Source organism: Ochotona curzoniae, unplaced genomic scaffold, assembly GCF_017591425.1.
Source record: "Ochotona curzoniae isolate NIBS_2020 unplaced genomic scaffold, NIBS_Ocur_1.0 contig_2321, whole genome shotgun sequence".
Classification (NCBI taxonomy): domain Eukaryota; kingdom Metazoa; phylum Chordata; class Mammalia; order Lagomorpha; family Ochotonidae; genus Ochotona; species Ochotona curzoniae.
Genome location: NW_024465421.1, coordinates 7,885,173 through 7,956,074, shown reverse-complemented (window position 1 = coordinate 7,956,074; position 70,902 = coordinate 7,885,173). Strand labels below are relative to the sequence as shown.

At 41.4% G+C, this 70,902-nt stretch overlaps 5 protein-coding genes across 9 annotated transcripts in view; 1 reads left to right on the top strand and 4 right to left on the bottom strand.

Moving 5' to 3' along the window:
• Positions 1–10,046, bottom strand: part of LOC121151971 (1,5-anhydro-D-fructose reductase-like) — a 13,682-nt gene extending 3,636 nt beyond the window's left edge. The window contains exons 1-7 of the mRNA XM_040973841.1: positions 10,008–10,046; positions 7,933–8,100; positions 5,836–5,952; positions 4,417–4,494; positions 2,756–2,878; positions 1,937–2,034; positions 142–214 (exon numbers count right to left, since the gene is read on the bottom strand). Coding sequence (XP_040829775.1) covers positions 142–214; positions 1,937–2,034; positions 2,756–2,878; positions 4,417–4,494; positions 5,836–5,952; positions 7,933–8,100; positions 10,008–10,046 — 696 coding nt within the window. The remainder of the gene's footprint in view (positions 1–141; positions 215–1,936; positions 2,035–2,755; positions 2,879–4,416; positions 4,495–5,835; positions 5,953–7,932; positions 8,101–10,007) is intronic.
• Positions 10,047–25,860: 15,814 nt separating this feature from the next.
• Positions 25,861–45,363, top strand: LOC121151970 (cytochrome P450 3A6-like). Of its 3 annotated transcripts, XM_040973840.1 has the most exons (14): positions 25,861–26,026; positions 29,974–30,067; positions 31,531–31,583; positions 33,319–33,418; positions 34,412–34,525; positions 35,204–35,292; positions 35,669–35,817; positions 39,033–39,160; positions 39,550–39,616; positions 41,310–41,470; positions 42,703–42,929; positions 43,896–43,898; positions 44,905–45,067; positions 45,171–45,363. In XM_040973840.1, exons 1-14 carry the CDS (start codon positions 25,956–25,958, stop codon positions 45,264–45,266), a joined length of 1,515 nt encoding a protein of 504 aa, XP_040829774.1. In that variant the 5' UTR covers positions 25,861–25,955; the 3' UTR covers positions 45,267–45,363. The 3 variants fall into 3 exon arrangements, with proteins under 3 accessions (XP_040829774.1, XP_040829773.1, XP_040829772.1); XM_040973839.1 differs by lacking the exon at positions 43,896–43,898; XM_040973838.1 differs by lacking the exon at positions 43,896–43,898 and having other exon boundaries at positions 29,974–30,073.
• Positions 45,364–47,788: 2,425 nt separating this feature from the next.
• LOC121151969 (olfactory receptor 2AE1) lies at positions 47,789–48,742 on the bottom strand. The gene has a single exon (XM_040973836.1). It carries the CDS (start codon positions 48,740–48,742, stop codon positions 47,789–47,791), a length of 954 nt encoding a protein of 317 aa, XP_040829770.1.
• A 467-nt stretch (positions 48,743–49,209) lies between these two features.
• On the bottom strand, positions 49,210–66,927 carry TRIM4 (tripartite motif containing 4). 3 transcript variants are annotated; one of them, XM_040972940.1, is made up of 9 exons: positions 66,359–66,926; positions 65,500–65,511; positions 64,698–64,736; positions 63,799–63,817; positions 63,428–63,523; positions 62,232–62,462; positions 61,274–61,296; positions 60,906–61,006; positions 54,376–57,304 (listed from the first exon to the last, which is right to left on the bottom strand). In XM_040972940.1, the coding sequence occupies exons 1-9, from the start codon at positions 66,757–66,759 to the stop codon at positions 56,727–56,729; spliced, it is 1,500 nt and encodes a 499-aa protein (XP_040828874.1). In that variant the 5' UTR covers positions 66,760–66,926; the 3' UTR covers positions 54,376–56,726. The 3 variants fall into 3 exon arrangements, with proteins under 3 accessions (XP_040828875.1, XP_040828874.1, XP_040828873.1); XM_040972941.1 differs by lacking the exons at positions 54,376–57,304; positions 63,799–63,817; positions 64,698–64,736; positions 65,500–65,511 and adding an exon at positions 49,210–49,441 and having other exon boundaries at positions 66,367–66,927; XM_040972939.1 differs by lacking the exons at positions 63,799–63,817; positions 64,698–64,736; positions 65,500–65,511 and having other exon boundaries at positions 66,367–66,925.
• Positions 66,928–68,343: 1,416 nt separating this feature from the next.
• On the bottom strand, positions 68,344–69,168 carry GJC3 (gap junction protein gamma 3). The gene has a single exon (XM_040973707.1). It carries the CDS (start codon positions 69,166–69,168, stop codon positions 68,344–68,346), a length of 825 nt encoding a protein of 274 aa, XP_040829641.1.
• Between the last annotated feature and the right edge of the window lie 1,734 nt (positions 69,169–70,902).

The window sequence follows — 70,902 nt, the reverse complement described above, 5'->3', positions numbered from 1 at the left end:
TGTGATTCATTCATGGAGAGTTCTGAAAAATTATGAACTTATCCAGATCAGCTAAACCTATTCCTGGGAAAGATCGACTCCCAGGACTCCTGAGGACACCAAGAAGGGCAAGCCCAGCACAACACATTTTTCTCTGAGTACCTGAGCAGCAGTCTTTCCATGTTTCTGTGCAATTTTCTGAAGCACAGGGTCATCCACTAAGTCAGTCCCCTTCCTAGAAATACAAAAGCACAGTCTGGTGAACCAGAAGATCCTATGTAAATGAGTCTTTAAAAAACTGTTCCATGCTGTGGATGATTTATTTTCCCCTGATCATGATGTATAATTAATGTAGCAAATTTAGAAGATACACAGAAGTACATCACCCTAAGGTCAACATATGGAGATACTCATTGTTATCATTGTGGTTGTTACAACCACATATCATCACTTTGTTTGTGGATCTGTTTTGTGCCTTTTCTCAAGAATCAAGTGACACCAAAACAGCACAGCTGGCATTGGGATCTCTGTGATCGGGGTGGGGGGGGATCCTTCTGACATGGAAGTATCCTCTGGTATTTTGGCTTTCTTCTGAAGGACTTGGCAGGTAGCCTACAGAATCATTAATCAGCATATGATAACTTCAGAAATGTGTATTCACTACCATGCAAAATTTGAGATTGTAAGCATGTGCAAAGTTTACTATATGACATTTTGAAGGCCAAGTCTCTGTTCCTCAGTATTTGTCCAGAAAAGGGACAGGACCAAACAACTACAGAGCCATTTTTTCATGCCACATGCTTTCATGGATACTTCCCACAATGTTCATGTGTGGAATATAACCTATTCTTCCAAGAGCTTGTGGGCTCCTACCAAATTCAAACATACATGCTTCAGATCACACAGAACATACAAAGGTGACAAATTTTAGTCATTTCATCCTAGTGGGGTACTTGTACCATGTCACAGGAGCTAAAAAGAAAAGAATGCGTAAGACAGAATTCTTGTACTCAAGAAGCTTTAATTAATAAAACAGCCTGAGTGGAATAATGGCTTGTCAATGTAGCAAGGACTGCACACAAAATATGAAAATAGAATTCTTGAAGGATTCCTGAAAATAAGAATGTTTAATTGAACCTAACATTTAAAAAACAATAAACAGTTCAATTAAATAAAAAGAGATAAAAATTTCCAAGTAAATAGAACAACATATGCTAAGGTATCTAGACTTGAAATAACATGTTCTGCTCATGGAACACAAGAATCTCCATGTGGTTGATGCATACAAAATGTGCAACAACAGGGGAACATAAAGCCAAAAGCAAGAAGGGATCACATCAGCTGCTCCTTCCAGACCATTCTAATATATAATTGGCTTGATGGAAATTTAAGCAAAAATGTGACGCAACTGTTGGAAGCCATTTGGAAAAGTAGGTCATAAAAAGGTTGGAAATCAGTTAAAGTGCTCCTGTAAGAACTTCAGGAAATAGCTCCTTAGTTAAGCAGTGATGGTTACAATGGAGTTCCAAAGAGAAATTATAAGTTCTTTTGACAGAACAATTATTTCTCAATGGATCAAACACGGCATACACAAATATCAGGTTCTGGAAAAAGAAGATAGTTAAGATTTATGTTTCTTAAAAACTGAGAATTGTTTGAGATGTCCTGGTAGAGTAGCTGATGGATACTAAGGGAAAGCGCCATGGAATGTTTTGTTTGGGTGGGTCATGGCCCTTATGATGACCTTATAGGTAGACTTGAAATACAACTATCTGGATTCTAGCAAAAACTCCCAGCCTTCACCCTGGGGGTTGGGAGGTTTGGAGATAACTTGTAGTCCGACCACACACTGCCCAATTAATTTAATGAACCTCATCCAACTGTCCAAATGAAATGGAAATGAGGCATTCATATCCGGCCAAGACTCGAACTAACATAGTCACTGATGCATCCTTACCACGAGCCACCAAAAGGATAGTAGGCAGTCACGGACACACCTCTTTCTTGGCAAAACTTAATCAGATTCTCCTGAGCAAGATATGGGTGGCACTCAATCTGCAAAGGAAATCACACATGACCACAAAAATTTAGACAGAATGTATTCTATGAAAAATACAAAAGAAGAGAAGACTAGTATCAATGTCTTGACTCTCACTGAGTATCCACAGCACCCATGCTGAGCCCTGGGTATTTGGGTCTATAAATATTAGGGATGGACTATGTCAGGTTCAAGATACCACCTGCTGTAAAGGGTTAAGTCTACAACTTTAGGAATACATGTATCATCTGAAGGCTCTAATATCCCCTGTTCAAAAAGGCCTTCACAGAGTGTTCAGTGAAAACAGCAACATTCCATAGCTCCCATTTCCTTTCTGTCTTATATTTTCCTCCAAAGCAACTATCCTCATAATTTATTTTCTTATATCTGTAGTCACTAAGACTTTATCTTTATGAAGACAAGAAGGTCTTTTAAAACACTGATTTATTTGGAAGTCATGGTTACAGGAAAAGAGGGAGTAACAAAGAAAGAGGGATATTCCATCTACTGGTAAACTCCTCAGATTACTGCCTTTGCTGGACTGGGCTGAAGCGAGAAGCCAGGAGCTTAATTGGAGTCTCTTGTATAGATGGCAGGGACCCAAACACTTGAGATGTCATTCATTACTTTTCCAGACCGTTAGGGGGAAGCTACCAGGACAGGAATTAACACATAGCAGATACTGGCTTAACCCACTATACCACAACACAGGCCTCAAAGACATTCCTATCAGCTTACCTGGTTAGTCAGTGGCTTGAGCCTCAAACCAGGCTTTTTTAAAAGTCTATCAAGTTGTTCATGGTTAAAGTTGCACACTCCAATAGCCTTCACCAGTCCTGCATTCACCAGTTCTTCCATTGCCTGAAAAAATAGTAAAGAATTCTGTTTCTTTCTTTTTTTTTTTTTTTTCAGGCACCGTCTGTCCCTCTGAAACTCATGCCCCTTATCGACTTGGCATAGTATTCTAGACATAATTTTTTTGACAATATTTTATTTAACTTTGCAAAAGTGTTTATGTTTCCAAGGTGTTGTCCCAGTTCCATCTCTTTATATCTGGGATATGCTAAGCAATTTATATGATTTCATGAATCCTGAATTTCCTCAAGAGAAACCACAGGATGTTTTGAATGTGTCCATGACATAATACATTAAAAAAAAAAAAAACTTAAGCTAAATCTGGAATCTAGTAAGCACTCAACATTGTTTAGCTAATGCTTCCCATTAATTTGAATACCCATTGGTATGATGCCAAACGAATATTGCTACTCTTTTTTGTTTACATTTCTTGCTCACAATTGTATCACATCATTTTTTCTGATCCACTCTCACCACATAATATGACAAGGAACTCAGTAGAGAGCAACACCAAGACCTCAGGTTTTCATTGACCAGCCAGCCTTGCCCTCAGCTTCGGAATGAAGCCGACCTTCATGCTGGCATCAAACAATAAGCCCTCAGTGGTCACTGAGCCAGTGACTAATGAGTTAGTGAGAACCCATAGCTACCTGTATTCTGTAAACAAATGTTAATGGAGCAACAGAGCTGTAATTCCTTGCCACTGGTCTTGACACCCTAGACATGGAGACACTCTGTGGTGGCGAGGATGGGAGCACCCAGTCCAGAGGTTTCACTACATCTGCGATATCCCTCTTGTTACTCTTTCTCGCTTTACTGCACACACTTAGGTGACATCACCCATCATACTCAAATAGTAGCTCTAGAATTTCATCTGCTGAATTGAAACTCTCTACTCAACTGAACTCTTTATTCCTGATTTGTAAACATTACCTTTTTCTTACTCCCATGTTAGTTAGAAAAATATATGTACTTGGTCAGCCATGCTAGAGACTATGCCCTAAAGGAATCTTAATATCTTTAACCTAAACTCCTGATGCCAGTTTATTGATTGACTTCCACGACATTCCCAAACTTGCCACTCCTCTGATTCCCCTTTTCTCTGTTTTATTAAAAGACCTCAATATTTTTCATTTAGACCCTGTAAATTTTTGAAAATTCAGTCTCTCCTTCTGTTATACCTCCTATTTCCTCCCACATGAACTTTACCATGTTGTCAGCAATTTAGAATGTTGAAAAGAGAAATAATAGGAGGTATAAACTATCAATAGTAGATACCATTAGGAAATGGAATATGAATTTTAATTATTTTCTAAATAAAGCTTTAAGGAAAAGCAAAACAATAAGCTAATAGTCATGTGAAGTCATTTGAGGTCTCTGAGTTCTTCGAGCACCTGTTCATAATTCAGAATGCGTTATGTCTCCTTGTGTCTCAAGGAGATAAGCCAGGTGTCTTTGAACACAAGAAGATCAAGGACTCACAATTTCATTTCTGACGATCCATAAGCATGGATGAAATTGTCACTGGATATGAGGCAGCTTACCTCCCATGTGTCCAGGTAGTCAGTCTCACTGGGTATAACCCTGCCATAGTGATCCAAAGGCAACTCTTTCTTTCCATGCTATAAGAATCAGAAGAAAATGAGCTTACCGGGGCCACAGTCACCACTGCTAAGGAGTCTGTGCAGAGAGAGGATTGAGATACTTGGAAAGAACTGTATGTGTCAGGATATTTGCATCCAAATCACAGCCTAGCCACTACACAACTCCTGCCTAGGATACCTTTTCCAGGCTTGGATTGGGCACCTTTGTAAGAACAAAGTCCTTGCCAGCCTTTAAATTCACTGTCTATCTATCATAAGGGATAAAGGAAAAACATTGATTCATCACTAACTACCTGAAAACAGATTAGTAACTTCAGGTAAATGAGAAGGGCAAAATTCACTTTCTTCATCTCAAAAGCTTCTCTTAACTTCATTATTAGGATGTTTTTCATCTTTTTTTCTTTTTCTTTTTCTTTTCTTTCTTTTTTTTTTTTTTTTAGCATTCTCATTCAAGAATACAAAGGTTCGAGGGAGGTAGAAGACAATGAACAACCCTCTGAAATGGTATAAACCCAGTCACTGCCCAGCAGTTGCAGGTATTAATTTGGAATCCTCTTGCCTCATTCATACTTGCCTCTGCCTACCTGGCTTATTATATAATAGGAATGGATACGAGCCATGCTTATTTAGCCACACCCCCTACCAGAATGATAGAAGGCCAAGATCCATCTCTTAAATTGAATTTTCCAAAGACTCCTGCGTGTCCCAGGAACCACTCCTGTGACCACCCTGTGCCAGGAAGACTAAAATTCAACCAAGGGCTGATATGCAAGGACAACGTAGCTATCTCTCACATGAGATTGAGGTATGGAATGTTGCTGACTTAAAGCGAGTTGGTGGTGGGGGAGTCAGGGAATAATTGTGAGTGCAGAAATTAACTGAATAGAAGAGAATTAACCAGAAGAATCCTCCCATTTCTAACCTACTGGAGACACAGTGAAGATGAAAAATAGAGAAAGTGAAGATGCATAATAGAGGAAGGAATGTACAAGGAGAGGCAGGGCCAAGGACATCACTGGGAATCTGGGAATGGCACAAGATGCAGCCTTGAGTAGCAATAGTTCCTCGTCAGATATCTGCTTTCACACAATGACGGTGGGGGAAATACTTTACCTTTTCTCTTGGAATAAAAGTATTGCTCCTAAGAGAGAAAAGCGGGGACTTCAAAGATCTTCCAATCCAAGCCTCTCCTGTGCTGAGACCCGGAAATGTTAAAATGCCTGCCAAGCTCATCGCCAGTACGTGGTGTCTGAAGTAGTAGAACCCATCCCCGAAGGCCAGTTCATGGTCTTTCTGCCATGAAAAGGAGTTGGAACACAGCAAGGAATTCCGCTTACTGAACCACTTAATGAACAGTACCTGGAATCCCATAGGCCAGTGCATGAGGTAAAGGTCTACATATTCCAAATTGAGGGTCCTCAGAGTCTTGATGCATGCTGTTTTCACCAAGGACTTCTTGTGGCAGGTACACCACAGCTAAAAAGAAGAGAGGGGTTGCTGTAACATGTGACCCCAACCCAGAACTAGCACTGCGTCAATTCCTTGGCTCTACCAAAGTTACTTGGAAGATCAAATACATTCAAGACCAGATAATGACCAACAAAACATAACAGGTTTTGCACAGAGCACAAAGGGATATTAGGCTCAAGAATGTTCTTGGTCTCCCTGTGGGAGTTTCCAAAGTGGGCCCTTTTCTCAAATTCCCACTGAAGGGAGGTTTAAAACAGTAAGAAAAATTTGATGGGAGATATGACAGGTATTATTTGAATCTTCTGGGGCTGAAAAAAATACCTGCTGACAGGTGAATGAAGGGAAAAGGAGATCAAAATAAATGAAAACAAACACAATATTTCCCAGAAATGTGAAAAAAAAAGCAGTATTCAGAAGTAAGTACATCACACTAGTAGTAGTAATCTCTAGTTAGCAGCAGCTGTGATTATTCAAAAGAAAAATCTCTCCAAACTATAGGGTAAGCCTTAGAAATCCCAATTACATGTCCCCCTACTTTGAGTACTCAGGTAAAATTTCTATACTAATAAACATCACACCCCAATCCTTACAACTCTTATTAAACAACAATGATGAAAGATAAAAATTGCCTTACAGTACAACAGAAATACATTATGACTATTACAGAATTTCAGTCTAGAAATTTCTCCAAGTCTTGTTTCACAAGTTCTGAATCTGATTCCCACAGTTCCAATATGACAGCTAGACTTGAACCCTCAACTCTTGATATTGTGTTCTTAACATTCTGCTTCAAAATCACAAGCAAAGGAATTAATGAATTCTCCACTACCTCAGACTATACCTGCATTTTCTTGATAGGGCTTGCTTTTTTTTTTTTACCATCTTTCATGTCCACTTCCTCTTCTGCACCAACTCCCACTAGGCCAAGATACACCTTACTATTATTAATAATATTGCTTTACCTGACTCCTACCCCTGAGTCAAAGGCATGCTCCTTTCATATACAATACTCTACATACAACACAAACTGCCCTTACATATGAGCTACCCTACCTAAAAACCTAGCAGTGATCTGTGTTTAAAAATACAGGCTTCTGACAAAACACACCAAAACTCTCCTGACCTGTACTTTGCCCACATCTCCCACATTTGTTTACCCTCTCTGGTCTCATTGTGTGATCCAAGAACATCAAATTTCTTAGAAATTTTTGCACTTGATGGCTAGTAAAGACCTGATGACTGTTTTCATTTTTCTTTGGCAATGCTATCCCTCCTCCTTTGTCTAGATCATGCCCAAGGTCTGTTAATCCAGAAGTCTGGGTTAGAAATTGGAATATGAATTTTTGTTCTCATCTCAGGGTGATTCTGATTCTAAGAATTGCTATGTACATAAATTAAAGTGATGATTACCTGATTTTCAAGACAAATTAGCTAGGGGGAAAAGCAGGGAGAGGAAGAGATATTCTATTCAGTGGTTCACTCTGCAAATGCCCTTGGTTTCTTGGACTGGGTCTAGCTAAAACTAGCAGCTGGGGAATTTATCCAGTCTCTGTGCATGTGGCAGAAACATAAAAACTGGAGAAAACATTTGATGTCTCTCAGGACTGAAGTAGAGCTGTACGTTTATCTTGGGCACTCTGACATGAGATGCAGGCAACCCAGATGGCAGCTGTGGCAACTCACCACCCAACTTCTGATTTTTGCTTTAAGAATGTGATGTTAATTGGAGGATATCTACTGTATTCTTTTCTGAATAGCCAAATCAATGACATGAGGCCAAAAAAAAAAATCCATGTGCAATATATCTCAGCAACATTTTCATGAAGGTATGAAAGTTCTTTAAGAAGCAAGTCAAGTTTGGAACAAACCCACTGACCTTTTTAAGGAAAACAGAAACTACTCCATGTTGTATGCTATGTTAGCTTCCCTGTGACAGAATCCTGAAATGGCTGAGATTCTACTGTCCTCGCAGCAAGAAAGCCCTACCTTGCTGACAACGAAGATATCTTTTCGGTTCACGATGCCGTCTACGATCTTGGAATACACGGCTGCTCCAACCTCACTCTCGTTGTGGTACAGGGAGGCACAGTCAATGTGCTTGTACCCCATGTCAATGGCCACCTTCACTGTCTTAGTCACCTCTCCTGGACCTGCCTGTGAAACCAACAAAACAGAAATGTTCCTTCCAAACAGAAAGAAAGCCAACCCACATTTCCCAATTGTCACTTAAGAATGTGGTGTCACTTAACAAATTAAGTCACTGAACTGGCACTAGTATCATAGAGTCCAAACATTTAGGAATATCAGAGTCAGAAATGAATTTACAGATAATTGGAGTTCCAACAGCTTTATTTATTTGGGCAAAAACTGGATGTATATGCATGACTATAGAGATACCGTACTTCCTGCATAATCAAAGGAGTAAATAAACAAATGTGCAATGGATGATTAATAATAATAAATGAGACACAAGTGGTAAAATACATCCAATCTTCTTAGACATCACACAGCATGAAAATAATCAGCACTCTAGGTGGCATGTGTCAAGCCCAAATAAACACCATTGATGTTATCAGCACAAGTTACTATCAAGTGGCTTCAAGTAAGAAAAGAGATTGTAAGTACAGTAGGGTGACAGGAGAGTACCATAATCTGATTAAGCGGAAGCTTTATAATGGACTTAATAATTCACAAAATTGATATTCTATGAGCTGTATAGGATTTATTTAGTAAAGAGGCCTTCATTGAACAGGAAATAGATTCAGAGTGGCAAAACGAGAATAAAACAAGTATAATTTTGAGTGAAAAAAGAACAATGAACACATTCAGAGGGAGCAAAAACACGGAAAGGAATATCAGTGGATTAGGAATCAAAGTTGCGATATAAAGATCAACAAAAGTAGTCATTAGTTCTATGAAAATCCTGAATAAAATAAACTTTTGGAAAGATTAATCAAATCATTAATCAAATCATTATGAAGTGATTTGGAAAGGAGAGCATATAGGCAAAATATAGACAAAATATATTAAATCAATAAATAAAAATATTATTTACAGCTATGCACCAACAATTTGGAAAAAAAATAACAGTATAAAAAGATTTCTAGAACAACTGTGAAAACTCAAAAATATGTTAAACAGCTCTGTAATAAATGAATCAATGATACACACACACACAGAGAGAAAGAGAGAGAGAGGTACTCCACAGGAAATTTTTAAAGATGTTCTAGAGAAAGTCATTCAAAGTTAACATAAAATCATTCAGATGCTACAAAAAGAGAAAACGTCCTCAACTTTTCAGCATTATCCTTAAGTAAAACAATAGAAATGATTTTAAAAAGTGTTCAAAATATTAAATGCCACTACAAAATGCCATAGTTGCAATCGTATTTTTAGATAATGTGTTAAAATCTATTTTACAAAAGTTCTAGGTCTAATTATGTCAGAGCAGGGATAGCGTTTTAAGATGTTAAGAACTTTGGCTTAGGAATCTGTGTCATGAATGGCTAAATCCTCACCTTGAAAGCACAGGGATCCCATATGGGTACCAGTTCGTGTCCAGGCTGCCCTACTTCCCATCCAGCTCTCTGCTTGTGGCCTGGGAAAGCAGTCGAGGACAGCACAAAGCCTTGGGACCCTGCACCCACATGGGAGACCCGGAAGTCCATGGGAGTCCTGGCTCCTGGCTTTGAATTGCCTTAGCCTTTACTGCTGTGGCCGTTGGGGAGTGAACCAGTGGATGGAAGATCTTTCTCTCTGTCTCTCCTCCTCTCTGTAAATCTGAGTTTCCAATTAAAAAAAAAAAAAAAAAAAGGAGCCCTGAGTGATCTCCTTTCCCTCTTCCATGGGCCATTCATGGGGCGCAAGTAATATCCTAGAACCACAAAGAATATCAGTTCAGATATGGACCAGATGGAATTAATACGGCTTGAGGAGAAGTGTGAGAGGCCTGGGCAGTATCGGGTGCAAAGCAAGTCTCCCAGTCCAAGATTCATCCCCGCCGCCAGAACGCCCTTAGCCAGGTGTTCGGTGGCCATCTTCTACCTGTCAGGCCATTTCACCTTCCAGGTGCCCAGCCCCAGAACTGGGATCTTCATCATTTCTGGTGTTGACAAGTGGCTGATCAGTTGGTGACGGTAGCGGCAGCCATGTTGATTAGTTGGAAACCTCGCATGGCCGCAACCCTTAGATTGGTTGATGAACTTCATTCTGATTGGCTGGTGACAGCACGTGGGGAAGGGGGTCCATATTTCTCTAGACCGAAGTGAGTTCTTGGGAATTGGGGCATCAGCAGGACCCGAAAGGGAGAGACAGCTAGCAACAGAGCTAGAGTACACTGTGTTGGGGAGGGTGTTAGTTTTTATTTTCTAAAGCAAATTTGGTCACACCTCTTGGAAATTATAATTTTATATTGTAACAATTTCAGTCATATCTTTCTGAAAATTTCTTTTTCAGCCACAGAAAAGGTTATTGATAATTTTTTTTAACTTAAACACCTGGAGTGGAAGATAGGGAAAATCTTGTACTTTCTGTGTGATTTATTTGCTTTCCATTTTATACTAAGCCCTCAGGTTTAAAATTGCCATTTTATCAATCATTTACTCATGCACAGTAAAACCACACTAGAGGAAGGGTGAGAACAGGGAAAGACTGGCCTCAGCCTCACCCTTGCTGACCTTCCTGGTCGTGCAAATGCTGCACAGTAAGCACCCAAATTCTAAGAACTATGCTCATTAGCTTAGATCTTTGAATGCTGCTCCTGCGCCGTGTGTGTGTGTGTGTGTGTGTGTGTGTGTGTGTGTGTGTGTGTACGCACAGAGCAATTTTAAAAAGCTTTCATGGGAAGGCACAGCACTATAGTATAGTGGACTAAGCTGCCACCTGCAAATGTGGGCTCCCACATATTGGCCAGTTTGAGTCCCAGCCTCCCCACTTCCTATCCATCTCCCTACTAATGTGCTGAGGAAGGTAATGAAGGATGGTGCAAGTGCCTGGGCTCCTGCACCCACATGGGAAACTCTGAATAAACTGCTCTCTTTGGCCTTGCCCAGTTTTAGCCATTGTGACAATTTGGAGAGTGTGAACCAATAGATGTAATACCAAATCTTCTTCCTCTCTCTCTGCCTCTCCCTATTCCGCCCCCCCCCTCCAAACCCCCCAAATACACAGACTCCTCCTGAGGCTCGTGCAAAAGACCCAGATGGGGATTCAGGCTTGTGGCTTCTGCCTTGTCCAGTTACAGCCTCTAAGCCTTTTGGAAAGGGAAGAGATGAAAGATCTCACCTGTCTCCATCTCTGTTACTCTGCCTCTAAATAAATATTTAGAAAAGGTGAATAAACAAGTGAAATATAATTAAACAAAAGCTTAATTATCTTATTTTCCTTTTCTATAAACTTTCTGAAGTACCCTCATACATGCAGGTGAATATACATGTGTGCATATAATATTTAGTACCTATAACATGCCCTTTCCATCTCTCCACTAATGGGTACTTTCGCTGTTCCCATACTTGCTCTGTGCGAGCAGTGCTGTCCTCAACACTGGATGCCAATGTTTTTCTACATCCTGTGTTCATTTTCTTGAGATTTTTACCCACAAGTGGAATTGCAGAAATATTCATTTTTAAATTTAAAGTCATTGTGTATTTCTTTGGTAATTGTTATATTCTGAAGGAAACTACATTTTAAAATTTTTGGTAAAATCTCAGTATTGTTTTTCATAGTGCTATACGAACATAAGTTCCTGCTCACCTGAGGGGAGTGCCTTCTCTTCATGTTCTTGTTGACATGTCACATCTTTTGATTTTTAAATTTAACAGCCAGACTGATGTTATGATGAAGCATGTTAGTCACTGGGTATTGATTACATTCACGATCATTGACATACTAAGTTGCTTTTATTAGGAAAGAATATGCAGCTATATAAGTATTACATTTAAAGACGTCACTTTTTGCAGTTTAAGTCTTAGGGATATGTCAGTAAGTAATTAAAACGTAAGAGTGTTTCTTGTCTTTAGAACTTAATGGCGCAGTGGTTAAAGTCCTCATTCTGCTTCTGGCCTGGGAAAGCAGTCGAGGACGACCCAAAGCCTTGGGACCCTGCTACGTGTTTTTCTTTTATGTTTAGCCCCTATGAAGGTCTAATAAACTTAATATTTTTTGCCTTATACTTGTTTTGGATGATTTTATAACTATTTTCTTAAACATTGTCATTTAAGTCTCACGGACTCCTCACAGTCTTATACACCCTTATTATTTTGGTAGAAACAATGTTCATTGTAAGAAACTGTACAAATCCCACAATCAGAGAGCTGTCCTGCTTCCAGGGCGTTTCCCGTTGTGAAAACTCCTTTTAGTGCTCTGTAATCCTCTGTGTGCCTGCTGAAAATGCCTTGTTATGTGTTCCCAACATTTTCAGGGGGTTCCTGCAGGGAGAGGACTTGAATCACTATTCTTACCCTGTCACATCCTTCAGAAGATATTAACTGGTATTAAGTTTCATCTAGCTTTCATATGCCCTTATCTTTGGCAAGGAAAATTTCTGAGCATATAAATAACTGCTTTCAAGGTTAATGAGAATTGGTCTTAATTATGTGTTCCTGGGTTATCCAGTTCATTCTTTTGAACAGGTTAAATTTATTTTAGCACCATCTTAATCTCCTCAAATTCATATGTTCAGTTGAGATCATTGTTTAGTATTCAAGATGATTCAAGCCAGTGAAGCAGTGTGGTAAAAAAAACATGTGGAGAGAGAACAAAGATGGCAGAATAGGGTTTTAAACAAGACAGTTTTTTTTTTTATTAATTACATTGTATTATGTGGTACAGTGTTATGGGCGCTGGGATTCCCCCCACCTGCTCCCGAACCCTCTCCCCATGGTGGATTTGTCCGCCTTGCCGCATTACCACAGTTCAAATCCAGTTGAGGTTCTTTCATTGGAAGTATTTACCAAGCATAAAGTCCAGCATCTTATTATCCTAGTGGGTTCAATGATTTCTTGGTGAGACCATCTCTGATCTGAAGGTAAAGTCAGCAAAGTATCATCCCAATCAATTAAAAACCTCTACATAACATCAATAACCATTTACAACCTCTTATGGCATTAATTGACATGGTATTGATTAACAATATGTTAATAGGAAAATGCAGGTTCTTAACTACATCCTGTGACTTTTTCATAGGCATTTCAATTTTGGTTTATATTCAACTGGGTTCCATACACCTCAAAATGTCTATAGATTACTCTTCAGCTGTCTCCGTCTATTTTTATTTTAGTATTTAGCTTAAACAAGACAGTTTTAAACAAAGAAATATTAGCCAAGATGAAGCAAAGATGGTACAATCTTGGGAAATAAGAGAGAAAAGGCTGATTGCCTGGGGACCTGTGGTCATGGACAAGCAACAGAGATAGCAGAATGGTGTTGCAATGATCCGATGCCCAGCAGTGATCAGCAATCGAAGCTTCACTGGCACTCAGCTGGGAAGGTAAATTCGTAGGGAACTCAGGAGGTGAACCCAGCAACAAAAATACCCTTCCTGCTGGTATATTTAATGTGACCATGAACAAAAGCAGAGTGGCAGAGCCCAAGCAGTCAGGTGCAGAAACAGAGGGAATTAATGGCACCTCACCTATAAAGAAGCAAAAGCCTTTGTCAACCTCAGAGTTAACCAAGGAAGCCATAAAGGAACTGCCAGATAGAGATTTTTATAAAAATTGTCTTAAAATTTATTTTTAAAAATGAGAAGCATCTGCAAGTGACGAAGGAATTTAAGGAATACATTGCACAGGAAATAGCAACGTTGAAACAAAATCAAGCTGAATTATTAGAAATGAACACAATGCAGCAAACTAAAAACTCAGTTGGATACCTCAATAATAGAATGAGTGAAGCAGAAGGAAAAAAATCTCAGAATTGGAAGACGTCTACTGAGCTAAGGATAAAACAGTGACGAAGCATGAAGAGGAACTGAGTCAAGCTAAGAAAAGCATTAGAAATTAGGTACACTGTGAAAAATCCAAATATAAAAGTTATGGGAGTTCCAGAAAATGCAGATAGAGAAGTTGGGCTTAAAGATGTATTCAATGTAATGATCATTGAAAAGCTCCCTAATATGGAAAATTGTGAATCAAAACAGAGGCAGAGTACAAACCTCCCAATATGCTCCATTAAAAACAATCACCATGACACACAATACTCAAGGTATTTTCAGTTGAACATCAGAGAAAGATCCTTAAATAGGCACATAACAACAGAAACAATTAGCTTATAAGGGAGCACCAATCAGGCCCTCAGCTGATCTCTCAAGGGAAAACTCTACAGGCTAGAAGAGAATGAGGTGATACATTCCACACTGTAAAAGGCAAAAATTGTCAGCCCAGAATAACTTACTCAGCAAAGCATTCCTTTGTCTTTGAATTGAAAGAAACAACCAACAGAATGGGAGAAAATATTTACACACTACACAACCAATAGGGGAATAATATCTAGCATTTATAAAGAGCTTCAGAAACTCAACGACAGCAAAACATAACCCTATGAAAAATGCTCAAAGGAAATGGGATGGCATTTTAAAATAAATTTATTTTATTTTTATTGGAAATTCAGATAATACAGAGAGGAGGAGAGACAGAGAGGAAGATCTTCCATCCAGTGACCCACTCCCCAAGTGGCTGCAATGGCTGGAGTTATGACGATCCAAATCAAGGAGCCTGGAGCCTCCTCTGGGTCTCCCACACAAATGCAGGGTCCCAAGGCCCTGGGCCGTCCTCTACTGCTTTCCCAGGCTACAAACAGGGAGCTGTATGGGAAGCAGGGCCACTGGGACACAAAGTAGCACCCACATGGGATCCCAGTGCATGCAAGGTGAGGACTTTAGCCACTAGGTTACCATGCCAGATCCAATGGGATGGCATTTTTTAAAAGAAATTTAAATGACCACTGGACATATGAAAAAGTGCTCAGGCTTCTTAGCTATGAGGGAAATAAAATATAAAACTATTAACACTCCATCTAATTCCAGTGAGATTGTCCTATGTTCAGAACTCTACTAAAAATACGTGCTGATGTGAATATGAAAAGATGGTTCTTTATTTCACTATTGGTGGGAGTGTAGGCTAGTACAGCCACTATGGAAGTCAGTATGGAGAGTGCTAAGACAACTGAAAATGGATCTGCCACATGATCCAGCCTTCCAATCCTGGGAATATATTAAATGGAAATGAAATATGCATAGAGAAAATGACATGTAATCCTATGTTTACAGCAACCCAAATTACAATGGCAAAGATATGGAAAAAACTCTGATATAGGTCAAAAAGGAATGAATAAAGTGTGGTACAATCTACTTGATGGAATACTGCTTAGCCACAAAGAAGAATGAAATCTAACCATTTATAACAAAATGGTCCCAACTAGACACCTTTATGCTCAATGAAATAAACGAATCCTAAAGGACAAATATATGTTCTTTCCTATGTAAGACAGCTTTTATGTAAAACACAAGATCAATGTGTAAATAGGTACATGTGTATGTGCATATATTCATCTAGAGGAACTTTTTATAATGAACACTAGCATACTGGGAAGTGAAGAAACAATTCAGTATATATTTTTACTCCAGAATGAAATATTGACTCCCAATGAAACCATTAAATGTATCTTGACACAAGAAGGCTGGATTTTATACTGTTGTCTCCCTACAATGTCATGATACACTGAAACAGCGGAATGATGAACTTGTGACTATTGTTGAAGTACTGTACTATTGTAGTAGTACAAGGGATGTCAGTGAGGGTTGAAGGGAAGATCCCCAAGTCTAAGGAACTGTATCATCAAAAATAAAAATTTTTAAAAAGAAAACATGAGATCTGTGTCATTCATGGTGACATTTGTGGGTTCTACTTCAATTAATATATTCTGAGAGAACTAAAACTGTCCAAAAACATCTACATTCAGTAGCAGGCAATGGAGATGTCATAAGTAATTTCTTCTATGAAGAGCCCAAATCAGGTGCTCAACCAACCTGAAGTGATTAGCCTGTGACCTTACTAAAGTTTATGTGACCAGTCGAGTTCATTGTTTAATGTTTAACATGGTTACATCAGTGGAGTAGTATGATAGGAAAACATTAAATATTTGGTATCTGTGTCCAAATTGCAACATATTTCAACTTAATGCTGATGCTACATGGCATCTCTGTTCACTGTTTCTGTCTTCAAGGTCAGCAACCTCAGAAATTCTAAACTTAACTCACAGAATCCTCGTAACCAGCAGTAAGAACATGTTCTGAGGACCAGGCTGGGAGAGATGATAGTGAAAAGGTCTAGTCTGTGGTTAAGTGAGTGAATGATGTTTAGGATGATCTGGACTTCTGTGATGAGTTCCTACCAATCCTCCTGTCTCAGTTGTCCCATCATTTCTTCCAGAATCCAATGTGTGGCTATTTCCTCCCTGTACACCTACCTCCTTCTCGGTTCTCTTCTGTAACACCCATGGCCACTGAGTTCTCTCAGCCAATATTTAGTCTACCAAGTTGTTGGACAAAACTCATCAGGGCAGAGGGAAGCCTGTGCTTTGTCCATTTGGAATTATCTTATTCTTGCACCTGTTTCCATTTCAAGTGCTAACCTTTGCTTGGGAAGAGCTATCACAGATGGTCGGATTAGACCTACAGTACTACTTTGTTCCAGCTCCACATTGTGTACCTCTAGACCAGCTCCTCTTTTCCAACAAGACCATTCCATGTGTTGGCTCCATGCATGGACATGCTCCTGCATGCGTTGGCTTCTGCCTGTTGGGAGTGGTTTGTTCTCTAGAGCAGGCAATATGAACCGTGGTGGTGAAGTGAAAATAGATTTCACTTTTAATGAAATTTCCAATCCCACATTTTTGGTTTGTGGGGACTGGCTTGTGTCCTAGTAGTACATGTAGTACATGTTTGAGAATATTCCATTTGCTGATGCAAAAAAATGTATGCTCTGCTAGGTATTTTCCTTCTGGTGTTTCCATGTTAAATTTAAGTCTCTATAATCTGTCTGTTGGCGAAAGTAGGTGTGGGAGTGCTGGAGTTACTGTCTTGGGACCTGTGTCTCCTACTATATCTGCAGTTGCCATTTCTACTGTGTTCCTTGGGATGTGTGGGGCTGTGACCCCCCCTTTCCATTGTTGGGTAGAGATTTGAACAAATAACAAATAGGACATGATCTAGACATGATCTAGAACCAATAATTCAATCCCAGTATATTAATCCCACTCTCACAATATTTTTTTGTGTTCTGTAAATTAGTAACCACAGCGTAAGGAAAACATAAATGTCTTTCTTGGAATGTTTTCCAGTTTCATTTATTTTGTTGCAAAATACAGGATTTCATTTTTAAATGGCTGCATCAACTTCAATGGTTTATTTATACTACATTTTCCTTATCCAGTCGTCTGTTGAATGACATCTGGGTTGATGACGTATCTTTGCTTGTGAATTGAAATGAAGTGAACATGGGTGTACAAATATCTTTCTTATATGCTAATTTCTTGTTGTTTGGATAAATCCTCAGGAGTGGGGTGGCTGCATGATTTGGTAGATTTATTTTCAAATCTCTGAAATACCTTCAAATGTCCTTCATATGGTTGTACTGGTTTCCATACCCACCTACAGTAGATTTGTGTGTATGTTCCCCATATCCTCAAATGGCATTTATTGTTTTTGAGTTTTGGGTGATGGTCATTCTAACGGATGAGGTGAAATGTCGTTGTGGTTTGTATTTAAATATCCCTGTGGTTAGAAATCTTGAGCACTGATAACATGTCTGCTGGAAATTTGCATTTTATGCTTGAAAATGTTCCAGATTGTGTGCTTTTCCCATTTGTTAACACAATTGGTTATCTTGGTGTGAATGAGATTCTGGAACTTTCTGTAGATTCTGGACATAAATATTCTATCAGTTAGTAGCATAATAGTAATATATTCCCCCATACTCTTGTCTGCCTCTTCCCTTTGTTGGTGGTTTCCTTTGCAGAGCTGATGTTTTTTAGCTTATTTAATCCCATTTTTTCTGCTTTAATTGCCTTTGCTTGTGGTCTTTTCAAGAAGTCTTCACCTATTCCTATGTTCTGCAGTTTCCCTGATATTTTCCTCAAGTAATTTGATGGCAAAAAGTCATATATTTATATCCTTGATTCATTTTGAGTTGATTGAAGTATAACATGTAAGGTGAGGGGAGTCTTGTTTCGTACTTCTGTCCAGGTAGATTTCTTAACAGCATAATTTTTGAAGAGACTGTTCATATCCCTGTTTATTGTGGGTCCTCTCACATACAGAGTGCCTGTGGATGTGTAGGATTGTTTATGAATTTTTCTATTCTATTCCATGGATGAATGTCTGTTCAATATTGCTTGATGTATTTGGGGTCTCTTATATTTGCATATGAACTTTGCTTAGGGAGTTATTTATTTTTATGTGAAATATTTACAGAGGAACGGAGAGACAAAGAGAGTTTGTCCATCCATTGGCTCATCCCTCAAATGTCCACAGTGGCTGAAGCTGAGCCAATCAAAGCCAGGGAACTCTTGTGGTCTTCCATGTGGGTTCAGGGGTCCAAGAACTTGAATCATCCTCTGTTGCTTTCACAGGCCACACATAGGAGCAGGATGGGAAGCGGAGCAGTTTAGGACATGAATCAGTACCTGTATGTGATGTGCGCACTGCAGGTGAGGATTAGACTGATATGCCACCATGTTGGTCCTTTGCATGTAGGTTTAGCATAACTTTGTCCATATTTGAGAAGAATGTAGTAGCTATGTTGATTGCGATTGCATTGAGTATGTATATTGCTTTTGGTACTATGAGCATTTTGATTATATTAATTCTACAAATCCACATAGGAGTTCTTTTTTTTTTTTAATAAAGATTGGGGGCTGGCATGATAGTATCAGGCTAATCCTTCACCCTGTGGAGGCGTCTCTTCTTTTCTTTTTTTTTTTTCTTTTTTTTTCATTTTTAAAAAAATTTTGACAATCTTTACATAGTTAATTAGGGTAAGAAGGTTAAAGGGCTACAGGAAAGTGGATAATACTAGTATGTTTTCCATATTGTTTCCTTCATGTTTAAAGTGGGGTATTAAGGGAGAAGACCCACCCAATTTCCCACCCTCCCCAGGTCCTGGATGTAGGGCATGCTCTGAGATTCTTGCTCAAGTGGTTTTGATATTGCAACAGTTATGAATCGCTGCCAAGCTTGCCACTCCAAGTACGATGAGGTCTTCGAAAAATCCACTGATTGACATAGTCCATCATAGTTGAGATGGTTGGTTGACCTGTTCTGTCTTCTCTCTTTTCTTCGTTAAGGTTCTGAGTCCAACATTTAGATTAGGAAGATCTCCAAAGAAACTTCTTGTATGTGCTAGCAAGTACAGGGCCCATCACAGTCCATCGCCCCAATCAGCTGGTGGTTGCAATTGCTGGGTTGGTTCTGTTTTCACTCCCGACTTCCACTGGAACCAATGAGTGTTGCAATCCAGCCTGGTTCTGCCCAGCACATACTTGGCCCTCACATAAACCAGTGGGAGCTGCAGCCTAGCTGGAGCGACCCACAATAACCCCCACCAGGCCCGCCCCCTACCCTGGTTTGCCTGTATGAGTATCAGTAATCCAGTCTGTCCCTCACCCCATTCCACCCCAGTCCCTATCTTAGTTTTATGTCCTCCCGTGGAAGTGGTAACCCAAGAGGGATGAGCCCACTATTTCCCTCCCAGGCCTCTCCCACTCCAAAATTCCAGCTGATGCTGTGGCTAAGCCCAGACAACCCTTGCCCACTTTAATTTTGTTTGCACCAGTAGGAATAATCAGCCCAGCCTGGCTTTTCCCTGATCTAGTCCACATGAGGCGTACAGGTGTGGTAGCTCTGCCTAGTCTGGTCTGCCCCCATCCCAGCCTATGCTCTCCTGCGGAAGTAGCTGTCCCGCAAAGGAACCCTCCCTTATTCCCCTGCCAGCTCTGCCCTCTTCCTTTCTTGTTCTCAGGCTGGTTGGGCGCTGCGGTCCCTTCCGGTACAGGCAACCTCACCTTGGCATTCCGTATTGTGCACTAGTCTTTGTTGCGACCGAACCTGGCTCGACCCACACTGGTGCCTGGATTTGCCAGTGGATGACATGGACAGATTCAGCCTGATCTTCCCCCAACGTCTGCCAATTGTATGCCAGTGGGTAGCTTTCCATGGCCTCTTCTGGGCTGTTTCCTATCATTTTTCTTGCGCTTACCTGCCGGGTCTGTGTCCTGCCAGAGGAGTTGCCCAGGCTCCTCCATCAGAACCTCTCCCAATGCCAGGTTTCACACTTACCAGTGGGTCCATGAGCCAGCCCTACTCAGTCCACCTCCTGTCATAGCAGGAACTGTGGCTTTTCCTGACTGGCCTTCAACCCAATCTGGTTCTTCCTGTTGGATGTTCCAGCCCAGCTATGGTTTGTCCATACCCACATATGGTTTACACATGGCTCAGTAGGGGTTTGAGACCTTGCCTAGTCCATCCCACATCTGCCCTGGTCCTCCAGGACACCAGGGGGTATTGGGGTCTGGCCCAGTTCGGTGCATCCAATCCCAGTCCACACTTGTGCCAAGGGAGACTACAACTGTTTCCATATCAGAACGCAGCCCCCCTTACAGGCCATGCGCCCCTTAGTGGGAACCTCAGCCCAGCTAGGATTGTCCCCTTAGCTCCCCAACCGGGCCTGTTCCCAGCCATAGATCACTTGCCCGCCAGTGGATGCTCTGACTCAGCTTGGCACAGCCCCTCACCTGCCCCGAACTCTACCTTAGACACTGTGGCTTAGTGTCCCTGGCTCACACAGACCAGTAGGTACAAGAGCCTAGCTCGGCATGACCTCTGCTCCCTCCTGGTTTCTAGTTTTACTTGTGGGCTAAAGTTTGCTCAGTCGTGCCTAATCTACTCTGTTCCATTACCAGTTGACACATTAGCCAGCTGTTGGAGCTACTTTTGCAGGACAAGCCCCAAGCCATAGCTTCTGCATGGACTGGTATTTGGTGGTCAGCATTGTTAGTGATTACAAGTTTTACAAAGGAAGAGTTACTGCCTGTTTCAGGTCCAAGAAGCACAATGCGTTCAACCTGGAGCTAACTAAGTAGCAACTCAAAGAACCAAAACACCAGAGCTCCCCAGCCGGGCGGACAGCAGGCAGAGCCTGGCACCAAATGGCGCACTGGCCGCCCGGGAACAGCTCACCACATGCACATGGCGACTGTGGTCTGGGATCCAGGCATGAGACACCCCGTCCTGAGACCCACCACTTCTTTTTTTTTTAAGATTTATTTATTTTTATGGAAAGGCAAAAGTACAGAGAGGAAAAGAGACAGAAAGGAAGATCTTCTGTCCAACGATTCACTCCCCAAGCAGCCGTAACAGCTGGAGCTGAACCAACCTGAAGCCAGGAGCCAGGAGCTCTTCCAGGTCTCCCAAGCGGATGCAGGATCCCAAGGCTTTGGGTCGTTCTTGACTGCTTTCCCAGGCCACAAGCAGGGAGCTGGATAGGAAGTGGAGCTGCCAGGATTAGAACCAGCGCCCATTTGGGATCCTGGTGCGTCCCAGTTGAGGACTTTAACCACTACGCTCTTGCGCCAGGCCCCATAGGATTTTTTTTCTTTTTCATTCTTTGGTGTTTTCCATTTGTTTCATCAACGCTTGGTGATGCTCATCATAGAGATCGCTCATGTCCTTGGTTAAGCATATTATAAGTTATTAAATTTTGGAAGCTGTTGTGAATGGCACTGATCTTTTAAGTTCTTTTTCATCCAAGGGATATTTTGTGAAATCAAATGCTATTGATTTATTTCATATCCTACAACTTGACCAAACTCTCTTATGAGTCCCAACAGATTTTCATTAGAGTCTTTTGGTTCTGCCATATACAGAATCATGTTATCTGCAAACAAGGATAGATTGGCTTCCTCCTTTCCAATTTGTGTTATTTTCATGAGGAATAGCAGAGCAGGTTGTGGGTGAACCATCATAGGGCAATGGACAGTATGTTGTGGCCCCAGCCTGAGAGCCTGTGCTCACACTGCTGGGCGGACAGCACCAGCCCTGACTTGAATGCAGGAGATCAAGTTCCTAAACATGTATGATGTCTTGGGTGCCTCATAAGCAGGTGAAAAACAAAACTGTCGACATCAAGTGATCAGGAACACGGGCTACAATCCAGTCTCAGCAAGCTTCCAATCTTTCAGTTGGTTTTTAAATTAAAACATGAACTCATGTCTCCTCTTCTTCATATGAGAAAGTTCATTGTGCAATTTGAGGTTACTTTATAACTCTTGTCCTTACTCAGCCAATAGTGGAACTTTGTTCCACATAGCAAATGAACAACTTCAGTGAGACAGATTCAGATCAGGCAATTGGCAGATCCTCTGTTCTCATTCTCTGTAATCAAAGCCAGCCTGAGTCAGACTGGTTGATCAAGGTCCCAGGCCCTCTGTAAGTCACAGATCAGAGTCTGACCTGATCTGCAATGCTCTGGGAGGGAAAGATGTAATACTGATGATCCCATTTCCAGAGCACGCAGTTTGAGGCTGAAGAAGTATAAAGAAATGGTACAGAGCTGCATTAATCACATGCTGAGGAGCTCTCCCTGTTAGGATTCTACAGAATAGAATACACTGACTGCCTCCTTAGTACCTGTAATTAACATAGACTCAGTTTAAACACTTTATTGTGTCCTAGGTGGCCTGGCCCTCTTTAACCTCTTTTTTTTCTCATAGTTGTGTGATTCCAGGCATGTATATTTGATTTTTTACATGAAGGGTGATATAGAGTGAAAGTAGAGAGATGTTCCATGTGCTAGTTCCCTCTCCAAGTGGCTGCAACAGCTGAGCTGAGTCAGGACAAGGTCAGGAACCTCATATGGGTCTCACACATGGGTGAGGGATTTACAGACTGGGACATCTTTTGTTGCTTTCTCAGGTGCATCAGCAGGCAGCTAGATCAGAAGTTGGGTAGCTGGGATTTGAACCAGCACTCATATGAGATTGTGCTTTTATAAGCATATGATTAACCTGGCCCATGCATGTTCTTTCTTTTTTTTTAAATCTTTATTTCCTTTGAAAGAGTTATACAGAGAGTGAGAAGGAGAGACAGAGAGATCTACCATCCACTGTGGTACCCTCCCCAAATGGATACGATAGCCAGAGTTGGAACAGTCTGAAGCTGGGATCAAAGAGCTTCTTCCAGGTCTCCCAGGATGACAAGGTCTTAGGCTAACCTCACAGATTTCCCTGGCCATAAGCTGGGAGCTACAATGGAACAGGAACAGTTGGGACTCAAACTGGAACCCATATGGGATGCCAGAACCACAGTAGGAGGATTAGCTTGCTATGCCACCACTCTGGCCTACAGCATGTTAATTTAATCCCTCAGGTACATAGATTGACAATCACTGTGTTTCTGTGTAGGAACTGTCAGTGTGCAGAAGTGGGACCCTCTCCCCACCTGTTTATTGAGATAGTGGAAAGGGTTTCCTAAGGAGAGGATATTAAACTCCTGAGAGGTGGATAGGAATCCACCAGATTGAAAATTTACTGGGCTTTCTGCAGAGTGGAGAAGAGTCCACACACATGCAAGAAGACATGGACATATCACCTCTGGAGACCTTGGAAAGAGGCAAAATGGATCATATTAGCTTCAAACATTGTGTACATATGGTGAAATGTACTGAAACAAGACTAATAAGTAATTGAACAGATGAAGTGTGGGTTGCATGGCTAGAGGGATTCAGATTGTGTGTTGCGGGTGATGAGAGCTGTTGCAGGAACTGAAGCAAAGGAGGGACACTGCATGGTGCATGCCTTGTGAGGCTCTTGCTGGTGGTGGAGTAGTGTATGGCCTAATAAGGCCAGACCGGGGTCAGGTCAAACAAGTTAGAAAACCACTGTAGCAATGGTAGCAGAGAGATCACAGCTTTGCCCTCCTCCTCAACACGTCTCGTGAAGCTGAATTTCCTGTTTCATAAATATTTTCTATGTGGTCTCATGAAATCTGTCCTACATTTCTATTTTTCTTTTAATTGTTGGCTTCATCATTTCTTGCTCCTCACCTTACTAGAAGCCTAATAGTTCTCATTGCACAACATCTGAGTTGTTTGCAACATTGACCTATCTGCTTACCACACAACTTCAGTAAATTGAGAGTGAGTTAAAGCTGTGTGGTCATTTTAGTGGCCATAAACAGTTCTGGAGCATTTTGTAATCACATTGAGAGTGTTCTGGGAGATGTTGGACAAAACAGGACCTTATGTAAGTCTGACAACTCTGAATCCAAGCAGACAGAACACTATTTATTTTAGGTCACAGCGTATGGCTCCATGCTCCGGTTTCAAGTTTTAACTGCTTGGACAATTTCTCTTCCATCTCTTCTGTTTCCATATTTGTGAACTGGAAATTAATGCAACCTCAGTACTACTTATGTCCCAGAATTCCCATAAAGATGAATTTTAAAAGGTGTCCAATACTTGGTGAGCCCTAAAGGCCTGTGGAAATGTTTAGAGTTAATGTATTGGGAGAGAGACATGGCTGGAGGTGGCAGAATGTGAGCAGTGATGATAAAGTCCTGCTCATCCTTTTCCAAACGTTACAGTAGGGCTCATGTGCAGTGCAGATCAGTAGAAAGTACATTCTCTTCCCTCCTCAACCTCTGTAGACAGATTTCTTCACCAGATGCAGGGCTTTTTCACCATCCATCATTAAACCCATTGCTTATTATGAAGAAGGATGGCATGTCTTCCTGTCCCCTGTGTCCCAAAGAAGTTCTAAATCATGTTTTTAGAAATATGACTATTGTGTATTCGGCCTGAAATGACATCTGACACAACTTAGCGACCAAGTTGTTTGGAGCCCACCTGGATATTTGGGCTGTTATTTTTTGTTTTTCTGTCACATCCATCATTTCTGGAAATGCTATTTTATGTTTGGAGTGGAGTATTATTGAACGGGATCTAATTTTGTACCCGCTGGATAAGCTCTATTAGTGCACAGGGCACAGCCTAAGTAAATATTCAGGGCAGCCACAGCTCCACTGGTCCATTTTTAGGCATTCTTATGGCAGCAGAATCCTGATGGATCCGTCTCAATGTGCAGTGATGGGGACTGAGGCTTTAACTGCTCCTCCTGCAGTGGCAATAATCTAGGAAGATGTAGTGTTCCCTACAGGGTCTTGAAGAAAGGGAACACAGGGTCCAGCAGAATTACCTGACTCAACCAATCTGTTGAGAGCCACTGTGCTAGACACCAGGGACATAAGAGAGACTAAGACCCAGGCCATGCCCTTGAGATGCTTGTGATATGGTAAAAAAAAAAAAAAAAAAAGCACAGGTGGGAGCCAACAGAGATGCTAGAGGGCAGGGGGGACAGTGATTCAAGTGTATTTAGGATTGACTGACAAGACCTGGAGGAGAGAGTGCTTCTGTGTATTGGTGGAGTTTGGGGAAAGAAAATGCTATCCAGGAGTGGTTCTGTGTATTCTGGGGGTTGAAGGAGGAGAAGCCTTCTACGGGCACAGGGTTGTTCTGGTCAGAGGAACCCGCCTTTTAAAATCTTAGATTTTGGTTGTTTCAATTTTGGAACATTTGAACTGAGGTCAGTCATGGAAGGAAAGGTAGACTAGAGGACATTTGCAATCATATTTTCACTTGACTTCCTGTTGCAAATGAGTCAATAAAGCAAAGTTTTATGGTTGTTACAACTGATTGACTACAGAGCACGATTACCATCAGGTATCTGTGATTCCTTGCCAGATGCCAACTTGGAGAGAGCCCCAGATTGCAGGCAGTAAACCAATGTCCTTCTACTGGCTGCAAGACCAACCACACCTCCTTCTTCAGTGCATAAATATTCCAGTCACCTTGCCTGGATCACGGCTGACAGAGCAGGGCGGCTGTGCATGCACAGCCCAGCAAAGAGCAGCTCACACAGCTGCAGGCAGCGCTCAGAAGACAGAACTGCAGTGAGTGGCAATGGACCTGATGCCAGACTTTTCCATAGAAACCTGGGTTCTCGTGGTTACCAGCCTGGTGCTCCTGTATCTGTGAGTAGCTGTTCCATCTGATCTCTCCTGAAGTTTTGAATCTGGAATGGTAATGAGGCCAGTCTTTCATTCATCTGTTCTGATAGAGTTGAATTTGCCCAAGAACTTAGTGTTAACCAATAGAGGGATAATTGCTGATCTCTGTGAGACAACTGATGTATCTCACCCCCATCCAGTTTCCAGTCTTAGCAGGTTTAGTGACATCTGCTTCTTTTTTATTATTATTATTAATTGCATTGCATTATATGACACAGTGTTATAGGCACTGGGATTCCCCCCCCTCCTCCCCGAACCCTCTCCCCATGGTGGATTTCTCCACCTTGTTGCATTACCACACAGTTCAAATTCTTTTTTTTTTTTTAAGATTTATTTTTATTATTATTTTTTTATTGGAAAGGTGGATATACAGAGAGGAGAGACAGAGAAGAAGATCTTCCATCCGATGATTCACTCCCTAAGTGAGCACAACGGCAGATACTATGCCAATCCGAAGCCAGGAGCCTCTTCCAGGTCTCCCACATGGGTGCAGGGTCCCAAAGCTTTGGGCTGTCCTCGACTGCCTTCCCAGGCCACAGGCAGGGAGCTGAAAGGGAAGCAGGGCTGCCGGGATAGAACCAGCGCCCATATGGGATCCTGGGCGTGCAAGGCAAGGACCTTAACCACTGCGCCACTGCGCCACTGCGCCGGGCCCCACAGTTCAAATTCAGTTGAGATTCTTTCATTGGAAGTATTTACCAAGCATAAAGTCCAGCATCTTATTATCCTAGTGAGTTCGACGATTTCTTGGTGAGACCATCTCTGATCTGAAGGTAAAGTCAGCAAAGTATCATCCCAATCAATTAAAAGCCCCAACATAACATCAATAACAATTTACAACATTATGGCATTAATTGACATGGTATTGATTAACCAATATGTTAATAGGAAAATGCAGGTTCTTAACTACATCCTGTGACTTTTTCATAGGCATTTCAATTTTGGTTTATATTCAACTGGGTTCCATACACCTCAAAATGGCTATAGATTATTATTCAGCTGTCTCGTGTCTATTTTCATTTTGGTATTTAGCTGTTTATAGTGTTGAATCATGATTTTGCTGAACTTGGTTGTTTTTCGGATGGTCTGATCTAGCTTATAACTCTAGCAAGACATGTGTCATCAGTTTAGGTACAGAACATTTTTTTTTAGGAGGGGTGTGCAGAGAAATCCCCAATACCCCAGGGAGGCGTAACTAATCTTTGTGTCCTACCTAGTGAGGTATGAGTGAATCCACGCTGTCCATTTCCTGTCCAATTCTAAGCTTTCCTTGTTGTAGTGACATCTGTTTCTAAGAAGGGTTCTCTGGTTCTCAGTCTGGCCCAGGCTGGCCGGTGAGAATTCAGCAGAGACAGAATGTAAACATGTGGCTACCAAGTGCAGTGGGATTCTCACCCAAGGTTCAAACTTGAAAAGTTCTGGGGGCAGGAGAGTTTGTCTTGCACCGATTTGCAGTAGCTTCACTATGAATTCTGAATCTACCTTGGGAGAGTGTGAGAGATCGTGCCCTATGAATAGGGGTGGTCCAGCCCATCCACCCCCACTTCTGCTGCCCAAGCATCATTGGCAGAGCAGTCCAGAGCCTCAGGAGTCAGTGGAGGCTCAGTCTCCAGTTCTTCTGACTCCCTGCACGCCTCCACTGGGACTCCCTCCTGTCATTTCTCTAATGAATTGTTTCCTCAGCCTTGACATTGGTGAAGTGATTTTTTTTTATGACCTTGCAGCAATCATGTGGTTTTCAGTCCTTTCTTTCTCACGGTTCTTTTTTGGGGGGATGTTATAATTAGTTTAGAGACTGATTTCTTTTCACTGAAATCTGATTCATAAATAGCTTCAAAAAGCAGGAGCTCTCAATATTCTGTTTTCACGTTTCCCTCCCCCGACAACTAAGTGCCAGTACAGGAGTGTGAATCAAGGAAGCCCAGGAGAGAAATTGCTTTTTATGTTGAGATTCCTGGCCTGACAGAACAGGTGAGGAGAGAGGTCAACTGGATTGTGGATGGGACAATTCCCTTCATATCGTATTTGATCTCCACCTCAATTATACTTCGGTGGCAGCTGATGTCAGAGTTTCGCTACATGTCTTGGGGGAAGGACCCAATACCCTAGCGTAGTGGGCTGAGATGCCTGTGGTGATCAACTATGTGTGTATTCCTACAATTTTTTTTTCAGTTATATTTGATCAAATACCATAAGATCTACTGGGTTGCTAGAGTATTACTAACATTTCCTGCCTTCAAGGCTAATATGTAAAGAAGAGAAAATTAGATCATAACCCATTCCATATGGAAAAGCTTATGGTTATTTATTAGCTATTGCGTAATGAATATCCCTATTATTGTCAACAAGAGAATGTTGGAAGGTTTACTCTCTTGCTGCTGGCAGCAGTTTCGATGCATGGTGAAACATTTACAGAATATACTCCTTAGCCATACTTGCTGAATTTCCCACTATGGGGTCATCCAGTGGATCTTACAGTTTCACCCTTTTTAAAATTCATTTTTTATTGGAAAGTCAGATTTCCAGAGAGAAGGAGAGACACAGAGAAAGATCTTCTGTCTACTGGTTCATTCCCCAAGTGGCCACAACGGCCAGAGCTGAGCTAATCTGAAGCCACGAGCTTCTTCTGATCTCCCACACGGGTTCAGGGTCCCAAGACTTTGGAACATTCTCTGCTGCTTTCCCAGGCCACAAGCAGAGAGCTGGATAGGAAATGGAGCAGCCAGGACACGAATCCATGCCTGTACAGATTCCTGGTATGCGCAAGGCTAGGACTTTAAAAACTAGGCTACCGCGCCAGGCCCACAGTTTCACTTTTAAAGTGCTTGCCAGCAACCACTTCCTTCTGCTTCTCTTCTTCCTCCAGTCTGCCATTTCAGTGTCACTGTAGTGAGGATTAGCAAGGATCCAGGACCTTGTATTTGGAGTCTGTATACGACCCGGGGAAGCTGGGTTGCAAGCAGGACTATTCTAGGGGAGCACGGGCCTCTGGCTGGTTTGATAGAGATGGCTGATAGACTGTGGCAAGAACCTTGGTGCTTTATCACTAACCATCTTGAGAACAGTGAACATGCCTGGTGTTGTGTTTGCCAGTATCAACAGTTGGAAGGGTGTGTTTCATGAGAAAATGCATGGAAATGAATCCACTGTTCTTCATATGTGTGCTCACATTTCCCAATAGCTCAAATCCCCAGATTGTCTAAAGGCTTGTGATTTGTTCACTGATATTCATGTTTCTCTGTGGCACATGGGAACCTGAACACATTTGTGATTCTGTAGAAATACAGAAATGAGGATGCTGATTGCCTGGTTTGATCAGTTTTCACTCTTGGATGAAATCTTGGGTTGCACACTCTAAAATGAACATCAAAAATAAAAAGTAACCCTGTGGTAGTCCAGGGTGTAAAGTCAGACTTGTGATGAGTCACGTCCTATATAGGATGTTGATTTAAACGGGAAGTAAAACTTTAAAATGCTCAGCTAACTCCAAGAATAATGACACCATAGATTCTCAGTGGCCCTCTGATTGAGTGGATTCAGTTCAACATTTTTTTCCCTAGGAATAAAAGAAAAATCATCTCCCCCGGTTTGGAACCAGGATGAGAATGCTCATTGTATGTGGGAGTGAATGAAATGTCTCAGGGAAGTTCCAGCCTGAACCTCTCAGAACCGCTGCCATCCCGGGGCAGTTTTTCAGGGACTCAGTCTAGGATTGGGACTTTGAAGACTTTAGGGTCTTTACTGAGACTTTGTGACTTCTTGGGGCGGGGGGCTTGTGGTGGTGATGAGGAAGGAGAGAATGAGTCCTGTTGTTAGTCACTGGCCACGTGTTACCTCCCTGGTTTGGCTGTCCTGTGTCCCCTCTATATAAACTATCACCCCTGTGACCTGAGTCCTTCTTGATGTTTTAGGTATGGCACCTATACACATGGAACTTTTAAGAAGTTAGGAATTCCTGGGCCAAAGCCTCTGCCTTTCCTGGGCACTCTCATGGGCTACCGCAAGGTGAGTGTTGTTGGAACTGTCTCCTTTGCTTCATGTGTTTGCACAGAGCTGGTGAGTTCTCCTCAGGGGAGAAGTTCTGAGTTTCCCCACTTTCTGACTGGTGTGTAAGTCCCATTCAGCGGGGGGAGGTTATTTTGGGCTTAGAATTCAAATGGGCTTTGCCTCATTAGAGATTGGACTTTCTCTGCCACATCAGCATTAACATTCAGCTGAGATTGATGTTTATGTTCTGAGCATATTATAAAGAATTCTTTGGGTTTTCCTTGACACTTTCCCATGAACATGTCACCATGCTTAGTATTTGGAGGAATGTGGGATTGGGCCCCTGGCAACTCACCAAGCTGTGTGCAAGATTCCAACTTTCCTGATTGTAGCAGAAACTGTGATAGCTTGTGCTTCCTGTACGTATGTGTATGTGTGTTTCTAAACATGTGTGCACAGTTTTGCGGCTCCTATTTCCTCTCACACAGACCCTAGCCTTCTTTCTTTTTTGTTTTAACATATATATATATATATATATTTATGATATCATTCCATAGGTTCTGGGATTGCCCATGCCCTTCCCCAAGCCATTCCCCCCTCCACATTGATTTCCCCTCTAGTTTTACAATCTTTCTAATGTAAATTTTCACAAGTGGAGTTGTCTTATTAAAAAGTCACTTGAAATTTCCATATTTATTTTTCTTCTGGAAGGGCAATAATTTCTTTCCTACATCAGTTCTGAACTTCTTTTCAAATTAAAAGCATCACAAGTGAAACTTAGCAGCATGACAATTTTTTTTTCTTCAGAAGTGAGAACTCACAGCAGTGTATTTATTTATTTATCTATTTAGGGTTGGGGGAGGGGAGAGACATATAGCTCTGATGTGCTTGTGAACTCTGCCAGTGCCTTCAACAGCCAAGATTGCACTCAGCCACCCTGAGAGCTTTGAGTTTAATCGATATTTCCCAAGTGACCCTGAATTACCCTGTGACACAAATCTAGAACAAAAGAGATTGGCTTGGTGTCCTCAATTTCCTGAATCTTCCAGAAGCCTAGAGAAGAACTCCAGAGATAGAAAAATGAGTAGATGCATCTCTGGGATTCTCACTGCTTTCCCTAAGTCTCCGTTTCCTCGTGTGTCCATGGAGGAATTAACTTGAAGGGTTACAATATTTTGGACTCCGCAGAGTTTCAGGAAAACATTTCACAGTGACAAGGGTTATGTAGCATTTATGGACAAGGGTAAGCCCCTGGATTTCCACAATACTCAGGGACCTCAATGGCTCGATTGTGCCGTTCACTTCTCTACTTCAAAAGTCTTCTCATTTTTTCCTCTGAGATGTCTCTAAATAAAAGTGTCTGTGTAAGTGCTGCATAAAAATATTAAGCCTGTTGTATTTGCATTTGGGACATTTGGCCTCAATTTGGGGTCAGCTTTACTATATTTAGTATAATAATTGTATTTCATTTCCCTTCCTAGGGTATGTGGAATTTTGACATGGAATGTTATAAAAAGTATGGAAATATGTGGGGGTGAGTATTTTGGAAACTTCCATGTTTTTTTGTAAGGCACACACTGTGTAGGGGACAACCTCAGCTTAGATCCTCTTGGTATGAAGAGTAAAACTGGAGGTTTGTCCTACCAAAGATTTTATACACCCCAAGAGTCAGTGTCTGAGTTTGGTGTGAATGTTGTAGATCATCACCTTGTCCAGCCGTTGATGACCCTGGGACCCCAACTTTACATCCTGCTTAGGGTCTGGCTGTTCCCTGTTTGCTTGCATTAATTGAGTAAAATACATGATTCCAGGCCTTTCTATTAATGTATTCTTGTACCTGCGTCACACCATGTCTTTTCTTTCAATTACAATTTAAACTTTGTCACATAAAATTTATATTTAATATGTGCTATTGGAAGGACTAGGTTTGGGCTTGTGTGATGGTGTGGCATCCCATATGGGCACCCGTTAGTGTCCCAGCTGCTCCACTTCTGATTCAGCTCTCTGCGCATGACCTGGGAAAGCAGTGAAGGATGCCTCAAGTCCTTGGGCCCCCGCATCCACATGGGATATCCAAAAGAAGCTCCTGGTCCCAGCTTCACATCAGCTCAGTTTTGGACATTGTGGCCATTTAAGGAGTGAACTTCTCTGTCTCTATGTCTCCTTGTCTGTGTAAAATATGCATTTAATTGTTAATTAATTAATAGAATTCTTTAAAAAAAAAAAAGGACTGAGAAGTACAGAGACCATAATGCAGATCATCCATGGGGCGACAGGAACCTGTGTGATCTCAGCTGCTGCATCCCAAGATCTTCTCTGGCAGGAACCCACAGTCCGGGGGCTAGATCCTTGAACTGAACTCAGACAGTGTAGTAAAGGACACGGTGACTGACTGCCACAGTCCCACTAGGCAAATGCTCACCTCCTATATCTTTTTTATTATTATTATTTTGATTTTGCCTGCATCTTTTAAAACCAGGAATTCAAGCAGATTTCAAAAAGTTTGTGGGAAATCCATATTATGAACAAACTATGTATGAATTTCCAACTTGACACCCAAATCAGCTGATCTTTTAATGAATGAGATTCCAAAGTCCTTTGTTTTTTAAGTTCTTTAAACCTTTCCTTAACAAATGTTCTAATAGTCCTTTTTAAAAAAAATGTTTGGTCTTTATATTTTCAAAGTCATATAGCAGACAGAATGAAAGAGAGAGAGAGAGAGAATGAAAATGAGAGAGAGCGTCTGCTTGTTCACTCCCCAGGTAGCCACAATAGCTGGAGCAAGATGAAGAAAGCTTAGAAGCCAGGAGGTTCATCCAGGCTCCCATGTGGGTGTCAGGGGTCCTAACACTTGGGCCAACTTTTAGGCGGTTATCAATGAGCTGATTCTAATGTGGAAAGTTGGGGCATGAACCAGTACCCATAGGTGATGCCAGTCTTATAGGTGTGGCTTCTTTGCAGCATCACCGTATTATCCCCTTTTCGTTATTTCTACATACGTGGTCTTCATGACAAGATATTTAGACTTCAGATGTCTCTGTCCTACTTGAACTGTCTTCATTTTGTGAAAGCTACAGTAATTTGTGTGTGTGTTGAAATCTTCCTGTATATTCTACTCTAATGTGAATCAGGAGGGATGTTGCTTGCTGTGTGTTATACAAAAGGAAAATGAGAAATGTAACGTCAGGATCAAAGTTTGAATTCATGAGCTCGGCTCTGGCCGGTGCATCTGGCTTGTTGGGTTTAATCAGTTCTGTTCTCTACCGCAGGTTGTTTGAGGGTCGGCAGCCAATGTTGGCCATCACTGATCCAGACATGATGAAAGCAGTGCTGGTGAAAGAATGTTACTCTACCTTCACAAACCGGAGGGTAGGCATTCATTTTTGTCCCTGCAAATTTAAGTGTTTATTTGTTAATCTTCTATTATTAAACACTTAGTCACACATTTTTTCAGGGAAGGTTCAGGAGTATTTCCTCTTATTTTTCTGGATGATACTTTTTTTTAAAAGATTTATTTTTATTATTTTTTTATTGGAAAGGCGGATATACAGAGATGAGAGACAGAGAGGAAGATCTTCCATCCGATGATTCACTCCCCAAGTGAGCGCAACGGCCGATGCTATGCCGATCCGAAGCCAGGAGCCTCTTCCGGGTCCCCCACATGGGTGCAGGGTCCCAAAGCTTTGGGCCGTCCTCTGCTGCTTTCCCAGGCCACAGGCAGGGAGCTGGAAGGGAAGCGGGGCTGCCGGGATTAGAACCGGCGCCCATATGGGCTCCCGGGCGTGCAAGGCGAGGACCTTTAACCACTTGCGCCACCGTGCTGGGCCCGAGATATTTTTTTTAAATTTCCACGCGAGACAGATGTTTTAGTATTTGGTTTTCTGTGTAACATTTATTTGGTTTAACACATGAATTCCTGTTCCATCAATATTGTGCTGAGAATAACAGGAATTTTAATTTATAACTGTCTATTGTGATTTGGGGCTGCATTGCACTATGTGTATCTCCTACATTATCTTCATTATCCATCCATTCACCGACCACTTTCTGTTCTTCACCATCCTAAACGATGTTCTAGGTTTCCTTTTCTGTCTCTTCTCCTGGAAAAACTGCTTTCCTCTCATAGGAGCATTGACTGCTATAGGAAAATGAAGATAATGGCCTCAAACCACAGCATTTCCACTCCCGTGTGAGGCGAGGCCTTTGGGGGAGTATTTATTGAGTACATAAACTTAGGTATGTCAACTAGAATACATGCCACCACTAGTTTTGGAAATGATTGATGTGTGTGTTACAGGTCTTTACAATCATCATGAACTTGGAAACTTACATAGAACAAAATGTCTTTTATTTGGATTCTAGGTGTTGGGACCACTGGGACTTATGAGAAAAGCCCTCTTCAATTCTGAGGATGAGGAATGGAAGAGGCTTCGAGCGCTGCTGTCCCCGACATTCACTAGTGGTAAACTCAAGGAGGTATTTTAAAAAGTGGATTTAAAAAAATTATTTTATTTCTGTTGCAAAGTCGGATATAGATAGAGGAGGAGAGAGACAGAGAGGAAGATCTTCTGTCTGTTGAGTCACTCCCCAAGTGACCACAATGACCGGTGCTCCTCCGCTAATCCAAAGCCAGGAGCCAGGAGCTCCTCCAGGTCTCCCACATGGGTGCAGGGTCCCAAGACCTTGGCCGTTCTTGACTGCCTTCCCAGACCACAAGCAGGGAGCTGGATGGGAAGTGGGGCTGCCGGGATTAGAACCAGCGCCCATATGGGATCCCAGCGCATTCAAGGCGAGGACTTTAGCCACTAGGCCACCGCACCGGGCCCCAAAAGTGGATTTTTAATTAGAAATTTAAATGGATTAAGAACAGGTAGAAAGTAAAATCTTGGTACATATTGCAGTGCGTTTGCGGTGTCTCAAAATGATCTTTTGACTTTGTGACCTAGAAGAAATATTACATTCATCTAAAATATTGCTTACTTACCTCTGTTTTGATAAATCAAGTTCCTCTAACTTCAGTCTCTACATTGAACCATGGGTTAGGTGGTCTATAGAGAGAGGCATTATGGGACATCTTCATGCAATGGAAAACTTTATTCTTATGTGATTTGAATCTTTGTATCTCACTGGTTGGTATTGTGTGTTTGTACTTAGATGATACCCATCATTGCCCAGTATGGAGATGTGTTGGTGAAAAATCTGAGTCAGGAAGCAGAGAAAGGCAAGCCCGTGGACTTGAAAGAGTAAGTAGGAATGTAGTTGTGGGGTTCACTAGAGTAATCCACGATGAACCTAAGAGTCTAGAAGTCCAACAACAGGTTCCATGTGCTTGAAGAGACCAAGCTGTGAAACTATCATCTTCTGCCTCCCGGGATGCATTAGCGTGAAGCTATATCAGAAGTGGGGCAGGCTGGACTTGAACCAGCACTCTGGTGATATGGGCTTGCCAAACGTAACCCACTGACCCACACTGCCTTGCCCCAGGCAGTGGTCCTGGAAGTGTGTGGCTGTCTGCCTGTTGTGCCTGACGTGTGCATTCCCAGCACTTCCGGCTGCGTGTGTAGTTGAGGAATGGCAAGTAGGGGCTGGTTTTAATTGCCCTCGTGTCTCTCTTCTCAGAATCTTTGGGTCCTACAGCTTGGATGTGATCACTGCCACATCATTTGGAGTGGACATCGATTCCCTTAGAAACCCACAGGATCCCTTCGTGAGAAATGTCAAGACGCTTTTAAAACTTAATGTATTTGATCCTGTATTATTTTCAATAAGTAAGTATTATACTATTTCTTTTTCTTTAAAAAAAAGTCTTTTGAGAGCCAATTTATAAAACATAATGCACCCACTAAAATGTGCAATTAAGCCATCACCATGGCCAGTTTTAGAACAATTTTCTGTTTACTAATCCTATTCCTTCTATCACCACTCCTAACCCCTAATGCCATTAATCTTTCTCCATAGATTGACTATTCTTTACACTTTCTATAAATGGAATCACATAAAACCTGTCCATTGTGATAGGTTTCTCTAAATTATTTTTAAGCTCTCAAGGTTCTTCTATGTTGATGTGTGTGTCATACATCTTTTCCAATTAGGAGCAAATAATATTCCATTATACAGCTTTCAATATGTTATTTACCAATGCATTCTAATTGGGCATTTGAATTCATATCTCTTTGGCTTTTGAAAACTGTTCATTCTGTGAAAAATTTATGCACAAATTTGTGTTTGAATATCCATTTCAATTCTTGAGCGTATGATCAGTAGTAAAATGAATGGTAATGATTCTATGTTTAGAATTCATTAACTTTCAAATTTTTTCACACAATAAACATACAATTACTTTCTCACCTGAACTATATAAAGTTCCAATTTTTTCACTTCCTTGTCAGTGCTTGGTTTTTCCATCTTTTTGATCTTAGCCTTTCTTATGGATTGAAATTATAACCTGTACTGGTTTTAATGTTCATCCTCAAAGTGATCATTCCATTATATGTATTTTCATGCCACCTTTAAATAACTGTCTATTAAAGTCCATACTATTTGAATTACATTTTCTGTGTTGTTGAATTACAAGTATTCTTTATACATTGTAGTTACAAGTATCTATGCAGAACAAATGGTTTGTAAAAAATTGTTTTCCTGTTCCTTGGATATCTTTTATCCCTCTTGATAGTTTCTTTTAAGCACAAAGACTTAATTTTTGATGGTATACGTTTTGTGTATTTTCCTTTTATTGCTTATGATTTGGGTAGCAAGTCTAATAATCCATGATCAAATCTTGGCTTTCCTGTTAGAGTTACGTAGCTTCAGATCTGCTATATTGTAATTTGATCCATTGTATGGTTTTCAAAAAGATTTATTTTTACTGATTTGAAAGGCAGAGCTGCAAAGAGGATGAGGGAACTGGGGTGGGGTGAGAGATTGAAAGAAAAACGTTCATCTGACTGTCCAATTGTACCAGCGTTATTTGTTGAATTTGATACCTCCTCCCTTAAATGGTCATAAAACGTTCAAAATATTCAGTAGGATATGAAAATAAGGATTTAATTTTTGGGTTCTATTTCTGTTGTGTTGGTCTCTGTCTATATGTGCCTTCAGGGACCACCCCACTTTCTGTGGTTTATAGCTTTCTGATATGTTTTGAAACTGGGAATCACAAGACAAATTTTCTACCTGCTGAGTCACTCCCCAAGTGGCTCTAACACCTGGAACTAAGGCAACTTGAAGTCTGGTACCTTGAATCAGAAACCGCTTCTGAATGTCCCACATGGGTACAGAAGCCAAAGGCTTGATTCATTCACCAAGGCTTTCCCAGGGCATAAGCAGGGAGCTGGATGAGAAGTAGAGCATCTAGGACATGATCCGGTTCCCACATGAGATGCCAGTGCTGCAGGCAGAAATTAGTTTGCCAGCCCCATACTATGGGTTTTTCATATAAGAATGTAATCTATTGGGGAACTATTAGCTGCCTTTGCCACGTCACAGGCCCTGTATCTAATCTTATTAGAGTAAGTTCGTCTGCACTTTGTGTTTGGCAAGAAGTGCTATTCCTCTAAATACTTAATGGAATTCACCATTGAATTCATTTGGCACTGAGGTCTTCATTATAGATAGTTTTTCATGTCTGTGTATACCCTATACATGTTGTCTCTAACTTAACTGTTTCAATTCTGTAATTCATGTTCTTATGGGAGATCTCAATATTATTTATTTAATTTATACACACTTTACTAATAACTGAATTGTTAGATTTCCTTATAATTCTATACTCTTTTTCTGTCTAAACTAATTATTTATCATTCATTTCTGATGCCAGTAATATGTCAACAGCCATTACTCCTTCACCTATCTAACTGAAAGTTTGCCATTTTGTTTACTTTTAGAAAAAAACCTCCAGCATTTTATTGATTTTTCTGTCATTTCTCTATACCACTAATTTCCACTTGAGTCTTTCCCTTTCTTCTTTGTACTTCCTTTCAGTTCAATTTGCTCTAAATTTTTCAGCGTGCTGCCATGTCAAGTTAGATAGTTATCTGAGATCTCTTTAAAAATGTAGACACTTGTAGCAATGAATTTCCCTCTAATTGATGTTTTTGCTGTATCTGACAGTAGATGTGCCATAAGTTTTGGCATAAAGTGGATTCAACTTTATTAACCTTTCCAGGAATTTGTAATTATCCTTTTGATTTTTTCTTTGAATTTGACTGTTTAGGAGTATTGAATGATTTCCACATACATGAGATCTTCCTTTTTTCCCTTGCTATTATTGATTGTAGTTTTTGAAGATTTACTTATTCATATTTGAAAGGCAGATTTATAGACAAATGAGGAAAGAGAAAGTTCTTCCATCTGCTGCTTCTCTCCCCAAGCCACCATAACAGCCAGAGCTGAGCTGGTGCAAAGCCAGGGGTCAGGAACATTTTCTGGGTCTCTCACACAGGTGCAGGTGCCCAAGGACTTCAGTCATCCTCTATTGCTTTCTCAGGCCATCAGCAGGAAGCTGGATTGGAAGTGAAGCAGCTAGGAATCAACCAGTGCTCACGTAGGGTCCCAGGATTAGAAGACAGATGATTAGCCTGTTGAGTCACCATACCAACTCAATTATATTTCTGTGCTATTATTTCCATCATGACTGCTTTTATTGAAGAGGCAGTTATTACAAGCAACAAAGGGGTGTTTTTGTTTATCCAAAGAGTATACAGTCCAATAAATAAAAAGCAAAGAGGTCAGGGAGTTTCATACACTCCTTTTGTCATTTCAAGGATGAAGAAAAGGCCATTGGTTGCTCTGTTAAGTAAGGACCTCTGTGTGTGGATGTACCATAGCTCGGCCATCGGCCTGGAAGTCTAAAGAAAAATGCTGAGGGAATGCTTCCTGGCCCAACACCCTGAGGACTTTTACTCTTCTGATTGACTGAGCAATGGTAATGGTACCATGTAAATGCTGCATTCCATTATGGTTTCTTTATTTCTTTTTCCTATAGTACTTTTTCCATTCCTCATTCCAGTTTATGAAGCATTGAATATTACTGTGTTTAAAAATGATGCTGTAAATTATTTGAAAACATCTGTAGAAAAAATTAAAGAAGATCGCCTCAAAGACAAGAAAAAGGTAAATGTTACATGAGGATGTTCTGTCTCTGTCAGGGTTTGGGGCTGTAACCATATGATTTGTGTATTTTTCTGGGATTTTCTTATTAATGGTGGATATAGAACTCTAGGTTTCAGAATTACAGGGTTTCTTTTTTTTTAATTTTTGGAAGAGAGGAAGAATGTTGGGTTTGGGGCAGGTGGCATGAAAATGAGTCAGTGAGAACATTTACAATGTAATGATAGGCATGACAATTAGTACTTTCAGACATAATATTGAAAGTGGCGAGTCAGGCGACACCAGTCAGACCTCTGGACTTGAGAGGGGTCTTCTCAGAGAGCAGGTGCACTGCCAAGCTCCCGATGCACCTCGGACTTGTGGTTGTCTCATCTTTGACATTTCCCTTTCAGCACCGGGTGGATTTACTACAACTAATGATTAACTCCCAGAATTCCAAAGAAGTCGATTCCTACAAAGGTAACCAAGAATGGATGGGAAGCATTTTGTTCCAAAATATGCAATGTAGTTTTCTAGGCAGATGAGCAATTCTACCAGACTGCCAAGGGACACGTGTTCAGATATGATCAGTGGTAGCCAGAGTGAATTCTCCCAGCCTGTGACATGACCATGAGAAGTACAGTATTCCTTGCCAGGAAGACAGTGAGTGAGTGTTGGGTTACAGCTGCCAGTAAAATAGAGGCTGATACCCAGTCACCTCCACATCTCCAGAATCAGCGCCTCTGCCTGGAAATGTTCATCTAGATGTGGAATCAGTCATTCTGTCCAGAGCTGGTATTAATTAGGACTACTTGGCGGGGGAGAGGGGAAACACATGGACTCTTGGGGGGAACTTTTAATTGTTTGTATATTTGCAGTTTCTCTTTAAATCTCTATGTACTACTATTACTTCTCGGCCTTTTGGCTAAGATCAAGTGTAAATCTCTACGTACTACTTGGACCGTGCAACAATGGCTTTCAAGTGAAGCCATGGTCACTATGCTGGATGAGAAATGACTTCCTAAGTCCATTGTATTTGGAAACTGGAAGTGATCATTCCTACTGAAATGGCTTTGCTCTCCAGATCATTTCTTTGATCAAAATGAGGAAAACAAGTTTATTTGCAGAGAATAAGAAATAAAATACTTCCATACATACCTTACCCAATGATTTCAACAGGCTTTCATTTTCTGTTTCTCCCTCCATCTCTCCATATTTTCCTTTTGCGTCTCTCAGAAAGTTCCCCCAGTTCACATTCTCTTCACAATTACCTTCAGCCTACCACCGGTTTTGTTAGCCATGTCACAAAATTCTGAAGTACTTCACAATTGGCTCAATTGGTTCCATTACATCTGTGTAAACATTTCTTAATAGATTTCCTCTTTTTATTTTAAATAGTTTAGTTTTATTTACATTTTTATTTAAAATTTCATTATTATTTGAGAGAAATAGGATAAAGCAGGTGAGTGAGTATGCATGTTCATTCATTAATCCACTCTACATTCTCACAACGGCCTTGGATGCTTCTGGAAGTTTCTGCTAACATAGAGAAAGCATTTGGTGGTTGAAGTATCCATCATCACACTGTAACAGTAGTCCATGGTAAACCAGACCCATTTACATTTTGATGTTAACACATTATTTTAGGTTATGAATTGTATAGAGTAGGTATTTATGTATTTCACTGTTCTGGAGTATCTAAATGTCATAATTCAGTCCTGACTAGACAGAACAGTTGATGTTAATGCCTAGATTCTTAGAAGCCACATTAAGTGGTGTGCTAGCTTATTACCATAAGGGCTAGATGGAGAGCATGAGGAGAGGAAAAAGAGGGGCACGTACTAGGGAAGAGGGTGTTCAGGCCATGACTTGCAGGCATTGCTGATTCTCACACTGTATCCCATCTTTCAGTATCTCATGCTAGGAACCTGGAACTCCATTCGAGAATCCTGTCTGTGTGCAGGTGTCCAAGTACTGGGGCCATCATTTTTGCTTTCCCAGACACAGCAGAGCACTGAATTAGAAGTGGAGCAGCTGGACTTGAATCCAGCATTCGAATGTGCTTCAGCTTAGCCCACAGCACAATACTTAACTCTATGTGGGCTTTGTATATTTACTGTGAGTTCATTCACACTGATATGCTTTACCTAAAAAGTGTTTCCTCTCTTTTTAGCTCTGACTGATCCAGAGCTTGTAGCCCAGGCCATTATCTTTATCCATGGTGGCTTTGAGACAACTAGTAGTACTCTCTCCTTCATTATGTATTTCTTGGCCACTCATCCTGATGTCCAGCAGAAACTGCAGCAGGAAGTTGATGCTGTCTTGCCCAATAAGGTGAGTGGGTGATGTTTGAAGTAGGGGCATTTTGGGACCAGTGCCTCCTCAGTGTTGTGTAGGTGGATGGATGCAGAATGTGTGAACCTGGAAACATTCACTGGCAATTTAGAAATCATCTAAAGGAAAAATACATAGAGCGACAAGGATGCTGGTGCTGCTCACAGAACCTTAAGATATTTGTAAAGTAGTGTTGGTCCTGGGACCCTGTTACAAGAATAAGCCTGGAGCCTAGGGTGGTATGGCTGTTTGGTGGCAAAGTAAACACCAGGTTCATCTTCGTCAGAGTTTGCAATTCAGGCCTGAGAGACTATTCTTGAAATGGTAAGTAGAACTGGAATGAATAGGTTCCTGTCTCTATTGAACTCTCATTAGAATTAAATCTTACCACATTAACGTATTTTAAACTTTGGGGCCATAATAGGATAGAAAGAGGACAGTTCCTCATCTTTGCAAAAAAAAAAAAATTTTTAGAAGGTTTATTTATTTGGAAAGGCAGATCTAGAGAGGAGGGGAGAGACAAAGAGATTTTCCATCAGTTGTTCACTCCCATTAAGTCCACAAGGGACCAGTGTGAGATCAGGATGAAGCCAGGAGCCGGTAGCTGCTTCTGCTCTCCTATGTGAGTGACAGAGACACAAACTCTCAGACTGTGCTATGCCACTATTCCCAGATCATTATCTGTGAGATGGGTTGGAAGTCGAGTGCCCAGACACCATAAATGATGAATGCTGGCATTGCAAGTGGTGGCTTTACCTGCTACATGACAACCTTGGCCCCTTATCTCTTCAGATTTTGTATATATATTCAAAGCAGTTTCTAATCAGCATTTTTTGAAAAAAGATATTGGCATGATTTTGAGTTTTTTCCTTTCCATGTCCCAGTTCCTGGACTTCTCCTTGAAAGATGCAATGACTTTGCATATTTTATGAGAGCCTATTGTACTCTGTTCATCTCATTCATATATGTATTATAAGGTCATGTTGAGGATTTCAGAGCCTGTGGAGGAATCTTCCTCAAATTTCCCAGTTCATAACTACTTCCCATATTGGAATGTATTATTCATTCAGAAGGGCAAACGATGCTATTCTTACTAAATACCTCTTAAATGTCAATATCTTTCCCAAATGTGAATTATCTTCTGGAACACCTAATGCTTCCATAGTATTGCACTGACTGAGTTTAAAATTAATTCCATATATCAATTTATTAAAATCTGTTTATTTTTCCAGGCACCTGTCACATATGATACTCTGATGCAGATGGAGTATCTGGAAATGGTGGTGAATGAAGCTCTTAGAATATACCCAATTGCTACCCGAGTTGAGAGAGTCTGTAAGAAAGATACTGAAATCAATGGGGTATTCATTCCCAAAGGGACACTTGTGATGATGCCAAGCTATGTTCTTCACCGAGATCCAAAGTACTGGACAGACCCTTATGAATTCCGCCCTGAAAGGTATAGAAACCCTGGGAAAGGAAATCCATCTGACCCAGGCTGGTTCAAGCATATTATAGTATCTCTTAGTGTATGTAACAAACTTGTAGAATCTTTTGCATCTGTGTATTTGTATTTTAGGATATTTTTTAATGAAAAAAGTAATTGTTGCTTTCAAAACTATTGAAAATGGTAACTAGAGAAATGCTACTATCGTGATGTACAATTCAAAAAAATCACATGACATTGAGAAGGTTTAAGTCATATAACAGGTTCTGAAAATGCTAAGCAATTTTATATTATGGATTTGGGTGTGTGGATTGTGTATTGGTGGGGATTCAGGTTGTTATTCTCCACTGATAAACATATAGTAATTGAATCCCTCCCAACCAAGAAAAGCCCTGGACCAATTGGCTTCACTGAAGAATTCCACAAATGTTTTTTTAAAAACTTACTCAATCCTCCACAAGCTATCCCAAACAACAAAAAGGGAAACAATCCTTCCAAACTCTTTCTAGGAAGCCAATATCACCTTAATACCAAAGCCAGATAGAGACACACAGAAAAAAATAACTACAGACCAACACCCATGATGAACATGGAGGCAGTGACCATCAAGAAAATACTAGCCAACAAGGATGGCTTAACATTTGCAAATGAATAAATGTGATTCACCATACAAATAAACTGAAAAATAGAAAACATATGATCATCTCAATAGATGCAGAACAAGCATTTGATAAAATCCAATACCACTTCATGCTAAAAAACCTTCAACAAGATAGGCTTAGAAGGAACATTCCATAATACAATCAAAACAATATACAAAACACCTAATGCCAGCATCATATTAAATGGGGAAATTCTGGAAGCTTTCCCACTAAGAACCAGATCTAGAGAAGGATGTCCAGTTTCACTGTTGGGGTTATGACTGCTTCTGAAGGACTATACTACTGTAAGAACATAGGGGAAATCAAGGCAGGGGAGTAGGTGAAAGGGAATTTGCGGAGGAGGTAAGGGAAGTCACAGAGCCTACAGAATTGTAGAAAATACGCAATTTAAAAGAAAAAGAAAATCAAGTCTACAGAGCATTTTTTACCACATCTACACAGGCCTAACACTTGTCCCAACACCCATAAACGATATCAGCTCTCTCACACATTGCCTTCCTCTGATAAAGTACCGTGAGCAAAATAACCTATAGAAACTTAAGAATAGCCAACAAAATTTCAGCACTCTTTTAAAATCAAAGAACTACATTCCATGGTCATTTTCACAGTACATTCTTTTCTAAAAACCACGAACTATCCAGGAATTATTTGGATAAATGATGTTTAACACTCAAGGAATTTATCAAAGAGATAAGAAAGAAAGTCACTGATGGTATTAAAGTTGAGTAGCATCAGATGCCATAAGAAATTATCTTACTTAAACTATTATGGCGAGAGAAAAGGAGAGTGGTGGTGGGGAGGATCTCAAAAAGTATTTGAGGGAGAATTTAGAGAGGAAAGAGAAGAAAAGGGTGGTAGAAAAGGCGGGAAGTTAAGAAAAGTTGAAAAAGAAGGAGGAGGAGAACAGGTAAGAAGGAGATTATAGAAGAGAGAATATGGAAAAGTTTATTTAGATATTAGAAGGAATCTTCTCCTTTCTCTGTGAACATACGACCAAAACAACTATCAGTTGAAGCAGGAACCTGCTCTCCCTTCCATCATTCTTACTTCTCACATGCATTCCAGAATATGGACACATCAACCACTGTAAATGTAACTTTAAAGTACACATGTGAAATGTCTTTAAACAGCATCTACCTCATCTCATCAACAAGACAGAAAGCTCCTCTAAGGTGAGGAGTAACTTACAACTCTTAAAGCTCAGTAAGAGCAAGATCTGAATGGCTAACCCACAAATGCTTGAGAGGGATAAGCAACAACCCGAATAGGTGATTCTTGTGGCTTATTGTATCACTAATTTGTTTTCATTTCTGTTGTGGAACCAGGTTCAGTAAGAAGAACAAAGACAAAATCAATCCTTACACCTACCTTCCCTTTGGACTTGGTCCCCGAAATTGCATTGGCATGAGGTTTGCTCTCATGAATTTAAAATTTGCTCTCGTCAGGTTAATGCAGAACTTCTCCTTCAAGCCTTGTAAGGAAACCCAGGTTAGTGTACCTCATGGGTCAATAAGGTTTTACTGGCAATTTTCTTTAACCTAATGGGATCAATAGTCTTCTACTTCTCATCATGCTTACTTCACTATTGCAGATCCCCATGAAATTGGCCATGGATATGATCCTTAAACCTGAGAAACCCATTATTCTAAACGTTGTGTCAAGAGATGGGACTGTACATGGAGCTTGATTTTCCCATGGACTTCAGCTTTGCTCTTCATGAAGGCTGTAACTAAGAACACCAGAGACCTCAGTGTGCTTTGCTAATAATAGTTGGAAATAAACATGAAATCAACCTATGGTACAGGGACATGATTAGTGTGGGCACATTGAGCTGCCGTCTCTGTGTATGTTCAGTATATTGTCTGCTGTGTAATACAGAGCAGAGGAAATGACAAAACCAGTGTGAGATATGTAGACTTAACCTCTCTGGTTTGTGGATTCTCTCTCTCTCTCTCTCTCTCTCTCTCTCTCTCTCTCTCTGTTCTTTTAGTCCTATCATTCCTTGCTTAGCTGGATCACATGATAAACATTCATACTAGTTTTTCTTTTGTTAATTTTTTTATGCTTTTTACATGGTTGATTAGTGTGGGGAGGGTCAAAGGCTAGAGGAAAGTGGGTGAGATCATTGTTTTCATATTCTCTTTTTCCTTCCTGTTTCTGGGGGAAGGGGAAGGCAAGGGGAGAAACCACACTCAACCTCCGTACTGCCTCTACACCCTGGGATGGGAAGTGGCCACCAATGCCATCCCCAGGTTCCTGATGTGTGACATGCTACAAGTGCTCAAGCAGTTTTGATAATTCAACAGTTCTGAATTTCTGTCAATCTTGCTACTCCAAGCACAATGAAATCCCTCCAGAATTCACTGGCTGACATCAACCACATTGTCCAGATATTCAGTGCCAACACTTATAGTTATTCAATACGTTCTGCCCTCTGTCCTGTTATGGTACCAGGAATCTTCTGCAGGCTCCAATGTACTGCCATATACTCCATGTGCATCTGGATATGCTGTCCACTGTTCCAGCTAAGCCACTGAGAAGGCCCAGCTCTGATACATGCACTCCATAGTCAGACCATGGAACATACAATTCTCCCCATGGTTGTAGTTCTGAGTCCAGTGATTCAGTTGGGGGCATCCTCAAAGAAACTCCATCTGAGGTGATCCAAGACCTGATTCTTGTGTGTGCTTGCCAATACAGGATCTGATAAAGTCTGTCACCCAAGTCAGCCTATGCACACACTGGTGGTTGTGATTGCTGAGTCAGTTATGTCTCCAGCCTTGTCCTCTCCATAAACCAATGGGCATTGCAGCCCAAGCCCAATCCTGCCCACCACACACTCAGCCTTTATATAAACCAGTGGGAGCTGCAACCTAGTTGGAGTGACTCCCCCAGTAACCTCCACCAGGCCTGCTTCCTACCCTGGTTCCTATGATTGCCAGTATATACAACAAACTGATCCAGTCTGCCCCACATCTCATTCAGATCTCATATATGTCAATGAGCATTGAAGCCTAGTTCAACCCAACCAGCTTAACTATCCAGTCCACACTTATGCTGGTGGGTGTCACTCTCTGTCTAGCCATGCCTGCCCCCAGTCCTGGATCTCATGCTCACCAGTGGGAATGGCAACCCAAGAGGTAGGTGCCCAATGTTTCCCTAATGGGCCATGCTTAGAGCTAAACAACCATAATGAGCACGTTATTGTGGACAGCCCTACTTTTCTCATTAAATATATGAGATTACAGCAAATTGAGAGGTTCTAGTGCAAATCCGTTCTGACTCCTAATCACAAGGTTAGAAAGCCTCAAAACCAGAAAAATACTTTTCTCCTGTGAAATTCTGAAAGATCACATTGCTATCTGATATGGCAGTCTGATTATATAGAAAGAATCCTAAATATATGTATTAATAACAGTAAATTTCATGTAGGTAGATTGCAAACCCTTAGTTGAGCCATGGATCAATGAAGGTACTCAGCAAATATATATTCATTGTAACACTGTGATGCAAGGAACTCTAAGATTCTATGAATATAACTTTTACATCATTCATCATTCCTTTCAAAACATCTTTGGATCACTCTGTACTTTGCATACTTCCAATAGCATACTCCAATTCTATAGTCCAGAAATACTCTCTAGTGGAACAGAAGTTTTTTTTCCTTTTATATTTTTAAGATTTGAGAGTAAGACAAACAGGACTAGTGAAGGTTCCTATCTGCTAGCTCATTCTCCTAAGTTCCCCATGTGTCCAAGATTAGGCCAGGCTAATGTCAGGAGTCACTAACTCAAATCCAACTTCTTCAGCAATCACCTGTCTCCCAGAGTCTATAATGGAAGAAAGATGTAATCAGGAGCTGACCAGGAACTAAATTCCTACCTGCAGCAATATACTTATTTCAGTTAATTCAGATAATAATTACTAATAGCTTTTAAATCTTTATTACATTATTATCTTTCATAGAATGTGAATGGTCATTGTACACCTTCTTTAAAAATTTTTATTAATTTTACATTGACTATAAAGTCTTCCAGAAATATGCTCCACAGTGCTCGCATGCCTAACGCCAAGTTAGTATAATGGAATTCTGTGTCAACAATGTCATTCTCACAATACTCAGAACAACGAGGATCCAGATCCTTCAAAAATATTAGCAGGTTGTCTGTATCAATTTAAGAAATTATCCCATCCACTCTGTACTCAGGGCTACCACAACTTCCATTTTTGGGTGATAACATCCCTCCTCAGTACTCTCCTCAGGGCCCTCGCTACATCCTTATTGCGAAGAGTATAAATCAGCGGATTCAGTGTGGGAGTGATGATGCTATAGAACACAGATCCAACTTTGTCTTGCAATGGTGTGCGCTCAGATCTGGGCCTCATATACGAAAAGATGCAGGCACCAAACCAGAGGGAAACCACAGTGAGGTGAGAGCTACACGTGGCAAAGGCATTTCTCTTACTCCCAGCTGAACGCATCTGAACGACACTGTGCAGGATGAAGATGTACGATGCACAAACCAGGAGGATGGGCAGCAGGAGAAGCAGGACGGTGCTGATATACTCCGTGGTCTCATAAACACTGATATCACCACATATCAACTGCACAATAGCTGGAAACTCACAATAGAAGTGGTGGATTTTCCGAGACCCACAGAAAGGGGAGTACATCAAGACCATGGTGTGAATGAGGGAGTTGACGCAAGCCCCCGACCATGACATGACAGCCATCATCAGTCCCACCCTTCTGTTCATCAGCACACTGTAACGCAAAGGGTGACAGATAGCAACATAGCGGTCATAAGACATGAAGGACAGCAGAAGACACTCGGCACCACCCAGCGACAAATAGACAAAGTGCTGCGTTGCACAGCCCACAAAGGAGATGGACTTCTTGCCAGACAGGTAGTTGGTAGCCATCTTGGGGATGGTTGTGCACACGTGCATCAGGTCCATGAGGGAGAGCTGGCTGAGTAGGAAGTACATTGGAGTGTGAAGCCGGGGATCCGCACAGATGAGCAGAATGGTCAGGCTGTTGCCAATCACTGCAACGAAGAAGACCACCATGGTCAAGGAGAAGAGAAAAAGGTGGATGAGGGAGTCATCAAAGAGCCCTTCCAGGATGAAGTCTGCCATGGAGGTCTGATTCCTCTGCCACATGTCCCCTCTCACAGTCCTGGGGAAACAGGGAGTGGCACTGAAGTATGATACCAGAAAAACTAGGACCCAAAATACTTGAAGAATTCTGATTGAAGAATTTTTGAAGAGTATTTTTTTCTATTAAACAACAGCAGTAATGGGAAAGCTTTTGTGAAAGAAAATTTAGTAGCCATCTGCATAGACATATTCACTTTGGAATTCTAGAATATCTAACTCTAATACATGCCACCTTCAAGAAAAACATCCTCACATAAAAATAACTGATTTAGATATAAATATGCAAACAAATGAGCGCTGATTCTGTATTTAAATATTCAAGGAGCATTTATTTGCTTGCTTAAATCATCATCTGAATTTAATCAGAGAAGCTGAATTCTTATAAAGTCACTATAAATACAATACATACAATGGGTTTTGTGACAGAATATTGACTACACAATTGTGCTGATAAAATAGTCTAAGCAAAGCTGCTACATTTATGTCTGAAGTTAGAATTGACGATGGCTATAAAGATGGCAGAACAAGAGTAAGCTGGAATTCAAACGCATCAGCTGTCACCCTCAAGGGTACATTTAACTACGTCTCAGTTCTTTTTGCATCTAGAAGTTGTGGCGTGCGTGTCTTGCAGAAGCTATGACAATCTTCTTAAAGGAGATAAACACACAGTTGGCACAGAAGTCAGAGAAGCTTACATAGATCCTAGAGGCAAGACAAATCATGTCTGAGATCAGCTGATGTTTCACACCGACGTGTTAAGGTCATCAGCAACAGTGTGAATCACACAATGGCTGTCTCCTTCTACCCTGTGGATCTTCTAAGAAAATCTATGCTCCACCTTAACCAAAACACACAAAGATGGAGATTCTGAGAAATGTTATTTATCCTAACCTCACTGACAGTGCCATCAGAGCCCATCTTCTGTCAGTTTGGCACACATATACATCCCCTAAAGTCATGCTTAATATTCAAATAAATACAACCATCATCTGCCTCAACAAGATGTAGTCATTTCGCAAACAAAAAACACATTCACTTTCCGCACGAGAAAACACAAAGTTCTCTTTGTTAGAGTAATACTCCTTTTTTCTCCTAAGTGATGCATATGTTCCTTTTTATATCCTAGAATTTAAAACAAATATATTTGGTTTCTGTACACAAAGGTATCAAATATAAGTAAAAAATATTTACTAATACCCCTAATGAAGTACTATCCTATTTTTTAATATTAGCATCCTTACCCCTAGTCACACTATCATTGCTCAATTGACCCAGAAACAAAGTGGTGTGAGAGGAAGGATAGAGACGATGTGTGGGGTCAGCAACATGGGCTTTTACTCAAGAACCACTGCTGACGGCTCTTTCATCCAACAACCAAGACCAACGCTGAGACTCCAATACAGTAACACACCAAATAATGTCCAGCCAGTTACTTGGGTAGCTGACTGATTATAATGAATTACTTTCAATGTGGAATGGACAGGGCTTTGTTCCTCCTGTAACAGATGTGCACTCTCAGTATGGTTTTGTCTTTCTTGCCAGGAATGCTCCTAGCAAACCTACCACCTATGGACTCACAGAATGCAATTGATTCACCATAATGGTGTTCCATGAAGATTTGCACCCGACCAAGGAACCCAGGTCACTGAAAATGAGGTGTGTGTGTAAGATTCTACTGATGAAAGTCTTACTATATATATATCCATCATCCTGCAAGAGCTGGCCTGTTAGAAAAGAGTAATTATTTCTTGAAGACAGCTGCAACAACACAGTTGAAAATATATTGCATCGCAGGCGATGCTTCCCTTAAGATATACTCTAAGTGAATCCAATTTGTGATTCTGTTTCTCCCACAACCAGGGCTCAACAGTTAGAAATGGGGAACAGTATTCTCACAGGAACTGCTAGTAACTATGATACAGCAGCACCATTTTGGCTGCCTGTCCCTGCATTTTTTAGCCTCTAATGATTTAGAGATCTTAATTCCAGGGGGAGAAATTCATCACCTGGATGACATAACAATAATTCCACTTACTGACAGCTGAGATAACCACAATCACTTTAAGCTCTTGATAAAACTGAACCAATAGGCAAATTAGTTTACTATACTATACTGGTCATTTCGTGTTAATGCCAACTAAAATAGACCAGCTCATCTTTCTGGACATCACATAACACTATCATATGTTCAGCATCAGTGGATTAAGAATCCAACTTCCCCCATACTTCTGATCACTCCAAGCCAATCAAGACATCTACAACTCTTTCACTTAAATATCCATAACACATTTCTCTCTTCATTAATGTCCATATTTCTTCATATATAGGCGCACAGTGCAGGATTCTCATAATCCGACTCCTGTCTGTGTTAGGCAACTTTCCCAGTAATTCTCCATTCCAACTTGTGTCTTTCATGTGACATTTTTTCCCCACCCTCTCAAGAGCCTATCTTCATTGATTGATCAAACACTGCACTGATTGATCAAATCAGGTTGGTAAGTAAGCTGCTAGCATACTAGTTTCCAATTAGGACTTCCTGGATGTCTCACATTCCAACATTATCTTACCTGGAATTTCTTCTGCAAAGACTTATCAGCAGCACAAGTATGAAATGAAATGGAAAAGACAGGATAGTCCACAAGGACCCACACACTGGTTACAGATCATCCAAAAGGTCTTTATTGAGACTCCTATCCACACTTCCTTCTCTAACCTTAAAAATCTGCATTTAGAATAGCTAAATCATTAGCTAAAAGCTAAATCATAGCTAAAAGCTAATCATTATTGCAGTAATTATTCTAGATGACAGCATTACCAGCAACATCAATACACATAAGAGTCTGTAGCGCTCACATTCTGTGCTTGAATTTTGAGCTCCATCAGCATACCACAGCAGAAAAGAAGTTTCTAGATGCCTGATGGTTGACCTCTGAATCATGAAGCTGTTTTTTCTGGCTGTAAACATTTATTTCATCCACTTCTCAACCCCACCTTGAGAGCTTAAGCAACAGAAATTTCTATTAATGTTACCTGATGAGGAAGCTAAAACAGCTTACCCCTCAATATGTCCAGAGTCAAAATAAAATTTGTTTTGGATTTCTCTATTTGTTTTGGATCACTACCACACTCTTCGTAACTTTGCACCTCATTCCCTACTTAATATAAACTTGGCTACTGTATTCAGGAAGTTCTTCTTAACTGCATAAATATAACCTCAACAGTAAGCAAAGGAGATAGCAAAAGAACATGTTTGGACTGGCACGAGCCAGTTATGAGGAAAGAAGAGCACCACCTGTGAGATATGAAACATCTCCTTAGCACAGAGGACTCTACGATGTCAGCTACAGCAAACTGATGACACCAAACAGAAAGCTTAAGGGAATCCCACCCAGAGGACACATCCTGGGTATCTTCTGCACACTGTTACCCAAGATGCCAATTAGTCTGTAGTGCAAACATTGAGATAACAGTCCCCAAAGGACTTTTCAGAGTTTGTAGGACTTAGGGGAGTTGTTTAAGTATTTTAAGGAGTATAACTCCAAAGGGAAAAATATTCTCTGTAGAGGCCAATTAACCATGATAAATAATAATTCTTGGTGTTCCTGGCTCGTTCTTCATTTTGGAACTTAGATCTCTCTAGCGCCTTTCCATCCAACCATTCTAAGACACATCTTTGATCTAGCCCAGTGCTGGCATCATGGCTTAACAGGCTAATTATCTACTTTGAAGCATCGGCATCCCTTGATTATGAAAACTATAGACATATGTGAAAGAAATTAAAGATGAATCTGGATTAACTAATACACAGAGTACAAAAGATAAAATCTATAGGTGTAAGAGTGACGTTGTATAGACTTTATACTCCCGAGGAACACTTTTTTTTTTTTTTTTTGGCTTTCCAGGGTTTTTGATCTTTGTTATTATTTTCTACTTACCATGTGTTTACAGTTTTAGCTTATGGAATGTTAACTCTGACTGCAAAAGGAAAATAATTTTATTGTAAAACTAGGAAAAACAAAGAAATAAAGAAGGAGGATGGCAGAGGGGAAATGCAGGCAGGAGAGAGAGTAAGGTGGAAGTATCACTGAGCTCCTAAATCTGTATTGCAACTTAGGTGAAATTTGTCCACTTTACATAATTTTTTTAAAAAGCATCCCTCAGAGTCAGCACAATAGCTCAACTGGCTAATCCTCCACCTGCAAGTATGACATCCCAACAGGATGCTCCACTTCCCACCCAGCTCTCTGCCTGTGGCCTGAGAAAGCAGTGGGGGACAGCCCAAAGCCTTGGGACTCTGCATCCACAAGGGAGACCAGAAAGCAGCTCCTGGCTCCTGGCTCCTGGCTCCTGGCTCTTGGCTTCAGATCAGCTCAGCTCCAGCTGTAACAGCCATTTAGAAAGTGAATCAGCACATGGAAGATCTTTTTCTGTCTCTCCTTCTCTCTGTAAATCTGCCTTTTCAATAAAAATAAATAAATCTTTTTTTAAAAAAAAGTATCCCATGGTAATGGTTTGAAAGAATCGGTATTATTAAAAAATATCCCTACTATCCAAAGCAAAATACAGGTTCAACTCAATTCCTATCAAAATACCAAAGACATTCTTCACAGAACTAAACAAAAAACAACTCTAAGGTTCATATAAAACCACAATTACTCTGGATAGGAAAAGAAATTTTTAGTAAATAGAACAAAGTATACAACATTATACCGACTCACTTCAAAATATATTATAAAGCTACAGGACTTGAAACAACATAGTGGCATAAAAGCAAATGCATACAAATATTAAATAGAATAGCAAACCTAGAAGTTATAGAGCCAACTGATTTTCAACAAAGATACTAAAGAGAACTGGAAAAAGGACAGCATTTTCAATAATAATATCAGGAAAACTATAAACAGATATCAAGGGTGAGATCAAACCAATATCTCTCACCATAAAAAAAAGACCAACTTAAAATGGGTTAAAGGCTACTACTAGAAGAAAATACAAGTTAAACACTACAGGACATTGGAATTGGTAAAAGGGTAAGAATTTTTGGATATCACTTAATTACACAGAAATAAAAATAAGTACACAAATTTTGTCTAACTGAAAAGCTTCTGCATAGCAAAGGAGATGAAAATCAACAATGAAAAGAAATTATTGGTTAATTTGACACTGATGAAAGAAAAATGTCTCTCCCTTTCTATCATTCTGTCTTTTAAACAAAAAAAATATAAACCTTTTTAAAAAATAACTGAGGGGCCCAGCACAGTAGCATAGCAGCTAAAGTCCTCGCCTTGTACAGACTGGGATCCCATATGGGGACCAGTTCTAATCCCCGCAACCCCACTTCCCAACCAGCTCCCTGCTTGTGGCCTGGGAAAGCAGTCGACAGCCCAAAGCCTTGGGACTCTGCACCCATGCAAGAGACACAGAGGAAGTTCCTGACTCCTGGCTTTGGATCGGCACAGCTCCAGCCATTGCAGCCACTTGGGAGTGAATCATTGGACAGAAGATTTTACTCTCTGTCTCTCCTTCCCTCTGTATATCTGACTTTCCAATAAAAAACAAAATAAATCTTTATTTTCCAAACTATTTTTATTGAAATGTATGAACAGGAAAAAAATCACATGTACAGTAATTTTAAAAAGTGAAGGTTAATCTTGGGAGATATCAGTTCCCCTCTCCCGCCCCCTCCATCATTTCTATCATGGTTAAGCCTCTACTAACCTAGCATTAATTTTTTTTTTTAAAAAGGGATATGAGAACTTCTATCAAAGGAAACAACAAAACTGAAAAACAAAAACCCAAAACAGGCATAAGAAGAAACAATTTCCTGCTCAGAAAGCTTTCTTCGTGGGCACCTCATTAGCAGGTGTGCTGAGCGGTGGAGAAGCACAACTTTAAGGTAGAAGGGTAGGGGCCATTTGGGTTTTTTAATCTGGTAATGGGTCAGGAAGCCCAGAGTCTCCAAGGTGTCACTCTTGGATTCCCCAGACCTAGTGGAGTCTAGGGTCAAAGCAAGAAAAATACTAGATGAGTATGGCACACCTTTAGTGCCAGGACACAAAGCACTCAAAAAATATAAGGACAGGGACACGTTAAAGCAATACACGCAGTAACATGCCAGAGTCTCTCAAGGTAAAAGTTAGGATACTTTAATTATATACCTAATGATGATATACATACTTACAAGCCTATGTGATAAAAATGACTAAATAATCAACAAAAGAACAGGGTAAGTTGTCCACACATAAGCATCCCAAAATACGGTAGATACCACCACCCGCAAGGTAGTTTAAGCCTTCTTCCTCCCTCTCCGGTCCCTTGACTGCATCTTGTGTGTGTGTGTGTGTGTGTGTGTGTGTGTGTGTGTGTGTGTGTATACAAAATTTCACTCATAAGGACAACTAGAACAGGGCTTACACAAACAGCCTCAAAATAAGGTAACAGGAAAGACTTCAAAGTCTTTGGGGGCGACATATTCCAACCCGTAACAGCACGCATCCTGGAGAGTTAAGAGGAATTCAACAGAAATTGTTAAGTGAAAGGAATAATCAAGGCTAAACAGGAAAACAAAGGGCAGGTAGGGACATCAGGAGGAGAGAAGTTTGAGAGATTGCTGAAATCACTGCCAGAAAGTCTTTATTGAAAGTCTGGAAGCAGATACATTAAAATATTGGTGATAGTCAGATTACGGATAACTTTGATTTTTGTACTTTTATGTTCAAAATTTTCTATAGCAAACACATATATGACTTTAGCAATGCCAAGGAGAAATAAACACTGTTTTTAAAATATCCACTAAATATTACAATCATCAATATGTGCATTCTACAGCAGAAAGGTAAAGTGAAGAAAATACATACAGGATAAAAATCACAAAACAAAATTAAAACCTGAAACAAAGATCAGGATGGCCCACAATCAACATTCAACAAGTGATTACAAATAAACTGAAGAGAAAGAGCGTATGGGTTTTCACATCAAAAAAAATATCCTGGTTTTAATCCCAACACTCACTCACTCATTCACCAGCTGACCAACACTGAGCTGGGACTCCAAGGGTTTCAGGCTTCCCACTGGGATTTTAATATCCTATTTTATTAAGAGGCTAGTACAACATTAACATACAACAAATGTTTCCCAATGAATGCATATGACATGAATAATCCTGTGTATTCAAAATATGAAGCTGAATATCACACAGCATAGTGAACACTTGAGGACAGAGACCGTGGCTAGAAAAGAGGCAGAGCAACAAGGGCATAAAAGGGAAGATTTCCTCAATTTCCTGATCCAGAAAGTGGGAATATCAGGATTGACTGCAAAGAGGGAATGCATGACTAGATAATTCTGTAGTTTTGCCAAATTTCAAAAAAGGTAAGATTGTAGGATGCCCACGCTTTGTGCCCTTAATAACCATCAGGGTACTTTGGGCTATAAATGACCAAATGCAATTAAAATGGTCTTAGATAGTAAGAGTATGATTATCTCATATAAAAACTGTGCAATTAGGAAAACTTCAACAGTTTAATGATGGCCACAGACACCAGGCTTCTTCGACCTTTTCTGTATTCTCAGCCCTAACAGAGCTGCTAATGTTCATGCAGGACTGTTGTCTTCCCAAGCATCTCTTGTCAGTGGTTACAAAACACCAAACAGAAGCAGCTTAGAAAATTTCCCATCCCATCTCCATGGCTAGAACTACTTCACATGATCGCTTCCTCTGCACCAATCCTCTGAAGCAAAGCCCAAAAATTCCATTAGAAAGACTCCAAAGACAAGAACTAGGGGAGTGTACACTGGAAGGGCGACCAATCAGGTCTTTCACATCCACCTATGCACAGGACCAAACAACATGAAATCAGAATCTGCAACGACGCTATTGACGGACTGCTGAGGATGTATGGAACAATATGATGTAAAGGAGGGCTAGAGTACGCATGTCCCTCATCTGGGGTACAAAGAGAGACTTTCTGACAGGAGAAGAATGGCTTTATTTTCCATCAGCTACTGGGATGACTAAAGATGCCAACGGACTCAACCAAAAAAATGGTCTGAGGCGTGAAACGAAAGGAAAAGAGAAAGTGTGTAAGTGCACTCCATCCACAGCGCTGTAGAATGAAACATTCCCAGCGCCGTGATCTAGGTAAATCCCAACCCGGTGAAGCGCTGGTTCTTGTTTGACAGGAATGACAGGAAGGCTTGTCAAGGGCCGATAGCCAGCTGAACTCCAGTAAATGATCCAGATTCCCATATGTGGGGATAATTCTCTACTATCATTAATCCCCATGACATCTTCCCGACACACCCCCACAGCGATCTCTAGGCTATCTTTATTCTCCACTTCCCAGTAATGTTTTCCTGAAGTGAAAACATTTTTTCCCAGGACACAAGGCAAGTGCTGAAATCTCTCAACATGTGTGTTGTTCTGAGTCTTCCGTCCAGTGAAGTAGCTCCATGCTGTAGAAAATACTGGCCAGTAACTGGCTGGTGCTCCATTTTTCACATATCTCCCTTCCTGGGAGATGATAAGTTTGGGATGAGCTGTATCTTCAGCTAGGCTTACCGCCACTGTGGAGAAAATGAAAGCTGAGATAAATGAAAGCTCATCACCCATCCTCCTCCAAAATGCCAACGTCTTACAGCTTCAAGTTCATCTCTCTCCTCTTGACAGGTTCTGTTAGGGATGAGATTCTTCACGGCCTCCCAACTGCTTCTCAGTACTGTGGGACTAGCAGAACTTTAGCAACTTGAAATACTCATTTCCCTTCTTCTCTAAAAGACTAGGACCCAGAAGAGTAGAAGCTCATGACTTCATGATTCCAGGTCTTCACAATGCACAGAAACACTTGGAAAGATGTTAAAAAAAATTAAATCAAGTCTGCTTTTTGGGATAAATCAACTTGGCTGTGATTATCATGTACTGACCTTTCAATACATGGTTGAACTAAATTTTCTAAATTTTTTTCCAGGATTCCTATATCTATGTTCAGAGAGATACTATTCATTCTTTGCTATTACTTTGCCTGAATTTAGGATCATGGTGAAGTTGGCCTCCTAACAATTGGTAAATATTCACTCCTCTTCCAGTTTTCTAAGAATTCATACAAAATTGCTATTTATTTCTCAAGTGTCCAAGGGAATTCACCAGTGAAGCCTCCTGAAGGCTTTTAAACAGTAACATCAATTTAACAGAAACAAAGTTGCTCCAGTCATCTATTTTCTCACAAGTCAGTTTTGGTAATTTGTGTCTTTTAAGGACCTTGTCCATTTCATCTGTTCTTCAATTTATAAGCATGAAGTTGCACTGAATATTCTGTTATTCTTTCCACTTTATTTATGTTACCATTCTAATTTCTAACGTTACTAATGTATCTCTTCTTTTTTGTGGTCATTCTGCTTAAAGATGAATGATTTTTATTCACAGCCTCAAGGCACCAGTTTCTTTTCATCAATTTTGTTCTGTTGCTTTCTGATATTCTACTGTAATAATTTATGCTCTAATTTCCATTTCCAATCTCTTCTATTTAATCTCTTCTATTTGTAGTATATTAAAGCAGCAGCTAAAGCCATTAATTTAAAAATTATCTTTGGGGTCCAGCACAATAGCATAGCGGTTAAGGTCCTGGCCTTGCATGCCCGGGATCCCATATGGGCACCAATTCTAATCCCAGCTGCCCTGCCTCCCATCCAGCTCCCTGCTTGTGGCCTGGGAAAGCAGTCGAGGACGGCCCAAGGCTTTGGGACCCTGTACCTGAGTGGGAGACCTGGAAGAAGTTCCTGGCTTCGGATTGGCTCAGCTCCAGCTGTTGTGGCCACTTGGGGAGTGAATCATCGGATGGAAGATCTTCCTTTCTGTCTATCCTCCTCTCTCTATATCTGACTTTCCAATAAAAATAAATAAAACTTAAAAAAAATTATCTTTGAAAGTGGCTCGTACTACCAATTTCCACTTAAATACCATTTTAACTGCCTCCCACAAATTATAAAATGTGTTTTACTTTTCATCAAAAGGGCCTTATTTTTTTTTAAGATTCATCTGTTTTTAATTGAAAGACATACTTATACAAAGGACAGAAAGATCCTCCACCCACTGGTTTGCTGACCAAATGGCCACAGTGGCCAGAACCGTGCCAATCTGAAGCCACGAACCAGGAGCCTTTCCCAAGTGTCCCACATGGATGCAAGCGTACAGCAAGCTAAACTATCCTTGGTGATACTGTAATTCCATACTGGAACGCCATTTCAAGTCCCAGATGCCTCACTTTTTTAAAGATTTTTTAAAGAGAATTATCAAGTCATCTTTTCCGCCGTAAAGCACTACCCATTTTTTTTTGCTGCGGCTCCGTTTAAGATTTTCTTTATATTGCTGGTTTTCAGCAAATTGTTTATGATATGCTTTGGTGTATTTGTCGTCATATTTCTTTTCTTAGGGTTTGTTGAATTTCTTGAACCTGTGGACTTAAGACGTCTCATTTAATGTGAAATATTTCTTCAAATATTTTTTCTTGCCCCATCTCCATCCCTACTACTCTTCTCAGAGACTCTAATCACCATCGATTAAGCAGCATAAAGTCGTCCCAAAGTCACTGATGCTTTTTTTTCCAACTGTTGCTCTTCCAACTTTAAAATCTGTTTTGGTTTATTCTGTAGCATTTCCATCATTAAGTTCACTAATCTTTCCTTCTGCAAGATCTAACCAAGTATTAATTTCATACAGTTTATTCATCTCAGCCAGTATACTTTTTATCTCTATAAACGCAACCTGCATCTTTTTTATGTCTTCCGTGCTTCTATACGCCTCATCACAAAACAGGAATAACTGTTTCAATGCCCTATGCTTATTCTAACATCTGAGTCAATTTAAGTTGATTATTACCATTGCTTTCCTTTGTTTTACATATCTGATAACGCTTAACATAACACCAGACACTGTGAATTATACTGAATTTACATAGTTGGGTTTTGGTTTTTTTTTTGTATTGTTTTTGTTTTTTCTTATTGTGTTTTTCCCCGCACTTACCAATTTCTTGAGCTTTGTCCTGGGATACATTTACACAGATACAGTTTGATCCTTTTAGTCTGACTTTCCTGATTTATTAGGTCAGCATAAAATAGTGTTCACTCGAAGGCCAGATATTCTTGATTAGTGAGGCATGATTTTCCTGATTACTCTACCAAGTGCCTCATTTCAGAGTTTTCCAAGCTGGCTGAGGAACTGGTGAGCACCAGCACTGTTTCACTCTTAAGACACGTGTTGATCAATTTTCCAATGAATATTCGGGGAGTCCCTCTTCGGGGTTCACTCTCAGTGCAGCTCTCCCAGAACTTTGTACACTCCGTGTTCAGTTCTGTTTGAACTCTCACCTCCCTTGACAACTCACCTGATTTCCTTCACACTTTTTAGGGATCCACGTCTTTCACTGTCTGATGTTCAGTGTCATGTAAATTGCTGTTTCATGTATTATGCCTTTATTTAATTGCTTCAACTAGGAGAGTAAATTCAGCCCCTATTACTCCATTATCACTGGAAGTGAATAACCACAATATGGTCCTTAAGCAGGTATTGATAATTACGTGTATGGTTTTTAATAACATGTGGAGATCCAATGAATTATTATCTTTCTGTCCTATCCTCACCTTCTCATCCTCAGCTGTTGCCTTTCCCACCCATGTACCCAATCATGCTGTCCCATTTGGTACCCTTCCGTTTTCTCTACACCTTGGCCCATGCTGCTGACTCTGCTTGAAAAAGTACACCCTCATTTTCCACTTGGAAAACTCCTACTAGCCTTTCAAACACCAGAACTATCATTTGTGCTGTGAAAATTTTCACACTCACCCCCCACAGAGCCCTTCCTATGTACTTCTAGAACATTTTATTCTATCACTCCCAAACACTGACTTCTACAATACTACAGTAAATGATATATGGTCTCTTTCATTTGCTTTTAACTCTTAGAAAGACAGGAATAAGTCTCTTTCTACCTATAACACAATATTAAATAAATGTTCAGATATACTCATTTATTCCTAAGTAATTATTACATTTTTCCTGACAGTCTCATTGGCTTCATATTCTGTTTTCTCTTCTTTTCCAGAATTCACTCATCGCTTATTCTATTATTTGAAGGATATCTAGGGAGCCATAAGTCCTAGGAATTCTGCTCACCTCGGAATCTCTTCAGCATTTCCTTCATCATTGGTATCTGGCACACTGTCTTCACATTTACAACTTCAGGGGAGTAGTTCACATCATCCTGGTTCTCACACCTAGGCAAAGTACAGAAAGCTACTCTTTCTCAGGAGACAACTAAGGCAGCCAAACTCCCCACCATTTCCCACCGGAAGTTTCCAAATCCAAAGCTCAGACCACTTTTGCTCCCATCCTTGCAAAAATGCAACAGTAAAATTTCTCCTCCCAAGACCCCTCAAGGAATAATCCAAATGACCCTTGGACCCCCAGGCCTTGTTTCCACTATGCTCAACCAACACCTTATCATTCCACTCAGGTCCCCTTAGAAGAGTAGGAGCTCATACCTTGTCAACACATGTTTGGGATTCTGTGAAGAGAAGAAAGAAAACCCAATATGGACTATTACTGTCAAAATAAAAAAATAGGGGCAGTCACAAATGTAGAAACTTACCTAAAAACTGAAAACTAAAAGGACATTTCACCTTCAGAGAATATAAACTCAAAGGAAAGAGTCTTGGTAACAAACTGGCCGAAAGATCCAAATTTTTTATATATATATCATTTTATGACACAGTTTCATAGGCTCTGGGATTCCCCCATTCCCTCCCCAAACCTTCCCCCCATATTGAATTCCTCCATATTGTTACAGTAGTACAGTTCATATCCAGTCATGATTCCTTCATTGTGGGCATAGACCATACAGAGAGTCCAGCATCTTATTGTCCAGATAAGGTTCAAATTTAATTCTGAGTCAGAATTATAATCCTTTAGAATGACTGAATATTAAAAAATTATCTAAATGAATATATCAATCAAAATCCGGGGATTAAAAAATTTTTTTAATCTGGGTTTAAGATAACTATTTAAGCTGTCATTGTAATGATTACTAATTAGCAAAAGTTATATAAATCACTCTTAACTACAGATGTAATTATGTTTTGTGATTTAATGCTTGCTTTTACTCTTTTAATAAAGAATTACGACTGTGCAAACAAAATGAACAAAAAGTCTCAGATGTACTTCAGGACATACATAAAGTACCAAGCCATGTGCATGTAAACACCTCACATCTCCTCAGCTCATCACCTAATTTTTTCACTAGTTTCCTCTGAATGATGAATCTTTGACTCCTTACTCCCATAATGACAGTAGTAAAACAATTATTAACACGTATAGGACATGCCTTCTATTAAACCCTTCACCAGCAAGTACATTCAACTCTGGGGACAAGAGTGGGTTCTGTTAGTGATGTTAACGAACACTATGCAAAGACCAAAATAACTCATTTCACGCCCATCCTACCTGAAGCAACTCGAGGGTGGAAGCCTGGCTCTTGGCCCCCACCTCCAGCATGAGCTTCTTCAAGGAAGTGATGATCTGATTGAGCATTAACATGTTCTCATTCATTTTCTTCTGGGTTTCTTCATCTTCTTCTCTCAGTCTCTGAAGAATCAACTGCTCTTCGTCAGCAAGAAAGTGGTGCAGCTTTGAAAATTCTGTGCTGATTCTCATTTCCTGATTCTTTATCTTCTCCTGTGACCACATAAGATTCATTCAGTGCTTGTTTTGTCTGGCCCTTGCTCCCAATTTCTTGCACGTGACTCCCCAGCAATTTATGGTCCTTTTCATTCTCATCAACTGTTCCAGAGAAATCTCCGACTCGCCTCACGCAAACTTCCATACTTTTTTATATGTACTTGATATCTCTGTAACTTTTCACAGTATTCAAACATATCAATGTCTACTTTTAACAGCAATAATTTGCTTATATACCTTTTCAGACTAAAATGCACTTTTAGGGCAGCATGACAGCTCAACTGGCTAATCCTCCACTTTTAAGTGCCAACATCCCATTAAGTGCTGGTTCATATTCTGGCTCTCTACTTCCCATCCAGCTCCCTGCTTATCGCCTGGGAAAGCAGGGGAGGATGGAACAAGTGCTTGGGACCTTGCACCCAGATGAGAGACCCAGAGGAGGCTCCTGGATTTAGATAGACTAAACTCCCGTCGTTGCAGACATTTGGGGAATGAATAAGCAAACAGAAGCTCTTTCTCTCTGTCTCTCCTTTTCTCTGTAAATTTGCCTTTCCAATAAAAATAATTTTTAAAAAACTAAAAATAAAAAAATAAAATGCACTTCCACATTAGCCTTCAGAAAATGTACTCTTTGGTTCCATTAAATCTTCAGGACTGTGCAGCACACAGTACCGCCCAACCACACTAGACTTACTAAAAGCAAAATCCATTCCTATGTTTCCTCCCATAGTGCTATGGACCCAAACCAACTTTGACCCAGGAAATACACTAAAGTATTAAATAGAGAGTGTGAAACTCACATTACCCAAAGTCACAGGCCAGTAGGACCAGACACTTTCTGTTCTATCACTTTATATGCAAGCAATGTAACAATTCAGGATTACCCTGCACATTTCTCCCTCCAAAATGAACCCAGACTCAAAAAGCCTTGGTGCCAATAAATGTCCAAATCCCTCTATTACCTTCCACTTTGTAGCATTCTTCAGCTCTGTGTCCTGTAACTGCATAGCCATCTTCATCTTGACTGCAAGCCTACTTTCAGCACTAACAAGTTTTTTCTGCCAGCAGAAACACACAAAAGTAACATCATCATCATCATCTCAGAGAATCCTTCTTAAGAATTAAAAACCATTCAATCTAAATGGAGACTGAGAAAATACTGAAGATAGTCACAGCCTATGATAAGAAATATTTTCGTACTATTTCTATATATACTATATAGACATTACCTAATAAGTTGGCAAAAAATAAAATTTTTTGTTAGGTTAATAAATATGTAGTATTGGTATGGAAAAGGACCTCTGACATCATAAACAAGTGGGTAAAAAGATGCCATTTTTTTAGAAGGGTAACTGGCAGGATTTGACAAAATATACATTATCCCACTTCTAATAATGTAAGAATAGTAGCAATCATGTAAAAAACGTTCATTGCAGCATTATTCTCAATCCATTATTGGGTCATTATTATTTACGGTATATCAATTTCAGGTAGGTCCTTACTTGGTGATGTTTGCGTTAAGTCAAAAGCAAATTAACATGCTTTGCATAAATTTTGAAAAGAATTTATGTGTACTTGTGTACATGTGTGCTTATGCATGATTATATGGAAGGAGACATATCTTAATATTAACAATGATTATTTCTGTTCATTACTTGTAAGTTTGGGGAAGGGGAACCTAAGATTTTATAAACTTTTGTTGCCTTTTAATTTCTACAAGAAACTTATGCATTTGTGTTAGCAAGAAATCAGTTAGTCAACATTAACCAATATTGGACATGCCCTCAGATAGAAGCAGACAGGCTGGAAAAACACAGAAGAAAACCAGCCGGAACTAGTAATCAAATAGCTTTAGAAGGAGAAGAGTCCGAACTTAATTCATGGATTTCAGTTTCAGTTACCAGATGGACTGCGAGTGACGTCACAAATTAAGAAGTAGGGAGGGGGCAGGAAACTGGCATTGTAGCCCAGTGGGTTAAGCCAAGGCCTTCAATGCCCACATACTATATGGGTATTGGCTAGAGTTCCAATTCAGCTCCCTGCTACGAGCCTGGGAAAGCAGAAGGTGGTTCAAGCTTCTCTGTATACCTATCTTTCACATTCTACATGGCCCCCTGGGGGACTCTCCGTTACTTCCTGTCAGTTATTCCACACTTAACGCGTTCCAAAATAAGCATGGGGTCTTCTGTCCTAAAGCCCACCCTCCCTCTCTCACACTTTAGCACCATTAACCACACAATCATCATCTGCCTGCGGACCCAGAAATCTGGACTGCCAGCCTAGCTTCCTCTCTCTCTCACCTATGAGGACCAATTAACTGGTCACCAAGCCTTTCCAGCTCAAAATTAACCCACTGCCTCTTCATCACTCATGCCTTGCACTAATTCAATCATTACCTCCTGTTTCAAATCTTTTAAAAAGTAGGCTACTTAGTTTTTTCTTCTATTTACACATGAGTGCGAAAGTAACCATTCTAAAACAAACAAACAAACAAAATGGTATCATTCCCTGCCTTATCATTCTACTGCCACACAGAGAAAGCTCCACCATTTTACTATGAACAGACCTTTCATGATACGGCTCTTGCCTTTCTTCAACCCCAACTCCTACTCCACATCTCAGAAGTCCCGAGGACCTTCCAGTCCTCTCCTTACATCACATGCTATATATTCTCTCTCCTACTTTGTCCTTTAATACTCTCTCCTACTTGGCTATACTCACCCTTCAGGAACTAAAGTTATTCTTCCCTAACTCCTCACCAATCAGTCTGACCCCAGATCCTCTGTGTACAAGGCTCATACTTCAACAGCTCTCGCAACACTGAAATTAATGGTCTATGGGTTTATGTCCCTTTGTCATCCATTTAGTACCTGATTCTGGAACAACGCTTAGCATCAAAAGTAGTTACAAAATGAAAGCAGCTGTGCATGGTTTTGTTTTTTGGTTTGTGTTTTGCTTGTAGTCAGCTGAGAAAACCGTACATTTCCCAAAACACTTTCACTGTGTCTCTAAATATGCATGTTCACATACTTACTGAATATCAATTCTGTTGGAGACCACTGGAGTTACACCCGTTGGTAATGGAAGGGGGTAGGGCTACTCAGGAAAGCATGATCAAGGAAGATCTTCAAGCTAGAAGCTAAAAGGATCTGAAGAATTCAGGGTGTGGGTAGAGAAAGAGAACAGACTTGAAACAAAAGCCAGGAAAGTGTGGGTGGAGCCAAGGAAAGTAAACTGATTTATCCCACTTGTCTTAACGGGGAGACAGTAACGATTGTGAATCCCCAAGTATTAAGTCATTTTTCCAACCAGTGAAGAAAGTCACAGAAAAACCAATCTTATCAACCCCAGCTGGGCTCTCCCTATTCTATGACACCTGTCCTGTACAATATAGCATCCATTAGCCACTCAGGCACCTCAAATGTAGATAGTCCTAAATGACACATGCTTTAAGTGTAAAACAAACACTGATTTCAAAAGCAAGTGTAAAAAAGGAACGTAAATTATTTTACTGATGAGTTTCACTTAAACGTTAATATGTTGCATAACAGGGTTAAAGAGACACTGTTTGTACTACTGGACGTTTTAAGATAAACATATGGTTAACATCAAGTTTCCGGGTACCAGCACTGGTACACACCCTCCCGGTAATCTTTTCTGTAACTAGGGGGTCCTCAGCTGCAGACCCCTGAAAATGCTATCCAGTGACAAGTAAGGCTTGCACTGCCCTTGTTCTAATCCTTAACCCATTTCTTGAGATTCATGCATGGTTCTTGAGTGTGTGTTTGGGGAGAGGGGTCTTTTCATGCTTCCCGTGGGAATGGCAGCCACTTGATGGGGTCTTTTAAGAGAAGCTAGTGAACGCTCGTGGGTAAACCGGTCATGGGGGCGGCCGGCTCACCCGGTAGTCCTCAAAGGCCTCGTCGATGGGTGCCATGGCGTGGGCCTGGTGCTCCTGGGACTCCCTGCAGACCAAGCACACGGGCCGCTGGTCGACCTCGCAGAAGAGCCGCAGGGGTTCCCGGTGGCGGCGGCACAGCTCCTGAGACCCCGCGCCCTGCCGCCCGCGCCGCCTCTTGTCCGTGATCCTGGCCAGGGCCCAGTTGGGCCGCATCGCGCGGGGCGTTGACTGCTGCCGGCACTCGGGGCAGAGCAAGTAGCCGACGCTCGGTGTCCAGCTGCGGTTCAGGCAGTGACGGCAGAAATTGTGCCCGCACTCGATGGACACCGGATCCTGGAAGTAGTCCAGGCAGATGGAACAGGTCAGCTCGTCTTGGAAGTCCTCGGCTTCCATGTCGCTCGCTGCTCGGCCGCTGAGTCGCTCCGAGAGGGCGGGCGGGCGGGCGCAGAGAAGCCCCTGGCTCTCGAACCCGGGACCAGCGCCTCAGGGAGTGAAAAGGAAACTCAGCTTCCTCCTCAGGAAACCCGGGATGCGGCGAGCGGCGGACAACAACCCCGCCCTGCGCGGGGGGCAGGCGGTGCCTTCTGGGGTTGGTCGCCGAGAAGGCACGCATGGCGTCCTCGGGGCTGAGCGCGAAGCATGACGGGACTAGGGGCGGATCCTGCGCGCTGCCAGTGAGGAGGGCACTGGGCGAGGAGGCCTTGGGGCCACGAGTGAGGACAAGGTAGGGTTCAGTCCGGAGGCGCTTCCCGTCTCGGGGTGTTTCTCCACAGCTGAAGGGCGAATTCTGCCTCCACCCCTACTCCTTACCCGCGGCCCCGAGAGGGCGATCTGACCCAGCTGTGAGCAAGTGAACACACACACACACACACACACACACACACACACACACCTCCGAGTCCATCTTCATTCCCCCAGGGGAGGACCGCCAACCCCGAGATCTAAGGTTTCCGGATGCCCCTAATATTCAGGGTTCAGCTAACTATGGAATCACACTGGGATGCAGAACTCTTGTGCTATTACTCAGAAGTCAGCAGGGGAACCCTATTGATTTGAAGGCTGAGAGCTTAAAAACAGGGACTTATTCTCAAGTGAGTTGTTGCTGTGTTAAAGACCATGAAACAGCTACAACACAGCAAGAGGAGAATTAAAAAATGAAGTAAAAATCAGAACAATCAGTGGTCTAGAGACAAAGCTTTTCAATCCATGGTATTCTCAAAGGATGTGGCCATATGTTTGAATGTATCTCAAGTAGATATTAAGAGATACTGTTATACATGCTTCGCTGTGATATACACTGCTGGACTAGGGTCATTTACAGGTTATAGGACTTCAAAGTTGGGAAGTGTAAAGAATTAAGAGCAGCAGAATGCTAAGTGGAGAGACTAAATCAGGAAGGAGTGTCTGCAGCAACAGGAAAGCCAATAGCAGTTGTCAACGTTTATTGAGCAGGGCAGGGAAAGTAGCAAGGTTTATGGAGGCTTCCGGCTGACTCTGGAATCAATCCTTGGAAAATTCTGGTGCCGACCCCTGAGAATTCTTGTGAGAAGCACAATCAGGAACCCTTCCCAGAAATGCCTTAGACAGCATGGCTCACCACGGCCCTTAGAGACCCTTCAACAGCCTCTCTTTTGTCATGAACGTGAATCCCCACTCACTGGATGATGAGAAGATCCAATCATAGGGTTTTCTTTAGGTGATCTGGGTGTCTTCACAATGCTACAAAGTAATTAAGCAGAACCTGAGACTTCGTTCCTAAGAGGGAACAGACTTAAGAGAAGGGCTACAATGGACTAACTCTTGTCCAGGCCCCTGGAGGGAATCACCCATTCAATGAGAGTGGACACTAGGGGACGGGTTGGGAGCTATGGTCAGAACACTCTGCCTGGAATTTGATTCTCTACTTAGCAACACATGGAAGTGGCACTTGTGCTGCACAAGGTGGATAGGGTGGAGAAGTTGATCAGGACAGAAACATCAGGCACAGGACAAAAGAAGACCACTGCCGTCCTCCTCACCTGCTTCCCGAAGCTTCTGTTTTGTTTCCATCCCTGGGATGGTATTGGTTGGTTCCTTCTGACTTCTAGCACTCTCTGAAGGTGGGAAGAAGTTGGAAGAGGAAGGTCGCTGCTTCCAGATCCTCCACCATCTTCCCAGGCCCAGAAGTACCAGCTCCAAAAGGGTCAAGAAGAGACAGAGCCCACTGATCCCAAACATGGCCTTGAGGAAGATGCTCTTCTCGGAGGGGCGGGACAGAGTACAGGTTATACTGCCCAGGCAAGGCTCTCGACGGCATGCAAAGGAACTGGGCATCTGAAATCCATACAGGTGGAACTGCCCCCCCAGGGCTGCTCCCTCAAGGACCAGTCGAGCCCCCAACTGTGCCACATAGGCCCAGAGCAGCCTCAGGTTCCCAGTCCTTGAGGCATTTCCACTGCTCTCCCCTTGACAGGCCAGGGTCTCCTCCTCCTTCTTCAGCTTTCCTGCTACTTCCCAACGCCAGATCACGTGATACAGGACAAACCCCACATAGAGGGCGCTGGGTACGGCCACCAAGGTGACCTGGAAGGCCCAGAAGCGCAGTGGAGAGAGGGGGTGGAAAGCATCGTAGCAGGCGGCCTTGCAGCCTGGCTGCTGGGTGTGACACACAAATTCACTCTGCTCATCTCCGTAGACCCCAGGCCCGCAGGCAGCCAGCAGCACGAGGCGGAATCCCAGGAGCACGGGGAGCAGGAGGCGCCCCACGGCTGTGGAGTGCCGGCTCTCCTCGGCCAGCAGCTGCCTCAGGAACTGGCCACTCATCCTGTTAAAGCAGAGAACGATGGTCAGAGCGGGCATACTGCTCTCCTCCAACAGAGGGAGCTCCGGGCCCAGGAGCTTCTTGAGATCTCCCACATGGGTGTAAGGGCCCAAGTCACGGTTTCAGGTAAATGGGAACAGTTGAGAATGGCTGCTTAGCACTAAGACCAAGCAGCTGTCTCAACAAAAATAAAGATGGCAAACTCAGACATGATGCTGTTTTGGTCAAGGAATTGAGGAGTTTCTAAAATCTGTCTTTGACCATGTGTGCGATAAGCCAAAAGAATATCTACCAAGAAGGAGTCACATTTTGAATTGTTCTCCATCAGCTGTGCCTTTAGCCCTCTGGCAAATTCTTCTGGGTTATCTTCAATATAGTCTCTGTTTCTGAAACACCCTTCCTTGCTCTTCCCCAAGAGGCTGTTGGCACACCAACACAGCCCTTAATTCCACACAGGTTTGGGGTCTCCTGGAGAAGACAAAATGCCTGCAGACCAAGAGGGATTTCTCCCACTCCCTCCCATTTCTCCCTACCCGCCTCATTTCCTGCAGACCCTACAACATGGCCCAGCTGTCCACAACCCATATGTGTCATTCTCTGGGACCTGCATCCTCCTCTGACACAAGTAAGGCTGCAGCTTCACCCCACAGACAGGAGGACCTCCAGGCCAGACCTCAGGGCCTCTGGAGTGGAGGCCTAGGAGGAAGGGGAGAGGCTAGCAGGGCCCTTTGACAAAGCCTGATCCAGGGAATTCTGTTCCATGTCTAAGAGTGAAGAAGCAATGGCCAAGCACATTTATTTGGGAGCCAGCAGGACTTGAGCCCTGTCGTGATTTTGGTCAGGGGCAGGCATTAGTCTGCTGCCTGAGGGGATGAGGGTGTTATAATACCAGTTCCAGTCCTGGCTCCTCTGCTGTGAAATTCAGTTTATGCAGCTGGGAGAACAGTGTATCATGGCCCAAGTACGTGGGCCCCTGCAACCCATAAGGGAGTCCCAGGTGGAACTCCAGACTCCTGGCTTCTGCCTGGCCCAGCCCTGGCTATTGTAGCTATTTCAGGAGTGAACCAGTAAATAGAAAATCTCCCTTCTCTCTCTCTCTCTCTCTCTCTCTCTCTCTCTCTCTCTCTGCCCTTACTTCCCTTTCCTCTCCCCAATCCCCTTCTTTCCCCTACCTGTTCCTTGATGCTATGCCTTTCAAATAAATAAACCTTCCTGAAAAACTATTTGAGTCAGAGAAGAAAAACTTATAAGCTCAAGAGTTTTCAGAGAAAAAGGAAGCCCAGAGTTTGAATAGATTTTCAAACTATCTAAGGAGATTTTTTAATTCCATCATGATTTTGATCAGAACTTTTCTAAGCGTCTCTTGGTTTTTTTGGAGAAAATTCTCAATATTCCATTGGTGGCTGGAAGTTCAGGTGTAAGGAAAGGCTGGGGCCTTGGCTGCCAACAAGGGTGCAGGCCTGGGTTCATCGGTCCCATCTCACACCACCTGGGCTGGCAAACAGTCTAGAATCTTACTGAAAGCATGGCCCTGGAGCAGCAACCCTGGTGTCACCAGAACAGCAGGCTCTCAGGCCCACACCCCAGACTTCCTAAGTTACAGCTGAATTGCAGTAGAATCCCCAGTGATCTATATGTGCATTACAGCTGGAGGAGTCACTAGACCACAGGACACCCCCCACACACACACACACACACCCTGCTGCACTAGACTCAGAGCTAGCCTCTCTGCAGAG

Bases quoted from the DNA above. Each gene is read 5' to 3' on its own strand.
- LOC121151969 (XM_040973836.1), bottom strand. From the start codon at position 48,742: ATGTGGCAGAGGAATCAGACCTCCATGGCAGACTTCATCCTGGAAGGG.
- GJC3 (XM_040973707.1), bottom strand. From the start codon at position 69,168: ATGAGTGGCCAGTTCCTGAGGCAGCTGCTGGCCGAGGAGAGCCGGCAC.
- LOC121151970 (XM_040973838.1), top strand. From the start codon at position 25,956: ATGGACCTGATGCCAGACTTTTCCATAGAAACCTGGGTTCTCGTGGTT. The intron at 31,584-33,318 runs GTGAGTATTTTG...TCTCTACCGCAG, and splicing joins AAGTATGGAAATATGTGGGG to GTTGTTTGAGGGTCGGCAGC. The intron at 34,526-35,203 runs GTATTTTAAAAA...GTTTGTACTTAG, and splicing joins CTAGTGGTAAACTCAAGGAG to ATGATACCCATCATTGCCCA.
- TRIM4 (XM_040972940.1), bottom strand. From the start codon at position 66,759: ATGGAAGCCGAGGACTTCCAAGACGAGCTGACCTGTTCCATCTGCCTG. The intron at 61,297-62,231 runs GTAGGATGGGCG...TTCTCTTCACAG, and splicing joins CCACCCTCGAGTTGCTTCAG to AATCCCAAACATGTGTTGAC. The intron at 61,007-61,273 runs GTATGAGCTCCT...TACTTTGCCTAG, and splicing joins CCCAAACATGTGTTGACAAG to GTGTGAGAACCAGGATGATG.